Source organism: Cyprinus carpio, chromosome A4 (genome assembly GCF_018340385.1).
Source record: "Cyprinus carpio isolate SPL01 chromosome A4, ASM1834038v1, whole genome shotgun sequence".
In the NCBI taxonomy this organism is placed as follows: Eukaryota; Metazoa; Chordata; class Actinopteri; order Cypriniformes; family Cyprinidae; genus Cyprinus; species Cyprinus carpio.
Window position 1 is genome coordinate 26,480,671 of NC_056575.1, and position 72,089 is coordinate 26,552,759.

A 72,089-nucleotide genomic window follows, 5' to 3' on the forward strand; every position below is an offset into this window, starting at 1 on the left:
AACCGAAGATGGAAGACAGTAGCAGGGTATTCGAGTGGAGTTTGGGAGAATCGGAAGGCATGGCTCCACATGTCAGATGTAGCCGGACCGAACTCTTCCAGGATGGGAAATCACTGTCTCCGATGCGGAGACGAGTCGAGTTGGGGCATTGTAAGGACAGGGACCCCCAGCCCCAGATCTCCTCGCAAAGCTCATAAAATAATGAAGTATCTAGCCCGTCACCTGGCCACTTCGGCACGCCCTGTGTCAACCGCTATGCCTGTATTTGCGGCGTATATTTTTCAAACTTTGCGGTTGACTTGGGGCTTTTGATGATCCCAGGCTAGCATCATGGAGGGGAAATTCCTTCTCAGTTAGCTCCCTTGGCTACTGTGCCTGAAAACGCCTGTCGTTTATATCACAAGATTTAGATGTTGGACCCGACTCCCAGTCAACGTTTTTCTTGGAGCTTAGTGGAATTGTGAGTCGAGGTGGACTCTACAGGAGTGAGTTCGACTTCGTCGTCAGACCCATTATCGAAAAGGATCCCTCTGCTTCCGCTTTCTCTGAAGTTTGTTGGGTTTGCCATAATTCTTGCGGTCTTATATCTTCTTGGTTCGGTATACAGCGCCGCAAGGTTTTGATATTGCGCTATGCTCAAAGTTCATTTTTCTACGTGTATAGTGATATCGTGGGCATTAATTACAGAGCCCCATACTGGTTTGTTTCGGGGCATAATATACTACCACCGTTTTCAGTTCAGTTTCTGAGGTCGGTTTCGTTGTGTACGCCGATATTTCTTGAGACGACGCCACGTGTTTATGGAAGTTTTTTTTAGAACGAAAAAAAAACATGATCGGATAGGGGAATGCACCGGCTTCGTGGGCTGTTGGCGTGGAACTCAGTCCATTCATGTGAGGTGTTCACTCAAATTCTGAGAATCAATTTTGCTTAGACAATCCGGTTGGTTGTTTGTGCATGATTTTTCCACCACTTTTTTCCTTCCACTCAACTTTCTGTTAACATGCTTTGGATACAGCACTCTGTGAACAGCCAGCTTATTTGACAATGAATGTTTGTGGTTTACCCTCCTTTTGAAGGGTGTCAAAGGATTGTGTTCTGTGTAACAACTGTTCAGATCAGCAGTCTCGCGTCCCATGATTGTGGTGCCTAGTGAAAACCCAAACTGAGAGACCATTTTGAAGGCTCAGGGGGAAACCTTTGTCATGGTGTTTGAGTTGATTAGCTGATTGGAATGTCACCATATTCTAATTTGTTGAGATTGGTGGGTGGGGGTTTTTGTTAAAATGTGGAGGCCAAAAATCATCCACATTTAACCAGAACCAAAGACTTCAACTACTTCAGTCTGTGTATTTTGAATTTATTTAATACACAAGTTTCTCAATTTGAGTTGGTATTACTGAAATAAATGAACTTTTCCACGACATTCTAATTTACTGATGCACCTGTAAATGGTTTTCACATAAAAATTCTTTATTTCGGTGCTTTGGCAAGTCTTACCACAAATTTAGGTGATGCACTTTTGACATGTTTATAAAACGATTTATCGGCAAGAGTTATTTGCCATCTAGCTATCTACCCGTAGATGGATCCAAAAGATGCTTGTACAGGTGTTCAGCCAAAACAGCTTCAAAATAATTCATGTTCTTATGTGGTGCCGCGTGGAACAGTTTGCTCAAGATGCCAATGCAACAACTCCCATGAAAATAGTGCCACATGCACTTTTGCCACTGCCATGACTTCACTTTTGCCACGTGCACCCAAGCGAACTTGTGGACGAGTAGAGTATAAAACAGGCTTAACAGTTGTAAGGGTCTTGCATGTTTAAGGGGTGGTTGGTCAGTAGTACTGGTGACCAATGTTTGCTTTAGGAACACCTTCAATTAATTGTAGTTATGTGTATGGATGAGATCTTTTGATAGTTTTTTAAAAAAAAAAAATTCAAATGATGCTGACGCAATAATTGTGTCGCAAAGTTGAGTGTACACACTTCGAAGACCAGGCCTCCGAAGTGCATGAAGGACCCTCCGCCTTTGCTAAGGATTTCCTAATTGCAACACCAGAGATCCTTCCCGATTAGCGCTCTGAGTGCATAGCAGCTGGTTTTCTGCAAGAGGAGAGCTGATGAGAGAGGACAATCCTGCCAGGATAGGTGGAGCCAGAATTGCTCAACTTTTTTGTTTTACGTCATAATGGCGGAGACGCAGCTATACCTGGGGCTTTAGGCAAGACCGGAGGCCAGGTAAAGTTACACTGGTTTTGCTAAATCCTTTGTCAGATTACAACTTAAAATTAAGGAATTGGCTTGGAGTTACTTGAATGTAATGATAAATAAAAAACTACAAAATACACACACAGCAGTTCACAATGCTGACTGATATCTACAAAAGTGTGATTTTATATAGTTTATTGTCTGACCATGGTGATCATATGTAGATGGGTTGGCAACCCTGATTTTTTAGGCAGTTAAACATAAAAATAAAAATGTAAATAAAAAAAATAAATATAAAAGAAGCATAGTATAGCTCAATGTTCAGGTGGCAGCTGTCACAGCTGAACAGTGCTCTGTTTGACCGGTCCAAGTCCTTCAGATGCAGCCTTTGATATAGTTAGAAAAATGTTAATATTCTGACAGAATGTTGATACATTCATTTTCAAAATAATCAGAGGTGGACTGTAAGGAAGTACATTCGGTAAGTATATTTGTTCAAAATATGAAATCTTTTTTTTCATCCGCAGGACAGCAGCACCACAAAAAATATGGTCTTTTACACATGATGCATTGTTCTCTCTTGACTAGTAGAGAATGGCTAATAATGTATTTTGTTTTTAATGGTCCCTCCAATTCTCTCCCTGCTCTCCTGTGCTCTTCTCTCCTCTGTCTCTCTCTGGAGTTTGATGTCTTCCCAGAGCAGCTCCACCAGCTTCCACTCACTCCCTCACCTGTCCCAGGACACTTGCAATCCTAAGGTAGAGCAAATAAACCATGACTGTTAACAATAACAGCACAATGAATTTTCAGCAAAAATGTGTCTATAACTTGATTAATTTGTATTTTATAAGTCTTTTCCCCAGCAGGCTAATTTTCTGCAGAATAGTACTAAAACGAGAAAATGGAAACACTTAAGAAGAATATAAAGACAGGTTTGCAATCTTAACATTAGAAAATATGGCACAGCATACAAAATACTGAAGTGCTAAAGTTTGGTTTTCAAAACATATGTAGACATCTCTTGCATGACAGCACTACAGAAACTCAACAAAGGAAATTACTATTGCCTTATATAGTGGTTGTCTTATTGTTTTGTGGGTTTTTGCTTAAAAAAAAAAAAAAAAAAAAAAATTCTGACTTTTATCATCCCTTTCACTAGGTATTTGAGTAAATGAAAAAATAAACATATACTTACATTTCAATGTGAATTCCCCCCATAGAACTCTCACCCCGCCATGTTTATTTTAATATAAACCACCATCGTCATCTGCCCGCAAGTGATTCTGGGATATGGTAGGGGGGCGCGAGAGTGTCCATCAGATGTACCCTTCATTTTTTTGGGGGAAATGAAATGGGCGTATTTGAAGTCGCTTTCGAAATTTGTCAGCCTTGTCGCGCCGCGGCGGTGACGCAATCAGCCTTGGAATGCGGTCTTCAGAGTCCACACACTTCAGTTTGGGACAGGCTTCATCGCGCTGCTGGGATGCAATCTCACTTATCGCAAACTATATATATATATATATATATATATATATTTATTTTATATTTTTTTATTTTTATATATATAGTTTTATTATAATATATATATCATACGTATAATAAATAGAGACAGTATATACACATTGTGAGGCATTACTATTTTTTCTTTTTGTTTTTAAATTTAGCCCTAAATTTATATCTTCTATAGTAAATATGAAAGTTAGACATGATTACTGCAATATAGTTCAATTAAGCTTGTTAAAAAAAAAGGTAAAATTAAACCATTTGAAAACTTGAAAATACAGTGATTAATACTATTAATTATGTACTACTAAGATTACTAGCTAACCATCAAATGATAGTCAATGAGATGAATCAGCTTATTATATTGTCGTTTTTATTATTTTGTAGTAGTAAATGTTTTGAAAATTCTATACCAGACAGTCTTTAATGATGTCGTGATCAGTAACAGAGAGAGAACCCAAATGCAGGTGAATAAAAATATGGGTTTTATTTGAAAGAGCAAACTCAGCAAAAAAATTAATAAAAAATAAAATGAATAAAAAAAAAAAACCTTTGCCCAAAATAGTAAAAAAAACAATTAATCCTTAGCCAGGCAAACAGTCACAGGATGGCAGGAAAATCTGAGAGGCAAAACCACAAAGGGCAGGCAGGCTTGCTGCTAAAAGTCAGGACAAATGGTGGTCAAAATCTGGCAATCAGTACCAGAGAATAAGATGTTAAGTAGACCAGGAGAGGAGCTAAAGAATAATATCAGGATGGGTGTGAAAAAGCTCAGCGGGAGGTTGACAGGCAGAGAATCCTGGACTCAATAGGAAAAAAAACTAGACTGGACAAAACTGACAGACATTAAAAAAACAACTGCTGAGAGCTCAAGAGCAAACAAGAATCTGACACAGAATATCACCACTCAAGGGAAATAAGTAAAGCAACAATTGAGCAGGACAACGAGCAATGACAGGTGGAGGGGCCGGGGCCAAGACATGACAAACAAAGGCAGCACTTGTCAAACAAATCAGAAACCATGTGCTAGATGCTCTTGACAACATAAACACCAACAGAAAAGGGACATGAATTGTATTTTATTAGGTGTGTTTTTATTTGTCTTCCTACTATTTGTGTGCTTTTTTTTTTTTTTTGGAGAACTTGCATTGAACATGTTTTGTAAGACTGACCGTGAAACGTGACTGTACTAACAGGGCATGGCCTAGGTTAAGAATTTTTATTAAATAATATATTATGTTTTGGTTTCTTTTTCATCAAAACCTAACATATGGTAGTGAGGAATCAGACTTTTAAACATTGTTTGTGTGACAGAAGAAAATGAATAAATGTGACTTTTTATGTAATTACCTAGGAGTAGTTACATTTGCTAATTAAGAGAAGTTATTTAACTTATGTTCTATGACATTTTGTTGTGGTCAATGTTTTTTTAATGCATGTTTCTGCAGTTTTGGGGAAATATAGTAAGATATTTTATTAAAACATTTATTTTTTGTAAAGTTTTAATGATATTTATCTCCATGAATGCTATATGCTATTACTTTTGCAATGTGTTTACACTGAAATATGGTTTCTGTGCTATTTTTTTCTAATAATAATATCATGAACACACTGTTGGGGTTGAACTGGGCTGAAATGCAAGGGAAGGGCCAGCAGCCCTGTTGAAAAAAAAAAAAAAAAACAGCATATGAAGCTGGGATGCTGGTTTAAGCTGGTCCTGCTGTTTATGCTGGTCCTTAGCTGGTCATGTCCTGGTCTTACGCCTGTTTCACACTGCAAGCGTGAGCGTAACTACAGCGTCTCTGCAGCTGCAGATGTTTCAGAGTATTCACACTTGGAGCATTTGTACAGTGTCACCGCAGAGCGGCTCCAAAGCTACATAGTTCTTTACAAAGACAGCTATCACATATTTGTTTTTAGAGGTTGGTCAAACTATAAAACTTGAATGTTTTTGAAGTCTTGAAAGTTATAACATGGGAATTCACGTGAGTGAGGGAAAAAAAGTGTTGTTTAAGTCATACTCAAATATAGATTGTGCTGTTTATACTGTTATTATTATATTTTTTTTAAATAATATATACTTTTACCATAGGCTCTTAACCAAATATGTGGTATTAACCAAGTTCAGTGTGTGTCCATAATATTCATGTCCATTTCTTGTAAGCTGTCAATATGTTTTAGGCTATGTAAATTACTTGTGATTAAACTCAGCTTTTTGTAACTGATTGGGAGAAATGTGAATTATTCGTTGGATTTTTAACTACACGTTAGGCTAAGTAAGATCTCAAAAAGTATTTATGTAGAGCTGAATAAAAAAATAAAATATAATAGGCTATATGAGTTTCTAGCCAATCGTAATTTAAATCTTAATCGTATGAATTGACAGCTTCTAAGAAAAATAATGTTTTGTGTTCATGTTCTTCTTGTGTCCTTGTTTGTAATTTGTGCCTTGTTGTCTGTTTTTGTAACTGAAGACCTGGTGGAATATAAATTATTCCTATTCATATTATTTCTTTTCATAATCGTTGTTGTGTGAGTATTTTTTTTTTGTTATTGTTTTTTTTTATAGATTTAATTTGTTTAATGAAAAGGTTTGTTCTAACCGATTTTGAAGATGTTAGTATGTTTTATGTGCATTTATTGTGTCTATAGCTCCGTTTCTTTAACTGTGAAACTGAAAATAAATAAAAGGCGGAATTTTTTTCACGTCAATCGTAAGTGAACATGTGTGCAATATTTACAGAAGCTGTCAATAATGTATGAATAATGAAATCCTTATGTATATACCCCATTGTAACTTAAGATCCTGAGCAAAATGTTTGAGTTTGATAAAATGTTTTAAGTTATAATTTGCTTATATGGCAATTAAACAAGTTAAAATGAGTAAGTAAATCTTCAATACCATATTTTTGATTCTTAATTTTCTTCCCACCTGACATACTTCAATTAGTTAAAACACACCAGACATGCTTATTCTGTGCATTTTTTGCATGTTTTGTGTGAAATCATGTTTATTTTGTGCATCAAAATTGTGCTGTCACTTTAGAATAGACTAGACTCTGCGCTGAAACCCCCGCTTCATTGCTGCTCACGCAATGCTCCTGCTTGACGCTTACATACTGCTCCTGCTGCCGGTGTGAATGCACTCATTGATTAACATGCATGCCGAAACAATATGCGCTGCTCACGCTTGCAGTGTGAATCCGGTGTTAAGCTGGTCGGACCAGTTTAGGACCAGCACATGACCAGCTAATGACCAGCTTAAACCAGCAAAGGACCAGCTCAAACCAGCATCAAAACATATCTAACAGGGAGGTGTTGAAAGCATGGCAAGGGTTGTGGTTACTGTTTTACAACTACAAAATACCACGATAGAACTATGTGGTAAAAGCATGGTAAGGGGTTACTGTGAATTAATTACAACAGCTGAACTAGAGTGGAAATTACTACTTTATTTAACATAATATGAATATGATAAAACAATTGAAGATCTGTGTCATGTTATGTGAAAGCTGATGCTAGCATTTAATCACGCTAGGCACTAGCTAGTACTATGCATTGGTTTAAATCATTTGGGACAAAAAGAAACAAAGCCAACGTTGAGCAGACAAGATGTAATACGTAATTTGGTTTGGTTTAAATAATTTGGTGTTAGTGGAAACGAAGCCATCAAGACATTATTTGACCGAGTGCTTACTTGGTGTAGTGCGTAAAGTGCTGTAATATATCACAAGAGTTGGGTCATGTTTCTTGAATGAGACGAACAAATTGTAAAATTTTTGTGTGAATAAGTATGAATTCACCATTAGATATGGTTGCATTAAATGCAATTAACAAATTGTACGATTTTGTATGACCCAACGAATTAGCTACTTGGTTCATTTGTATGAATTAGTATGAATTTGCATTGAGATTTTCAGACATTTTATCAAAGTTTGAAATCTCTGATTATTCCTCCTTCACACTGTTGTGAATCCACAAGCTTGTTCTTCTGTGCTGATGTTTTTCACAAATAGTTTCTCATCAGTTTCAACATCGAAAACTTCACAATAAAATATTAGAGCAACATAATGTTATGACTGTTAGAGGAACAAATTTGTAAAAATAAGGAATTTATATTTTTACATTTAAAATTTATATTATCATTTCATTATTTACAAAAACATTTTTGGATGACTTAAACACTTGTGGCATGTTAAAATATCACTTATTAATCATCTACAATTGTTTATTAATTTTAGGAAATGATTAGTTAATCATTAACAAAACACTTTTAAATTAGTTAAAACTGACTGTTATTTTAAATTGTTACCAAATATTTGCTCAAATTAGTCTCGTCACTCAAGACCAAACTTTAAAAACTACTGTGATGATGATTTTTCCTCTCCAAACAGGTTTGGCAACTTTGCTGACAAAATGAAAGTGAATACAGATTGTTTTACATGCAACGTTTAAACCTGGTTTGTAAGATTTTTTTATTTGCTCATGTGGAATTGATTTGTAAATAATGGGTGACCAAGAACATTTTGAAAACTTTTCTTATAGCCAAATATTTTGATCAAAGCTAGTCTTTAGGTGTGGAGCACAAAGCGACTTCTTTATTAATGTAAGTAAAAAAGTTGAAATAAGGTTGTGTTTTACACGGTACATAATATCAAATGAAATAAATGTATTACATTCATAGATATTACTCATGCATTGTCTTAATTAATATAAGGAGAATCTATCACCTTTATGTTCTTTGTGTAATCTTGAGCCATAATCTCTTCTACATTGGTTTTCCTCTCAAATTCTGCCTTGTAAGGATAATGGTATAAAACTGAATGTAAATTGTACAGAGGTGATGTTCAGCCATTTGAAACAGACAAACTCTATTATTTATAATACACAATATCTTTAAATGTTTAATAAAATGAGTTACACAACCATATAAGGCTGTGTAATTACTGTATTTGTTTTTTTTTTTGTTTGTCTGTTTATTTGTTTATCAGTGTTGGAGATCGAACTGTTCAGATCCATCATGGATGAACCACAAACATCTGGAGATAACGTTTTTTTTCCAAGACACAGGTACTTTGAGTAACACATTAAATAACCTTTTATGTTAGGAAAAATGTGTATATTGTTTATGAAGTTTTAATATTTATTGAAAACAATAAGACCATAAAGGCTCCAAAAGTGTTGTTTTCATAAAAAATTCCTTTGAAGTATATTTAAGATGATTATCTTATTATATATAGATGATTCTCATAATAAAGGGTTAAACCTGTTCTGTTTTAGTCCAATTCATCAGAAGAGTTTAGAACAAAAGTCCAGCTGTGTGTCTATGAAGAGTGACTGGTCTATGAGTCAGCCAATTAAGTTTTACAGTGGAGATACACCGCCTGATCTCAGGTATAACATACGTATAAAAATATGATTATAGAAATGACATTTTACATTATTATTATGTATTATCACAGTTTACAATTTTTGTATAAACAGTGAATGAAATGATTACAGAGTGCTCTTTACATACAATCACTTGCATACAGTAATTTAAAGGATGAATTTTAATCTCTCTCTGTTAGTCTAGTTCATCAGATGAGAACAGAACCAGAGCCCAGCTGTGTGTCTATGAAGAGTGACTGGTCTATGAGTCAGCCAATTAGGTTTAACAGTGGAGATACACGGCCTGATCTCAGGTATAACATTCTTATAAAAATATGATTATAGCATGACATTTTACATTATTATATATTATCACAGTTCAGTTCAAAATTTTTGTATAAATAGTGAATGAAATGATTACAAAGTGCTATTTAAATACAGTCACTTGCATACAGTAATTTAAAGGGTTAGTTCACCCCCCAAAAAAAAATTGTCATTAACCCTTAAATGCATGAATGTTTAGCCAATCATTATTACATTGTAATACAGTTCGTTTAAGATGAAGGACAAGGAAGTCAGGGGTGGTGAGTAAACCTCTTTAATTACTCCCAAACAAAACAGAACAAAAATAAAGTGCTGCTCAGCTCTATGCCTCCATAGTCTAGCATAGGACACACACACACCTCATGTTCAGACTCTCTCTCAGATGTCGCTGGCCTCCCTCTTCCAGGTCTGCGGGTAGCTCTTATCTCTCGTCTCTCCCTAATCACTGGAAATAAAGACAGGTGTAATCATTATTCACTTGACCTCCTTATCACCGCTTGTCTCCACACCCTTTCTGCCACTGCAGCCTTTCACACTCCCCTCCCCCCCCCCCCCCCCCATTTCTAGAGAGGAAGTCGGCCGAAGCCATCTGGGCCCCTGGCCTGTGGACCACCTTGAACTTAAAAGGCTGTAAAGCTAGATACCAACAGGTGATCCTCGCATTGGTATCCTTCATACAGTGGATCCACTGGAGATGCGCGTGGTCTGAACAGAGATTGAATTCCCATCCCAGGAGGTAATAACGTAGGGTGAGGATGGCCCACCGAATGGCCAAACACTCTTTTTCAATGGTGCTGTATCTGGTTTCCCACTTTGAGAGCTTTCGACTTCAGATACAGCACCAGCCGCTCCTTTCCTCTGACCACCTGGGACAGGACTGCCCGTCAGCAACAACAAAAAAAAGGGAGATCTCAAAGTTAGAAGATTGTAAGAGCGGCCTGTCGCACAGGGGGCAGCATTTACCTTGGTCTGGTGCTTTCTTTTTAGTGAGATCAAGTCAGCGGGCTGCTGAGCTCAGAATAAATTATGAACAAAACCTTCTATACTATCCGGCAAGCCCCAGGAACTGTCTCACCTCGCTTTTGGTGTTGGGATGTGGGCAAGCCACAATCGCAGCAGTCTTGTCCAATCGTTTGGGGATGCACCTGCCCATTGAACCAAGTGGAAGCCCAGATTGCAGTACCTCCACATGCCCAATTGAACACTTCCGTGGGGTTTGCCGTGAGTCCAGCCACCCTCCAGGATCTCAGGATAGCTAGCAGATTTTCCATATGCCTCTGCCAGTCATTACTGTGTATAATGATGTCGTCGAGATTGGCAGTGGCGTACGAGCTATGTGGCTGGAGAATCTTATCCATGAGACACTGAAAGGTGGCAAGAGCCCCGAACAACCCGAACGGAAGGGTAACAAATTGGTGAAAACCGAATGGCATTGTTAAGGCTGTTTTTCCTTGGATAATGGCAACAAGGGGATCTGCCTATACCCTTTTGTTAAATCTAGTGTCAATAAAAGCGCGAGCCGAACCTATCCGATCAAGCAGCTCATCAACTCAGGGCATTGGATAAGTGTTGAATTTCAACACTGTATTCATCTTTCTGTAATCAACACAGAAACAGACAGAGCCATCCATTTTAGGCACTAAAACTTTCAGGCTGGCCCAGGGTCGCTATGTGATTCTTCTATTACTCCCAACCCTAGCATGGCCGTTAATTCATCATGTACCACCACTTTTTCTTTTGTTCCGGTAAATGATGGGGCGAACGGCGTGCCACTTCCCCGGGGATCGTTTCGATGTGGGGCTGTATAAGGTTTTTTGTGACTGGGCCAAGTGTGAAAAACTGTGAGCTGCAGTGGTGAGAGGTGATCTCCCCGGGGGGGACCAGAGCGAGCGAATTGGTTTTGAATGCTGCTTCTTGGTTCTGAGACTCTTCTCTGCTGAAATGTTCACCGCTAACTCAACCGAGGGTCACCTCATTCCAACATTTTAGAAGACTGAAATGCTAAATTGACACCTCTATCCATTTGCTTTACCTCATAATCGAGATCCCCCACTCGCCGTTTTCTGTGTAACCACAAAAGTTCCTTGCCACTTAGCGGGTAATTTAGAACTAGATGTTGCTCACGTACCCGTTGTACAGCCGACTTTGTCCGGAGCAAATTCTCCATAGAAAACCACCCCAGAGAGTGGCGTTTTGCTCAGAATTCCATGACATACTGAATTTAACTACGGCTGTTTGAAGGCCCCTCCTCCCAAGCCTCTCTAATGATGTTAAGCACCTGCAGGGCTAATGACCAAAGAGAAGCTTGAATGGGGAAAACCCCTTGGAGGCTTGTGGAACCTCCCACACCACAAACAACAGGGGCTCAAGCCATTTATCCCAATTTTTGGCATCCTCCTTAACAAACTTACGAACCATGGATTTTAATGTGTGATCGTTCCACCAAGCCGTCCGTTTGTGGGTAATAGACACTGGTGCGAATCGATTGATTGCCTAGAAGTTTGTATAGTTCGCTTAACGTACATAACAAAAATGCTGTGCCCTGATCAGTGAGAATCTCTTTGGGGATCCCCATTCAGGAGATGACTCGAAACAGTGCGTCTGCCACACTCTTTGCAGAGGGGGTGCACAGTGGCACTGCTTCTGGGTATTGTGTTGCTTAGTCCACCAGAACTAATGCAAAACGATGTCCGCGTGCTGAACGTTATAATGGCCCAATGAAGTCCATACCAATTCTCTCAAAGGAGACCTCTGTCAGTGGTAATGGATGCCATGGCCCTTTAGAACTGGTCAGAGAATTTACCAGCTGACATTCACAACACACCGCACACCACCGGCAGATGTTCTCGTGAATGCCCGGCCAAAAGAATCAGGCCTTGAGTCATTCGGATAAGAGAGTGGTTGGTCAGGCTGGAGAAGCTGTCTGTCGATGGTGCAGACTTGGTCATACGTATTTTTAAGCATCTCATCACGAGACGAGACTCGTTTCCTCTGAGTCAGCCTGTGAAGGTCCGAAACCGCATCTCCAGTCTTTTCCACCGCTTCTCTGTTTCCCAGCCCTGTCTCCCAAGAAGCATCCGCACACAAAACCCCCAATAACTGTGTAAGACTTTCGCCTTCCCATGCCCCCCTCGCCACATACATATTTGGGACTTTAGCGACCCAGACCTATATATCCAGCATGAATGGATCTCTAACTGCTGCAATAGCAAAAAACTCATGATTTTAAGACTAAGAACTATCAATTGTTTTTTATTTATATTTTTTTTTTTTTTTTTTTTTGTTTATTATTTTTAGGTTTAGTAATAATGTTGATGTTTATGTTTAAATTGTAAAATGGGTAGAGCGAATGATGTCCCGGGTTGCTAAAGACCCGAGATACGCATTTAAGGGTTAATTACTTACCCTCATGTCATTCCCAAACCCCTAAAACCTTCATCCCATTCATCTTCGGAACACAATGTAAGATATTTTTGATGCATTCTGACAGCTCTCTGATCCTCCAATAGACAGCAAGAGTCCTTACACGATCAAATAAAGTCTCTCTTGCTCCGTAAAATTACGGTTGAACCCCTAATGTTACATAGATTATTTTTACCAGATTTCCTTGCTACATTTTTGGACGGTGATCGTGTAAGGACCCTGGCTGTCTATGGGAGGGCATTGTGTTGGGAAAAAACTGTTAGAAATGGCATGAATGTTCTTACTGGTTTGTAACAACCTGAGGGTAAGTAATTAATAGCGCGGCGGCGGACCGCGCCAGAATTTTTAACTTTTTTGGGGTGAACTATCCCTTTAACGAATGAATGTAATCGCTCTCTCTGTTTAGTGTCGTAGTTTCATGTCGCGAAGAGAACAGCAACCAGAAACCTAGCTGTGTGTCTATGAAGAGTGACCACGGTCTACTAATGCGTTGTCAAGAACACGATACACGACCTGGTCTCAGGTATAACCTTATGTAAAAAGATATGATTTTGAGGATATGATACAGAATATATGAGACATGGGGGTTTTATTAACTCATTGCAATAATGTGGGATTTTTATTTTACAGCAGTGGAATTCCTCAAAACCTTTAGATCAAAACTGAGGCAGAAGTTTGAGCGTCTGTATGCGGGAACAGCGATGCAGGGAAGCTCAACACTGCTAAATGAGATCTACACAGAGGAGGCTCTAAACATTAAGAGACGTGAGAGTGGAGAGATCAATAATGAGCATGAGTTGAGACCAGATTGAGACTCAATCCAGGAGAGCAGCAAGCGACAGAGGACAACAGCCATCAAATGCAGCAACATCTTTAGACCTTTACCGTGGACAAGAAAAAAGCCATCAGAACTGTGCTGACAAAGGGAGTCGCTGGCATTGGAAAAACCTGTCTCTGTGCAGAAAGTTCATCCTGGACTTGGCTGAAGGGGAAAGAGAACTCAGGATGTCACAGCTCATATTTCCACTTCCTTTCAGAGAAATCAACTTGATGAAGGACCAAAACAATTCAGTCTTTCAGGTTCTGTCCTAAATCTTTTTTCCCCTGAAACAAAAAAGGAAATATGAAACTATTCAGTGAAGAATATAAAGTGTTGTTCATCTTTGATGGTCTGGATGAGTGTCGCTGTCTCGAAACTTTAAGAGCAAAGTGAATCTGTGTAATATATCTGAATTCAGCCTCAGTGAAACGTGCTGCTGATGAACACTGATTGTGGGGAATCTGCTTCCCCTCTGCTCTCATCTGGATCACCTCCGGACCAGCAGCCAGCTGGGAACCTCATCCTCCTCTGAAGTGTGTCCATCGAGTGACAGAGGTACGACGCGTCAATGATCCACAGAAGGAGGCATACTTTAGGAAGAAGATCAGTAAAAAGAGACTGGGCTAAAAAAACGAATAAGACACCTGGAGTCATCAAGGAGCCCTCTAACATCATGTGCCACATCCCAGTGTTCTGATGGATCTCAGCCACTGTTCTGGAGAAAATACTGAGTCGAGCAGAGAGTGGAGAGGTTTCCCATAGACTCTCACTCAAAATGTATACACACTTCCTGATCCTTCAGACCAACATCAAACATGAGAAGGACTATAAGAATAAGGTGACAGATAAAGACATGATCCTCAAACTGGGGAAACTGGCTTTTCGGCAGCTTATGAAAGGGACCCTGATCTTCTATGATGAAGACCTGAGAGAGAGTGTGGCATTGCTGTGAGATGAAGCATCAGTGTACTCAGGACCTGTTGCACTCAGATCTCAGAGAGGAAGTGGGGATTGTATCAGGGGAAGTCTTCTGCTTTGTTCATCTTTTGAGCCTTCAGGAACATCTAGCAGGCTCTATATGCACACCTCTCCTTTACAATCAAGAACAGGAAATGTGGTTGACCCAACCTAAACTAAGTCTGTTGTCTAAGATTTTAACCAGAAGAAATCATACTTTCACTATCTGAGCTGCATCAGAGAGCTGTGGATGGGAAGCTTTTTAAAGAGTAAGATGGACATCTGGATCTTTTTCCGCGTTTTCTTCTAGGTCTCTCAGTGGAGTCCAATTCAGATTACTCTTACGGAACGTACTACTGACACAGACAGGAGGCTGCTCCTACAACAAAGAGGAAGGAAACAGTTCAGAACATCAAACTGAAGATCAGGGAGAATTGCTTTCCAGAGAAACTCCATCAATCAATTTTCACTGTTCTGAATGAACTGGGTGATGATTCACTGATGCAGGAGATCAAAGATTATCTGAAATCTGGAAAAATAAAACAAACCAACATCTCCTCTTCACAGTGGTCAGCTCTGGTTTATGTGTTGCTCACATCAGAGGAGAAGAAATGGGGATGTGTTTGATCTAAAACAGTTATAGGAGCTCAACATACAAGCAGATGAAGTTCTTCAGAATCTGTTACCTGTGGTTAAAGAATCCAGATCAGTTCAGTAAGAGTAACACTGAAAACAATATCACTGCACTTTCAAAACATGATCACATTTATATTTTAGCAGCATTTTTACCAAAACAACGAAATGGGGAAAAATCTCAGAGAATCAAATTTCTGGCAGTGAGCAGGGAGAGGTGTGTGAGGACATACTAAAGTAACTGAGGAGGTTTTTGTGTTTCTGTATAAGAGCTGGATTGATGTAGAGCCTCAATGTGGAAGATGAAGGATGATGATGTAAGGAATGAATGTGAGGGGGGGACAAACTAACAAGCCAAACAGATTTGGACTACGTGTCCTCTAATGATTGTTTATTTTTATTGACTGTATTGAATGACATTTGCATTTATATATAAAACAAATTGGTAATCAAAACATGTATAATATATTCTGATTCGGTAGACAGAAGTCAGCAGCTCTGACCACAAAGCCCTTTGCCGGTGTCACAAATGAGACTCCCACCAGTGCCTCCCACACTCCACCACAAGGGAGCTCTCCCTGAGTATTGAACTACAATTCAGACTTCATTTCCCATTTTTTGATCGAAAACCCAAGGGGGGAGGCTTACAAAACAAAATAAGATAGGCCCCAGAAGGGTACATAATCAATGAATTTCAAATGCAGAACGTAAGATCAAGTAAGCATTAAAATAGCAGATTTACCGTAGTCCAAATCAACGGACGTAAGATCATTTGACACTTCAGCAGTGCAGAAACTCAGTACTATGATGGGCTCTAAAACCAGACTGGAAATTTATCTAAACCTATTGTTTTAGGGAGATAAAATGAAGATAACTGATTAAAAACTATTTCTCTACAAAATTTAGACAAAACCATGGCCACCCTTGAAATAGGGAAATTTTTAAGATTGGTTGTGTCAAATTTGGCTTCTTAAGAAGAGGGTGTGATCACACTGCTTGTTTGAGGCATATAGGAACAACGGCCCCCTGTCTAAGGATCTGTTTTATAACAGCACCATACACTACTAGGGCTGATAGTATCCAAAAACCCTCTAAACGAGGCCAGGTGGGGATAACCATCCCACATGAGGAACGTTGTAGGCTTAATTCTTGTGAACTATATCGCCAAGCTCAGGGAGAAAGGATATTGGATCAAAACCGTTCAAAAAATAGCATGACAATGTGAATGGTTCAGAAGGGGTCATGAATGCACATAGTTAACAGTAGGACTGTATGGCCTCCACCTTTTCACATTAAGAATGTAGGACTGCTGCACAGGGTCTCTGGAGTACTGTCCAGACCAGGGGTCTCATTTTATAAAACTCTCCATAGATTTCATCCTAAAAAAAAGTGTACGTATGCACCAAACGCTGATTTTTGGTCCACGCACAGAAGTTTTCAGATTTAATAAAAACATGTGTACGCCTGGAACCTGCACAAAAAAATTCCCTTTATAAATCCCAGTCATGGTGGGGAAAAAAGATGTGCATATGTGCATCTCCACCCGACTCCTCCCCGAAAAATTCACCATATTAGTGGAGCTTACAACTCCGAGGTTTTACTATGGCATAACCCTCATCTCCATATCATTTCCATCCATATTCCATTTCCAGTTTGACCACCATATCACACCGTTAAAGGTACCAACGACATTAAGGGAACATATGAGATACGGAGGTTAGAATGGGCTATTTTTTTTGCTAAGAAATCATCCAGTATTCTTGTTATGTTTTAGCATAAAGATAGATCAAAAAAATCCATTTAAAAAACAAGACTATGTTTAAAATAATCAGTTCCGATAAATATTTAAGAATAGAGTTGATCTCATTCTTTTCCACTGGCCAAATTAGTATTTCAATTGTTTTTAAAACAACAATTCAAATCAAACATTATGCAGTTTTGCTGAATAAGGTTGAACGATCTTTTAGCTATTTTTTAGTCTAAAAATATATTTAATTGCAGTGTAAACAGAATGGCTCTGAACTCAAGGGGGGGGGGGGGGCGGTCACTGACAACGTAGCACTATTTTAAAAAAAAAAATAAAACATGCAAAATTTTTCAAAGTTGTTATCCTTCAAAATACAGTGGTATTTTTCATAATGTTGTGGAGATGCCTTCAACACAGGCATCAAACACCTTCGTGCAGCTGTGGTTGGACAGTAAGTGGGACCTATTCCAAACCAGACGATAAAGACACGTTCCACCGAAAATCCCAGCAGTGTCCGCCACAGTATCAAAGGTTACGTGTGCATCATTGATCATTGTTCTCACTAAAATAATTTTCTCCATAAACATGAGATTGCAATAGGTTTAGGTTTGATAGATGAATTATTGTGCACCTACAGCACTCCTCGCTAATCATTAAAACAGCAAGCCACAGGAAAAAGTCATCAAAGCGCAATCCACTCTAAAACATTGCACCAAATTCGTATAATTTTTTACTTCTGCGTAAATGAACTTTATGTAAATTTCAGGGATTATCTCTATTAATGAGAGTGGAATATTTAATGTAAATGTATATAATCGACAATGAAAACAGATTTTAAAAATCGTGTGTTTACTTCATTTGCTTTTTCTCACTCCAGAAAAAAAAGAGTGCGTATGCATGGTCTCTGAATAAAAAGTTAAATTTTTTATAAAATCCGATATGGTGCGTGGGAAAATTGCATACGCATTTATATGCCCATTTTGTGCGTAACGCAACATTTATAAATGAAGACCCCAGAAAGTGTTAGCAGCAGGAAAAAATTGTAATTTTTAACGGTATTTAAACAGAAATTTGCACTCAAGCTTTTCCTACATTCCTGTCTGAGAGCTTATTATTACTATTTATCCAGGGGTTATGACCTTCGTTTGGGTTTTGAAACTTTAAAAGGAGCAACAGAATATGTAAAGGGACACAAGAGCAGGCATTATTGAAAAGCCATTATCATCTTTTCTATTCCAAGATCTGATATCAGGAGGTTTAACACACTTTCAGACAAAGAAGAGAAGGGCTCGAGAAAAGACTGGCTGTATCTGAGTTGACAAACATGAGAAGAAACGACAGTGAGGAAAATTATTTCTGAACTGGAACCAGGCATTGTGATAGTAAAAAAGGAATAGGCTTTATGGTCAGATACACAAAAATAGTGATAGAAAAATAATCAACAATATGTTACAGAATTGCCCATAAGGCCGATAAGATCCAGTGTGTGTGGCCCCATGGTCATGAGTTTGCTGCCAGAAATACATATGCTGTGTACGATTAAAATAGTCAATGAGCTGAATAAGTCCCTAACCATTGGCTTGGAGGGCAGCAGAGATGAATATTTAAATCACTGAGAATAATGAGAAATGTCCGTTTAGTACCAGCAAAGTCCTGAATAAAATCCTTATTGTAATCTGGGTGGCCTGTAAATTAGAGCACAAAGTACTGGGCAAGGCAACTGTTGAAGATGGAGTAGTTTGAACTTCAAAAGTATTATAATGATTCCTTAGGCAGCAAGTTGGCACTTAAAAATGTTTCTAAAAACTGACGGCCCAAACCTCCACCACGCCCCATAGTCCCTAGGCGAACTAAAAAAAAAACTGACAGTCATTTGGGGAAGTTCAATTAAAGGATCTAACTCACCGCGTTGCGAAGCAGAGGAGGTCTCCGTATATAAATAACAAACAAATCTAGGTCTTGAGACTTAAAATATGTCATTAAGATGAAAGGTTTTGATTATGAAGAGATTATCTCGAGTTTACCATACATCATAGTTAACATGAGTAATTTCTCTCAGGGGATATGATTGATGGCTTTGCATAATCCAGTGACCCAGAGATTTGTTTATTAGAGCCTCTCTTTGATGATCCGCGCGGGCCGCACTTGTAGCGCAAACGATGATGTAGCCACATCTGGTAGGATGGGGCAGTGCCCGACCGGTGTAACAGGGGTGTCGTAGTGAGCTTGATTTCGACTCAAAAGAGATGGCACTAGCAAGATGTGGATGTGTGGAAGGATCTTTTAATCTGACCTGAAAAATGCCAGCCCGTTTCCATGCTTTTGATGGGTGTTTTTTTTCCGATGAAATGAACAGCCCAGCGTAGTAGCAAGCGGCCTTGTCGGGAATGCTCAAGAGAAAAACCGGGTTTATCAAAGAATTTCTCTCCATTCAGATTTCGAGCAACAACATCGCCATTAACAGTGAAGTGGTATATCAAGAAGGGGTTTGGCGATTCATAGGGAAATAAGGATACTGATTCCTTGAGCCCACACCCACATAAATAGCACCAAAAATGTACAGGAAAGGGGACAGCAGAGGACAGGAGCGACACCGCAAGCCAACAACCACAATGGCGCCATCTTTGGAGTCACTATATACAAAGATACAAATGACCCTAAATTGTATTAACAGTAAAATATTACACAAAATATACATTTAAACGCTATGCACAAATGTTAAGTGAATCCTCTTTTTTCTTTTTAATCCCACATGGAAAAATACTATAGTGATTGGTATGGTCATATAACACACTATAGTTACATACAACCAACTAAAGTTGATATTTTTATATTATACTACTATACACACAAAAACTAAATTATACTACAGTTTAGTTATTACAGTTTATTCAAGTTCACTATAGTTAATTTACTACAGTATGCTGTAGCATTGATTAGAAAAGTTGTTGTAAATTACTATATATATATACCGTAGTAAAACACTTTACTACCGTATGGTCCAAAAAAACACACAGTATTACTATAAATTATTATAGTTATTTTTTCATGTGGGATGTGTTGATTAACGTTATTAATTGGCAGGGGGTCCTTAATATTAACCCTCTACTGGCACGCACTATGGTAGAGACCTATAGAAAAAACGATATTTTGAATCTTTTTTCTTTTCTAGAAAATGCTTAAATGGAAAAAAATATATCCTTTGGATATAGTACTTTATGATATGTTGCCATAACGGGGCAATAGCATACAATAGTGGAGCTAACTTAGAGGTGTAAGTTTAACTTATTAATATTTTTCCTCAGAGAATGGGTTTGTGTTGATGCAGTTGGAGCTACAGTATATAAGCTTTAACACAGTTACTTATAAACACAACACCTTATTACATTCAGGGATAGGCCACACTCAGGTCCTGGAGGGCCACTATCCTGCAGAGTTTAGCTCCAACCCTAATTAAAACACACCTGAACAAGGCAATCAGTGTTTTCGGGACTACTAGATAGTACAGGCAGGTGGAGTTTTTAGAGGGCTGAAGCTATCAAAACTCTGCAGGATAGTGCAGCCCCCCTCCAGGGGAGACCGGAGTTGCCTATCCTGTTCAGATACATACTCTCCAACAAATTTGTGCTTTTATTTATTCCATTCTTTTTTGCTGATATAGCGCTTTATATTCTATTGAATTTCATTATGTTTTTTAGAATATTATTTAAATTGCAAATTTATACAGTTGGAAACAAAAATAAAATACTGTATATCATGCATTATAAACATTGGCATAGACTAATCAAAAAACATTGCAGTTCAATGAAAATTCAACATTACGCTTATCTTATGAAGAGGAAGACTCTGAACATGAGCACCCTCCATAACCTTGAAAAACTTTCACCTTTTTTATAAATGAAAATTCACCAAAGCAGTTTTTTTTCAGAGGTTGAGGCTCACATTTGTGTGCACTTCACCCTAACAATACCTACTTACAGCCAGGATACTTGCATCTGCTTTTCTAAGACACCATGGTAGGCAAATGAATGTTGGTCTGGTCCAGTCGTTACTGGCTGTGGTGGCAGTTGGGAAGGCAAGGTACTGTCGATGTGTTTTTCCCATCCAGAAAAGCTGACTTCAGTGCTCTATCGAGGGCATTACACTTTGTGCTTCAGCCCACCCTTGTTTTCTTTGCAAAGGCAGTGTGCAATGTCAATTTTGGAGTCAAAAGCAGACTAAGTTTTGCATTTTGTGTGAGCCCCACAACCACCTTGCAGTCCTTCTCCGGTAGAGCAGCCAGCTTTCCACCACGTCATGTCCATCATATGGAACACAATGCGGTGGTACCACTTCTTCTTGAGCGGATTGATTGTGTGTGTACAGAGCATTGACGAGAATCCAAGAGATCCACCCCCACCCATGCTATCGTTTTGTAGAGTGAAGTGATGTTTGGACATGTCACAGTATGACCTCCTTCTTGTTCTAGTCCCACCGCTTCACAGTTGAGTTTGGAGTGGCTGCTGCAAATGGTGCTTAGGAGGATAACTGGGGGCGTTTTGTCCGGACCATTTTCACTGCTGTTAGTTGCTGTACCGTCTTTTTCTTCATATGTTCCACGTCTGTAGGGTCTTCATAACCTTGTCCTCTGTGAAGGTGCATCCAGCAAGACCATTTTGTCTTACAGTTCCCACTACCGTAGATCCCTGCTTTCTCAAGGCTGCCACCTGACATAATCTCAAACACTACAAACAACCAGTTGTCATAAAAAATTTTGTGGGAACATATGCTATTCGGCACAATTGAGGCCACAACTTCAAAAAACAATATTTTCTGCTGGCACCCCCAGGTCTGGAAAGCCCTCCACTGTAGTGATTGGACCAGTGTAGAAAATCAACAAAATTGTAGGCTAATGCCATTTATATCTCACAGCACCCCCACGGGAAGACCCCAGCACTTTAGGAACTTCATTGGAATGTACCTGCTTTAGCGGGCTTTACCTTCGAATGGTATAAGATGCTCCTCAACACATAGGTGCTCATCCATTTGGGGAAGTGATTAAAACTCTCCTGTAAAGCTTTTAGGAGGTTGCCTCACTTTGAACAGCTTGTCATAACCTGGATGGTCCAGCGGTGTGTTAGTTCTTTTGTTGGCCAAAGTTCAGAAAGCGTTTTGATAGACCTCCATCTTTTCTATTGACATTTTGTCAGCCACACAATACATTCTTGTCTTTGTGCTCCAAAACATTCGTGTGTGTGGCAGGCCATGTACAGAACATGTGAAAAGCCTATTGACTTCAGGATACACTGCTTTCATCTCTTCACAACAGGAAACATTCAAGGGGCATGTGTTGGGTCATACCTGGATTGTGTAGAGATTTGCTCTGGAAACACCCATCTCTCTTCAATGATGATTTTCTGTTCGAAGGACACCTGAATAGGGCTGGCACGATAAATCGCATGCGGATATTAATGCGTCCTTTCGACCCCTCAGTAAAGCCGGTTTCTGATAATCAGACGGTAGATCCCCATGTCACCACAGGAGTCCATTGATCACTGAAAAGCCTGCCGCACAAACACAATCATCACCCACCTTTACATGGTCAGCATAAGGGGAGGCCCTGCCCTTCCATTCTGGGAACAGCACAGCAGTGCTACCTCTTTTTCCTCCATTTCAGGTGCTTCATCTTTTGGCAGGATGGCACACAGGGCAGTTCTAAACACTCTGATCTAATCTTAAAACATAATCACAAACATACATTAACTGAGCTAACATGTAGGAAGCAATGGATGATTCGATTCTAGACCTCTTTTTTACCTAACTCATTGTCTCTTTTACCCCACCACTTTGTACTTTTTTTACCACTCTTTTTCCACCCACCCCAAGTACAAACCTACATGTGCGCACGCCCACACAATATTCTCTATTACAATAGACAGCTTTTCTGTACTCTCTCTCTTCTGTTGCTGGGCACGATTCCTCTTCAGGCCTCCCAAAACTCAGCTTCTCACCTGCTGAAAGGATTTTAAAAAAAAATTACAATAAAACAAATACAGTGTTTGTGGTTAAACAGACAAAAATACAGTAAGGTCCAATAAATATTTTACTTCATAAATAAAACAAGTCTAACCTATTCCCAGATGATGTACGCTACTCTGTTTTACTCGGACCTATACTGTCCTGTCTGCGTCTGAGCTAACTTACCTGAAATGTCTCCATCACTGCCTTTGCATAAAACCATCCACATTCCCACATCATTCTCCATGGTTCACTAAAATCCGATCTTTATCCTCATTTCATCTGCAGAAGGTTCTGTTCTTTTCTTCTTTACGTTGCCATAGAATATGGGCTGTGCTCACTGACATACTGTTTACCGGTATTCATATCTAATCACAAGTTAATATTGCATTTTAAATTGAAGTTTTATCCATTAATACAAAATACCATTACAAAACATGACTTATCACACATATACCACTAGCAGTAATGTTCTAATTGTTACAGTTTAAAGGGATCTGTCTGGACCCCCCTGCCTTAGATAGCTAAATGTGACTGTGGATGACATTAGTGCAGTAGTGTTGCCGCTTGGCAACGCATGCATTTGATCCAATTGACCAAAAAACAAAATTTCATAAAAAAAAAAAAAAAAAAAAAAAGTGATGGAGTGGTGGATATGTGTCATAACTTACAGGAGGTGATGTTTCCAAATTTTGTGGATTCTGTGACACGGGATGATCCTTGTTGTGATAAACGTTTTTTTTGTGAATATCTTTTCAGAAACTCTACTGACAACAAAAGCAATCTACTGTCAGAAATCGCCCCACAGAAAAAAAAAACTTAATGTCATGTGAATTAACCAAAGCACATCATGGAAAACTAAGGTCTTCTCTTTCAAAAAAAAAAAAAAAAAAAAAATTAGAATGCTGAATTAAAAGAGACAGTGGCCAAGGAAATTACACAAAGGAGATATTGCCTAGGCCACCACCATGCGTTAGAGAGTTAATGCACCATCAGATATTTTTATCAGTGATCTGTATAAACTATACCGTACATTCATTAAGACGCGGTTTTCACTCCTAGTTCTCGCGTCCCCCCTGTCTGCTATTTTGAATGTTTCTCTTATCTTACACAATGATTCAGATAACAGATCTCGAAAGAGCGTTGAATGAATGTGTTCCGATTGACATGATCCCTACACAGTGTTAACTGCTCCCTTACGCCCCTGTAGCAGGGGCAAACCTGCTGGAAGCTTACGCACTTCGAACATCTTATTCATGGATTTGCTCTTGCGCTGCTGCCTGCAGCGTTCCTCACACACAGACGAAACTTCTACTAGAGAAGTGTGACCATAATATACCTCTGTAAATAAAGACAAATTGACCTCTTAAACTGGTCACCCCCTTTTGAACATAGACGGGAAAGTACCCTATTCATTCTAGTGTTAAATCTATACATACATATAATGCACATAGTGGTAATTATAAATTATAATTCATAAAAAGGTGTTGAAGACAGACAAAAGGTTGGTTCTTTTTAAAGAAGACAATCTGAGATTATTGCGAAGTGAAATTTCCTTTAAAAAAATGAAAGCATAAAAAAATTTATAGTTAAATTACTGTAAAGAAAATGTACTGTACTATTGTTTATTATATTTTATATAAAATAAATATTTTATAAAATATGTTTTAATCCAAATTGCTATAAATTTAAAGCCATATGTCTAAATAAGTTGTGTTCCAAATTTGAAGTTGATATAATAAAAAATGTAGGTTCCTATGCAATTTTGTGTAGGCGTTATACCACAAAACAGCCACCGGGTGGTGCCATTCAAACTCCACTGAATTTGTTTTGATGCATTTTTCTGTGTCCACAAATGTATCAATTTCTCTCTCAATATTATGTCTATGACAAAAAAAACAACAAATATGAATCTTGAACTCTTGCGACTCGACCTTTCCAACGATGGAGGTATTTTGTCAAGATTATGAAAAGTTTTGAGTTCTAAAAGACCGTAATATATTTAGAATATGACACCTCCCAATAAGGGGGAGGAGCCCACTAAAATATTTTAAAATACGATTTCCATGGTAACGCAGTGTCCGATTTCAAAATGGTTATCACAGGATGAATTTGGAGGTTTTAAGCTTTCAAATGATATATAATTATGATGATTGCTAAAACATGTGATAGGGTAAAAGGACGCAAAAAAAGATTTTTTTGTGACAAAGGTCAGAACTCCTGTTATGATGTATATGTTTTTAGGTGCACTCATTGTCATAAAATAATCTATTACTGTTACTGTATATTTTTTAACAACAAAGAGTGGTCAAATATCTATTTAGGAGTCTTAGACCTTTCCAACGAAATATAGTTTTTCATGATTAGATTAGGATTTAATTGTAATATACTGAAGTAAACTTCAACAGTTTAAGAGGTTAAGCTTCCAACTTTGTACCAATTTTGCTCAAAAGGTCTGAATACTTAGGACCATGTGATATTTCAGTTTTTCTTTTTTAATAAATCTGCTTTTTAATGAATCTGCAAAAATGTCAACAATCTGTGTTTTTCTGTCAATATGGGGTGCTGTGTGTACATTAATGAGGAAAAAAAATAACTTAAAGATTCAAGATATACCTTTAGAGTCTTTGTAGCGTGCTAAGAGACAGCATTATCAGGAAATGCAAGGTGGTTTGATGTTGATTTTATGTTTTTTTTCTTTTTTTACTGTATCTTGTTTCTAGTTTCCAGTATATCCTTTGTTTCTTTGGTTACTATGTATTAGTGATGCACAGATTACAGTTATATCCGCGGGCGCTGTGGAAGGTCCATGGGTCGGGTAATAAAAAAAATACATAATTAACTGCAGGTGTGTCATGGATGGATGAGAAATATCATTAATGAATGAACAAATATTAACTACATTCTTTAAATATTAAGTTTGTTTTAGAAATCTATTTTCTTTCATCAGGCAAACAAGACAAATTTAATTTGTGTTTGTGTGTGCGTGTTAGCCTGTTCAGGAAGTGACAGAAACAAAAGTTTCAAGGGAGTATTGCCTACGTTTATGCTATTAAGAAAGTGTAGACTAATCTGGCCAAAGAAGAACTTTTGTTTCATAAATAAATGTTCATTTAAAAGCTGCCTACGATCAGCATATTATGTTGTTGTTACCGTTACCTCCACAGCTCCGATGAGGTTTCCACTCTCCAACTCACACCAGGAATGCAGCAACTGAATTTGCGAGATTTGCCTGGCTGTCCGATGTTGTTTATCTTGAAATATAGCTGCTTATGGGTGGCAGGTGGATAATTTATTTTATGCAGTATATTCGGGTGACATTTGAGCTAATCTGCGCATCTCTACTAAGTCTCCCTTCCGTTCTTTTCTGTGACAAGTGATTTATGAAGAACTGAATTACTGAAACGTACATTTAAAATCTAATGGAAGCCCTTTAATTTTGTGTTATAGCCTTAAATTCTTTCTTAAAGCTAAAACCATCAGATGTATTTACTGTTCAGTAAGTTTACTTCAACTGCATCACACAGTCAAAGGTTTCTGGAAGTCATTTATGCTCCAGATTATAAACCCTACCAGATAAATAAACAAAACAAGTAAACACATTATATTACTGTTTGTTTTGTTCTTTACACAGGCTATGTGGATGTAATCTCACTCCTCAGTCCTGTGAAAGTTTGTCTTCAGCTGTACAATCCTCAAAGTCCATTCTGAGAGAGCTGCACCTGAGTAATAATGACCTGAAGGCTTGAAGGATTCTGGAGTGAAGCTTCTTTCTGATGGACTGAAGAGTCCAAATTGTCAGCTGGAGATTCTGATGGTTTTCAATCAAATCAATTCACAAAATATTTAGTGCATTTATCAATTTGAAGCTTGCAATGTAACTGTATATATTACTGTTCGTTTTGTTCTTTACACAGGCTATGTGGATGTAATCTTACTGCTCAGTCTTGTGGAAGTTTGTCTTCAGCTGTACAATCATCAAACTCCATCCTGCGAGAGCTGGACCTGAGTAACAATGACCTGAAGGATTCTGGAGTGAAGCTTCTTTCTGATGGACTAAAGAGTCCAAACTGTCAGCTGGAGATTTTGAGGTAAATGGTTTTCAATTAAATAAATTAACAAAATATTTAGTGTGTTTATCAAATTTGAAAGCTTGTGATGAAATTTTATATGAATACACAGCACGGCGGTATGTTATTTACCTGCAAGCAGCTCATGATCCAATGTTTTCAGTCTTTGAGTGGCTTGGTACACACTAAATGCTGCTCCACACAAACTCCATCATAAGCAAGTGCTGAGATTTTGTCACTTATAACATGGTTTTGAAAATACAAAATGCATTAAACATTTGTCCTTTTTTTGATTGGCCATCTTAATCATTTTGTAATTGATGAGTGTTGTTATACAGCTGAGGCAGACCAGCATAAAAAAAACTGACTTTTTGAATGTTTTGTCATCAAAACAAAAAGCCAACAGACGCGCAACGGAGGATGTGTCCTGCTCAGTGTCTGATTTGGTTACACAGAAGACATCAAATCAGTATCCAGAACTTATAAAGTTACTGTAAACTTAAAGTGGTTAGGTGCCCAACTCACCATTGCTTAAGCCAAGTTCACACTACACGACTTTAAACGCTGGCAGATTGTTGTGCTGTTCAGACTACATGACTTGCTGTCTGTCTTGATGCCATTGTAGTGTTCACACTACGTGACACTACGTAAATGATCCACAACAGGTGGTCACACATTACACAAGCTGACAACAACTCTGTCACCCAATGACTCTATCTGGTCCCCAAACCACATTTTGTCACAAAAACACACATTAGAAGTGTAACGGGAATGACGTGAAAGTACAGTTGAAACAGGAGTTGTTTATTTGAAAAAGAACTTCAGAAAGAATTTGCACTGCAAGCTGTTGGTGTGATGATCTGTTCTGAAAAATTTCACTCCATTTTCTGTGTCCAAATGTTTCTTAAAGCCATGTTGCTGCTGCTGTTTAACTTCTACTGACTCTTGTGAGGATCCAAATGCAGTATTTATTGAAGGGTAATAAAAAAACTGTAAGCAGAAACAGGCAAAGATCATACACATGGGCAATCAACCAAACAATAACAACAGGGCAATAAGCACAGACAGGGAATCAAAACCAAGAGACAGGGCTTGTATGTTTTCTTAACGTATACCCATAATCCATACCTCACTCATCAACCAGGGGCGTCACAGCCTTCTTCAGCTTTAGCAAACGGTGACTCACTAGCAGACATTTGTAAGGCTGCAGGTTGGGCTACACCTAACACATTTGCCAGATTTTATAATATGAGAATGTAACCAGTTTCATCTAGGGTCTTGAACACTTCGACTTCGACTAAGTTCTTTGACTTAGATAAACTGTATGGTGTAGAGCTTGCTTAGTGCTTCCCCATTTTTTGAGGTAGAATACTGCACTTATTGAGTCCAATTCAATTTATTCTTATGAACCCTGGACTACCGTTCCATTACTTTAGCACTACTTGTGTATTTGAGTTTTGTGGAGGAACTCACTACTTGAATCTATTAGATGTAGGATCCCTCGAGTGATCTCACCATAATAGATTGGTGCTCCATATTTAGTGGATCCTATTCTGGCCCAATATGTGTACTAACCACTGATAACCCAAGTTTCCTGATGGAGGGAATGGAGACACTGTGTCCCTCATGCCACAACTCTGAACTGCGTGGGTCTTAAGTCGCTGGGCTATATTTATATCAATAGCCAAAAATACACTGTATGGGTAAAAATTATTGATTTTTCTTTTATGCCCCAGATGCCCAGAGATTCCAGATTTTCAAATAATTGTATTTCGAACAAATATTGTCCTATCCTAACAAACCATACATCAATGGAAAGTTTATTTATTCAACTTTCAGCTAATGTATAAATCTCAATTTTTTAAAATTTGTCACAAATGAGCTAATGCAATGCTGGCCTATTTATTACCCCGATATACGGGGCGTGGCCAGCTGTGCAAATTAGTTCCCAAGTGCGACCCCTAGTGTTGGACTTTAACACAACGTCTCTGTTCCCTCCATCAGGGAAAGAGGGTTACCATTCGTAACTGAGATATTTTTCCATAACCAAGTGTTGTTTGTTAACCAGTAATACCAGTGACACAATTCCACTGTAAGGATCCTGCTCTGACAGTCTTGTCTGTCTTGTCTCTGTTCAATGTTTCTTTGTTTGTTTTGTGTCTGAGCACATGGCTCTGTTTATGTTTGTGTTTGCCATGTGCGTCTCTTTTCCCACCTCACTATTTCCATTGGTTATGCCCCCTTGTTTAGGCCTCGTTTGCTTGATTGTGTTCACCTGATCCTCATGTGCTCTGCTCTTTTATATTGTGTTCCTTTCCCTTGTGTCTTTGCTAGGGCTGCAGGATTAATTGCATGCGATTGTCATGCACATCAAAGCCGGATCTGTGATTAATAGTAAATCTCCATCACCTGCTTTCAGATGGAGCGGCATTTAATACACAGAGCCATAGACCACTGACAAGCTACGCAATATCACAATCATAATGGAAGGTGATTCATCTGCGATTATGAATGCGTTATTGCGTAGCTTGTTAGTTTACTACTAATCACTGATGCGACTTTACTGACGAGATGCGCATGATAATGGCATGTGATTTATCGTGCAGCCCTAGTCTTTCCTTGTTCGTTTGTGGTGTTTTCTTGTTTGAAGTCCTGAAGTTAATCTTTGATTTTTCTCTAGTCTTTTTTTGATCTCTTACTCCGTAACATTGTATCCTTGTTTTTCTTTGTTTTCTCTATGGCTGTTCTGCTATAGTTAATGTTTCTGTGAATTCTCATCTAGTTTAGTTTCACCTTTTGATTTAGATTTTTTTTTCATTTTGTTTTTGCAATTCCAGTTCCTTCTAGGTTCTTAGCTTTTTTGTTTTTACTCTTTTCTTTTTCTAACTTGGATTTGTCTTTGCTTTTTTCATTTTCCTCTTTAGCCATTGTTCTTATCTGTATTTGTTCTCTTATTTGTTGTTACATCTGGTCTGTTTTGTGTTGTCTTGAGTCTAGTCTTGTTTTGTCTCATGTTGGTCCTACCCTGTGTCCAGAGTTCCCTGGCCACCAACCTCTACTGCCTGGCAGCAGCTCTCTAACTCTCAAGTGTCTAGCCTTTGTTTTCTTTGAGCCTCTACCTGGCAGCAAGACTGGTGCTTCATCTGAGCTCTACATCAAGCTACGGGTTCCCTGTGTTCCTGCCTAGTCTTTCTCCTGGAGTCTCTCCTGTGCTCAAGTTTGTTGCCAAACTGTCTTGGTGGTCATCCCTCCTGCATGTTATCATGTTGTCTACCCTGCTCCACTGTTTGGACTGTTTCACACCACCCTCTCCTTGCTGTCTCCAGTCTTGTTATTAAAAAACCTAAAAAAAAACTCGTTTGCTCATTTGCATCTGGGTCCCAATTCTTGCAGAACCCTGACATCCACTGGGCAGCAGTTTCCATCATTTTATTTATAATGTTTACATGACATTTTAGCTTCTTGTTTTGTTTTATATCATTGACATCACATATTGATAGTGACATAATTGCATTCATTATGAGGGAGAAGTTTATTTTTAACACAAAGTAAACATTAAGACATGACCATGTAGGGATAATTAAAGGCTGAAAAAAGTTTTAATATGAGTAAGAGATGTCTGATGTCACATGGCCCATTGGTGTATTTGTAGATTATCTGGCTGTATGGTGACAGAAGAAGGCTGTGGTTATGTGTCTTCAGCTCTGAGTTCAAACCCCTCATGTCTGAGAGAACTGGATCTGAGCTACAATCACCCAAGAGATTCAGGAGTCAAGCTTCTCTTTGAAAAACTGGAGGACTCAAACTGCTCATTGGACAAGCTGAAGTATGTCAAGCTAAATGTCTTACTATATCAACTCCTCAGTGTCTATGTGTGTATGTATGTGTGTGTGCATATATATATATATATATATTATATATATATATATATATATATATATATATAGGCAAGGGAGTCCTTTTTTTAAAGAGGACCATATATATATATATATATATATATATTCAGCTTTACTCTCAGTTTCTAAATTAATATATTAATTGCATAAGTAAATTTTCATGAAATATGCAATTATTACTAAACTAAAACAGAATTTTCCTTTAATTACAGTAGAAGGCACCTAACATAAAACACCAAATCTATACTGGGTGAGACAAAGCAAACATTCCAAACCAATTCTTTTTTATATCAGAAGCTGTGTGAGAACTTGGAGTTTATCAGAAATAGAATAGGACCATCTGGGATCTGTCGCATGCAACGCACCACATCCAATGTAGACAAAATAATATTATAATGGGTTCTATAATGAGCTCTATTAAATTTAATCGTAACACGCTGCTTGTTTCCGGTGTAGACACAGAGTAACAGATTTTTTTGTACCAGAAGCTGTTTCAGTTCTATATATGCCACTTTCTTACTATCACAACCTTACTAGTGAGATGCTGATTTCCTTTATCCAGCCAAGAAACATAGTTTGCGCCTCATCTGCCTATAAAGCGGCGGGATGTTCCGTTCAGTCAGTATTTCAGACACAGTGCGACGTCTGAGAAAACAAACACAGAATATGACTGGACTTGTGTTTTAAAGGCAAACACACTGGACTGAATAATGCAGGCTCTGCCTCTGCCATCTCTGATGTAATCAGCTTGGTTTTCTTCACATTAGCACTGTTTTTGGACTGTTTGAATACATTCACTTACTGCATCACTGCACTGAAAAATTTCCAAGAGTTTAGTGGATTAAAATGATCTAATCACAAACTGAGAAGTGAAATTGTTTTAAAGGGTTAGGATAGAAATTTCCACCTACCAGAGTTACAGGTGCTTATTACATTGTAGATGCTCACTGTGATATGATGTTTAGGTAGATGCCACATTCGACTGCTTCAGACACATCAACTATCTTGTAAAAATCAGTGTGTCGTCACTCACAATTAAAATCAATTAGACTTTTAAGGTTTCACAACATTGTGCAGCCACTGGTTGTATAAAAAATGCAGAGATTTAAATTCCTGAAGAAATGGGATAACCTTTCACAGCTTAACACTTTTGTGTTGTTGTATTGTGTTTAACTAAATCATCTGCTGAAGTTTATTGCTGATATGATGAAGACCAAGATGGCGGCGCGTACACATCGCGAGGCTCAGCGTCTCTCCAGTTTTTGCAATTTTGCAGTATTTTTCCTGCTCATCTCGGGTCTGTTCGTACTGAACAGCTTTGCTTTAACATAATACACCCGACGGGAGCTTTTGGATATCGGTGAGGACTTTTCCAACAGTTTTATCACCAATCTTCGACTCATCCCTTGAGATCTCCAGAACACCCGAGGCTACGCACTCTTCCCGGCCGGGCGGAAGTGCTCGCAGGCGGCGTCGAGATCGTAAACAAGGCGGGGGAAGCGCGGAGGTCTAAGAGCTAAGCTAAAGCTAACACCGCTCCGGCTCTCTTTACCGAGCATTTTCCTCGCTAATGTGCGGTCACTGGTGAACAAAATGGATGAGTTACGACTTCGCATCACCCACAGTAAGAGACTTTTGGACTGCAATGTCATGGTTTTCACAGAAACATGGCTACACAACGACGTACCCGATAATGCTATTGAGCTAGCCGGACGCTACACGCTCCGGGCAGATAGAATAGCAGATGACTCCGGCAAGACAAGAGGTGGTGGATTGTGCATTTATGTTAACAAAGCTTGGTGTACGAACACTGTCATTGTTGGGAGACACTGCTCAGCTAACCTAGAGTTTCTCATGGTTAAATGTAGACCTTTTTATCTGCCGCGGGAGTTCACTTCCACCATAATAACTGCAGTCTATATTCCACCGGATGCTAATGCCAAGCTTGCTTTGAACGAACTTCACGCAGCCATTAGTAAACGACAGACTGCTCACCCGGAGGCTGCTTTTATTGTCGCGGGTGATTTTAATCACTGCAAATTAAAGACAGTGCTCCCCCAAATTTCACCAGCATGTTTCCTGCCACACCAGAGGAGACAAAACTTTGGATCATGTTTACACAAACATTGATGGAGCTTACACTGCGACCCCCCCTCCCCCACCTCGGACAGTCTGATCACCTTTCTTTGTTTCTCACCCCCAAGTATTCACCCCTCATCAACCGTGTGAAGCCATCAGTGAGGACCATCAAAGTGTGGCCAGCTGGAGCAGACTCTTTACTTCAGGACAGGTTTCAACACACGGACTGGAGTATGTTTGCTTCTCAGGGCTGCCTGTGGCTCTCACACGGACATTGATACCTATACCTCCTCTGTACTGACTTACATCAACACCACCATTGACAGTGTTACATCAGAAAAACAGATCACAACATACCCTAATCAGAAGCCATGGATGAACAAGGAGGTGCGAATTCTGCTGAAAGCCCGCAACACTGCCTTCAGGTCAGATGACGTGCAGGCCTACAGTAAATCCAGGGCTAACCTGAAAAGGGGCATCAAAAAGGCCAAGTACTGCTACAAGCTGAAGGTAGAGGAACACTTTTCCAACTCTGACCCCCGACGCATGTGGCAGGGCATCCAGGCCATCAGTGACTACAAACCAAGCAACTCCACTCCAATGGTCACGGACGTCTCCTTCCTTAACGAGCTAAATGACTTTTATGCTCGCTTCAACAGCGACAGCAAGGAGACGGCCACCCAAAACCACACACTCAGCAGACCACCAACCTCTCAAACTCACCTCCTCAGATGTCCACACTGCATTGAGCCGGATCAATGCACACAAGGCTGCTGGCCCGGATGGCATTCCTGGACGTGTGCTTAGGGCATTTGCAGAGCAGCTTGCAGGGGTCTTCACAGACATTTTCAACCTGTCCCTCACCCAAGCAACTGTGCCAACATGTTTTAAGTCCACATCCATTGTGCCAGTACCGAAACACTCCTCCCCGATGTGCTTAAATGACTACTGCCCTGTAGCACTCACACCCATCATTATGAAGTGCTTTGAGCGATTGGTCCTAGCACACCTCAAAAGACTGCCTCCCACCCACACTGGACCCACATCAATTTGCCTACCGCAGAAACAGGAGCACAGAGGATGCAGTATGCACAGTGCTGCACTCTGCACTCACACACCTGGACAGTAACAACACATATGTACGGATGTTGTTTGTTGACTTCAGTTCAGCATTTAACACCGTCATTCCCTCCAAGCTGACCACAAAACTTGGAGACCTGGACATTAACACCTCCCTCTGCAACTGGATCATGGACTTTCTGACCAACAGGCCTCAGCATGTTAGGTCTGGCCACACCTGCTCCTCCACCATCACACTTAACATTGGCGTACCACAGGGCTGTGTGCTGAGCCCATTTCCTCTACTCCCTCTACACCCATGACTGCAAGCCTGTGCATGGATGCAACTCCATCATTAAGTTTGCAGACGACACCACGGTGATTGGCCTCATCAGTGACAACGATGAGACTGCCTACAGGGAAGAGGTACAGCACCTGGCCACATGGTGCGCTGGGACAATAACCTGCTCCTTAACACCAGTAAAACAAAGGAGCTCATTGTGGACTTCAGGAAGAAGAATCAGGAAGGAAGCATGAATGAATCCATTTTAACGGGATGGTTGTTGAGTTTTGAGTGTGTCTAGATTTTAGTTTTTGTGGGAAACCATATCGGAGGACCTGTCCTGGACCACAAACACCTCCAGCCTGGTCAAGAAGGCTCACCAGCGCCTCTTCTTCCTCAGGACACTGAAGAAGAACCAGCTGTCTTCAGCCATAGTGGTGAACTTTTACCGGTGTGCGATCGAGAGCATCCTGACCAGCTGCATCACAGTCTGGTATGGGAACTGCACGGTGGCTGACCGCAAAGCACTGCAGAGGGTGTTGAAAACTGCCCAACGCATCACAGGGACACCACTTCCTGCTATTGAGGACATCCAGAGGAAACGCTGTGTACGTCGAGCTTGCAGCATTCTTAAGGAATCCTCTCACCCTGACCATAGACTGTTTAACCTCCTGCCCTCCGGGAGGCGCTTCAGGAGCCTCCAGACAAGGACCAACAGACTCAGGAACAGATTTTTCCCTACAGCTGTCTCCTTGCTGAACTCTGCCCTCTGACACCCCCCACACCATACACACAGACTCCTCCCCCCACTTCATCACTACATCTGACTGATTTATTTATTTATTTATTTACAACAAGCAAAAACAACAAACTTGCTATTACTTGCACTACTGTCTGTTCATCCAGGAACACTGAATAATCCATTGCACACTGAATTTTCTATGCACTTTACTTTCCATTGCAATAGTTTAAATTGTTCATATGTTCATAGTTCTGCCTATAGTGTACATACACTTCACATATTCATCTGTATAATATGTTCATAGTACACCTATCTGTATATCATGCTGATAGTATTTAAAATCTGTAAATTTTGTCCATAATACTTATCTGTATAGTTATTGTACATATTGTAGACCTTGTATATTCTGTACTTACTGCTTATTGCACTTCTGGTTAGATGCTAACTGCATTTCGCTGCCTTGTACCTTACATGTGCAGTGACAATAAAGTTGAATCTAATCTAATCTAATATAAATATTCATATTTGTGGTCAACAGTCACAGTCGAGTGTTCACATGCCAGCTTTGACGTTCCAATATGGCGGATGGCTTACATGTAGTGGCCCATCGAAACAACTGCTAACTAACTGTGTGACAATTTCATGTGCTTCAGTAATTTATTTGCTTTAAAATATTCCATAACATGTTAAGGTTATTGAAATAATAGCATGCGCTAACGTTTTAACATTCATAGCCATTATATATATATATATATATATATATATCTATATATATATATATATATATATATATATATATATATGAATGTGTTATATATATATATATATATATATATATATTATTTTGTAAATAATTTGATGTGTAATATTAGCTTAAAAGGAAAAAGGATAAAATAAAATCAAATTTATTCAAATTAATTACATTTAAATCAGTTGCCAGTAGTAACTGTAGCAGAATTATTATTACTATCAACTAATCTGTTCATCCAGCGAACATTCAATGTAACTCTAAGAAATTTTATTTTCATGACAAAAAACAAATACAAAAAAGAACCTTTCTTATGGTACTAGTGCATTAGAGCATGTAGCAAGATCAGGACTTGTTTAAGCAGAGTTGGTATAATGCATTACACAGTAACCTAATTACTTTTTCTGGTAACAGTAATGTAACACATTACATTTTAAACTTGTGTAATTTGATTACAGTTACTAAAGTCAATATAATTACGATACGTTACAAATGTATTGTTAAGAAAAAAAATATATGCCTTTTATAATCACGTTTTGCGCGGGGTTGACGGAAGTGACGGCAAAAATGAACTAAAAATGCTCCAACATTTTGGACCGTCCATATAAGTGTAATATATCATTTGAATTTGTGAAGGGTCTACTTTTATTTGTGCACACACACAATATCAACAAAAGATTGTGCTTTTGTAAAATAAAGAAAACAAACAGGGTGCGGTTTTTAGCCGTCTTAGTCTCCGCAAACTTATTTCTGAAACGCGCCACTAAAATGAACCAAAACTCAGTGAATACTTCACATACGGACGTGAGAAACATATCTATGGAAAACTTGAAGTGTCTACTTTTAAATTAAGTAAGTAAAGAAATACAGTTAATTACTGTGCGTAACTTCCTGAAAAATTCCAATATAACACATGGAAACATATCTTTATTTATTACACAATTTACCAAGTCATGCACTTAATGCACCCTCTTAATACAATTATAATGAGATTTTGGCAGTATTTCGAATAAACCTTACCTCATGTAAATGCAATACTTTGATCTAAATAATGTGATTAAGCTCATAATAGCAAACATTATGTATTTAACATAGGTGGCGTATGGCGATTTTAATCAAAATATACAAGCAAGTAAACACCTTAATCACATTATTGCCACTCCGACCAAAGTGCATATGTGCACATGACGTACATGAATGATGTGGCATGCACATGCAGTAATATGCAGATTCAAAATGTTGGCGGGGAACAATGCATCGCATTTCTGGGGAGCCGAGGAAACAGAATTCATGTTGACAACGTTGTGACCATGAATATAATGTACAGTAGGTGGCCAACTAGAGTGTGTTTTCTACCGCTGCGAGCAGCGCAGCCACTGCGTCTGCGAAGTGCATTTGCAGCTTTTGACCACTGAATGGCGCTTTAACCACAAGTTATCAAACAAACGCATCAAAGCACTTTTTCGCAAATAGCGATCAGCTTTGCCTTGCCCATGTGTTACATTTGACGGCTGCAGTCGGGGAAAATTAAAGAAAAACACTGTAGTTAAAAAAATTAATATTAACAGATGCAAATTTAGTAGGCCTACTTATGAAGTTATGTGCGTTTCTTATAACGAATTCAGGCAGGATAAATGTCAAGCCTATGAGCCATTGCATATATTTACTCTAAGCTACACAGTATTACACCATATTTTAGATTTGAAACATTTAACAGGTGTGCAGTATTATTTCTATAATATACATTGTGTTATATTATCCTAAAGAAATGGTGGTTTACTTTTCATTGGACAATTAAAAGTGGTAGCCTATTTTAGTGAGCTAGTCTACATACGCAATCTATATGCAAAATGTCAATATTCTCATATATTAGGCCTCTTTATGTCACAAGTAAATTTTAATTTATATATAAAAATCCTTTAATAAAACAGCATGCATTTTTGACATGCACATACTTTGTTATTCGTTACCTGTCCTTTATTTTGACAGAGAACTACTTGGGGAAAAAGACATCTGTTTGTACACTGATTAAGAAACTGTTGCATGTTTTATGAATTATTTCATTTATTTTAGTAAAACGCTACCATTATTTAGGCTTAACTAAAACAAGAAACGAATAAATTAAACCTGGCCATGATTTAGTTAAAAGACTGAAACTGAAAAGAATGGACCAATTAATAAATCGTCCTCACGTTTAAACTCAAGTTCTCTCATTATAATCAACAAAGTACACATGATATAAAAAGAGCTTCATTAATTGACAACTTCAGTGATTTTAAAGGGAGCCGCCTTTACTTGCTTTTATACAGTTTAGGTAAAACTTAAAAAAAAACTGCAGCCGTATTTAAATGCAGGAGTGTATACTATTCCTTAAAATATCAGATTGCAAGATTTGCACGGCGCGCATGATGCTGAGTGCGACACACACCATTTATTCTTATTTGTCTACATATTTTATCTTCATTACAAATCTTGTTTGGTTTTATTTTGTATAATTGCATGTAAATGATAATTAACTTTGTAATGCATATACAAAACAAAATGTGAAACTGCAATCTTATTCGCAGTCTATAGCATTTTATAATTGTTTGTACAGTAATATTTAACCTTACCTGCTTTGTATCCTTATTACTTAATGCAAAAGAGATTTGCGTTTAGATCACTTTAAAATGTCAAATTGCCTTCAATTTATAGGTTATATATAACTGCATCTGTCTCAGTTGTAGACTTAGAAGATTTATTTTTAATGCGGATCCCATACTGTAACCTAAAAGAAATGTGCTCTATTACTATTCATATTGAAGTGTTTCTCCATATGAAAGAGAAAGAGATTCACACCTTTATTTCAACCCCCACAAGCTATACAGAACTACCCCCAAACCCCAGCCTCCTCCAGCTGGACTGAATTCAGTCACACTGGTTGCTTAGTGTAAAATGGACATGCTCTATCTAAAAGAAAAAAAAAAAGTGGTGTAACATAAACCAGTGAACTGCAGAATACACACATTTGTATTAATCATTTCATATATTATTTTATTATAAAAAATAAAAAAAAACCACATTCCGGGATTTCTGAAATCACTGACTACCTTTATATAAAAAAACACCTCAATCTTAACTTGATAAACCAAACTTCCCTTTTCCATTGTGTGTTTGCACACGCAAAGACAGATCCACTGTTTTTTGAATTAAATGACAAAATTCTTTCTTATGTATTGTGTTCACTAATTTATTTATTTTTAATTTTATTATTATCATTATTATTATTATTATTATTATTATTATTATTATTATTATTTTTTTTTTTTACATTTTATGGATTTCCCCAATCTCCCGCATGGCCAAACTCTGTATACAAAATCATATTATTTATTTATTTAAAATGGATTAATTATTATTTAAACACTTTTTAATTAATACAAAGAAATGATAAAAAGTGATACATTTCTTAATTCATGGACATAATTTTTGGCATGTCATGGGATCTCTATATGGGAATAAAATGTATTAAAAAAGGCCAGATATAGAATAAATATGTGTGACCTGCTGAAATAAATAAAACAATTATTAAATGTAAGTTTTCATAATTTGTGACATTTATGTAACTATAATGCCAAAATATGTTGGAACTAGGCCTAGCCTATAACAAGCAACACTAAGGCACCTTTTCAATTGTTTTATTTTTTATGGCATAATGCACACATCCTTCAATGTAATCTAAACATTCCAAGTTAATATCCTACTTTTTGTATGTTTTTTTGTTTTTCATGTTGCAGTTTTATCCTATTAATCTTGTTTTTTTTTTCAAGTAAAAAATAAAAAATAAATAAATAAATTATGGTGTGAGTCAGAATAAACTGCGACGCCAATCAAGTCTGTAACGAACCTGGTTTGTAGCCTTCTGTCCGTTTGCCACCAGAATTTGCCTGTGCTTTACATTGACTCTTGCACCACACAGACTGTCACAGATCACCCTGGACTACAGTTCCCACAATGCATCTCACTGATTACACAAACATCTGAGTCCATTCACAAGCTCTACAAAAGGCTCACTCTCTTGCTCATCCGGGCCGAGTGTTGTTAGCGTTTAGCGCTCGAGAGCATTAGCTACTTTGCAGAGTTGTTTCCCTGAGTTTTATTACGTGTCTTAGCCTTAGTTCAACCATTCTAGTTCCCTGCCTTAGTTCTTAGTTCCTAGTCTTAGTTCTACTATCCTAGTTATTTTGTGTCTTAGCTTTAGTTTAATCATTCTAGTTTCATCTCTAGTCTCTAGTCTTGCACCTGTTGGACATTTTCTACCCCTTGCCTGATCATTGCCTGGATACGGATGACCCCATTGGACTACCCTATTGGATATTGTTTGCAGATCGCAGATCCACGCCCGCCTATGCATCACTCTTCGTCTTGTCTCCTCTGTTCCTGTTTGCTGGTGTATGATCTTAGCCTGTCTTACCATGTGGTCTAATAAAGCTTTGCATTTGGATCTGCATGTTTCCTGTTCTGTCAGCTCTGTAACAGAACAGTCGGCCAACAAGTATGGCCAGGTATGAACACAGCAATTCAGTTACTAGCTCTCAAGCAGAGCACAAGATCACTTGAGGGTTACATTGAGGAATCTTTGGCTTTGACTAATGGCACAGAATTACCAGACTGTATGCTGATAGACATTTTCTGTGATGGCCTTAACCAGCATTTAAAGTCAAGAATGATTCATGAGAGTCCTCATTCATCATTGAGTAATTTTTGGGATTATGTTTTGTGGTTTGGTTCAATGTAAACTGTGGGTGTCGCAGAGGAATGCGATCCTACTCTCACTCGTGTAATGGCAACTGCCCTAGAGCATGCTCACAAAATGGCGGACACAACATCGCCCCGTTATGTCACAGCTGCCAATCCTGAGTCAAGTCAAGTCACAGCTGAACATACAGATTCCCATCACCTCACAATTGATTATCCAGAGCTCTGTCAAGTCTCGTCATGTCTTCCTGAATCAGTTCACATCATGTCTACCGCTCCAGAGTCATGTACTGTTGCAATTGTCAAACCAAAATGTTTCACCATTCTATCGAAGGAATTTGTCTTCAGGGGCCAGAGGCTGGCATCCAGCATGGAGGATCCACTGCTGGTGTCAGCACGCAATGCTGGAATTCCCAAGCCAAGTCACTCTAGTCCTCCTGATCATGAACTCATGCCCCTGTCTGCAGCACTTCCCACTTGGGGGGTTGCTTTATTGTGTGTTTGGGCTGCGTTTACCACCATGGAACTTCCCGAGGAGATGGCACCCGTTGCAGTCTACTACTGTAGAACCTCCAGAGGTGGTGGCTATTGCTGCAGAACCTCTAGAGGTGTCAGGGATGTCATCCTTTGAACACTCATCCTGCCCTAAACCTGTCAAGGGGGCATTTTCTGAACTTAGTGTTGGCCCTGCCATGATTATCAAGGCCGATCCTGAACTTTCTATGGATCCTGTCACTGTCATAGGGACTAGTTACAAACTATTTGCCTTGCCAATTCATACTATTGAAACTGTCTCTATGATGCCTGCCTCAGTCTGTGAGGCTGTGAATGCTCTGTCTGTTTCCTTTGTTTCAGCTCCTCTGTCATCCTGGTCATGGTTATCGTCTCTGCCTGCTCCGCTGTGGGGGTCTTCAGACTCATCTGCTCTGATCTGATGGTCTTCTGCTCTGCCATGGGTGTTTTCAGACTCTCATTTGCTCTGATCTGGTGGTCTTCTGCTCTGCCGTGGGGGTCTTCGGACTCATCTGCTCTGATCTGGTGGTCTTCAGCTCCGCCGTGGGGATCTTCAGACTCATCTGCTCTGATCTGGTGGTCTTCAGCTCTGCCGTGGGGATCTTCAGACTCATCTGCTCTGATCTGGTGGGCTTCAGCTCCACCTGTGCCTCCGGCTTCTTCCTGGTTTCCTGCTTTGCTGGTCCTGCTTCAGGTCCTTGTTGCTGCACTGCCTCATGGACCTGGCCCTCCATCCCGCCCCCGGTTCCACCTCCGCTCTTCCGCCCTCCTGGATCCTTTACTGTGGGGAGCATCTGAAAGCTGCTCTTTGGGGGGGGGGCTATGTAACAGCATCCTTGTACAAATAGATATGTATGCTTGTACAGTTGACCAACGGCTAAGGTCAGGATTTTTCATTCAAAAACTTTCATTAACCTGTAGATCGAAATGAAAGCCCCTTAATACAACATAAGGAAATTGTATAGTTTTAATGGTTTTCATAATGACTGTTTAATAACCATAACATGCAATAAGAGCCTTTTGTTGTACTTTATAAATAAGATTGAGATTCTAATGACATTCCTTGAATAATATTAAAAGTTTAAGTAAAAACACATACACAGTTAATAAGTTAGAAATGTTGCCTTTATAAAGGTAAAAATGCTCCTGTAAATCAATTTAAAGGTCATCCCTTAATGGAAAAACCTTAAAAATAAGTTTTTAAAAATAAGTAAATTAAAAATAAACAGTTCTCCAAAAACTGGGTTTTACTGATGTTATTTAAGACTATTCAGCTAGAAAAACAAGAAAGGTTTCTGAGGTTAGGAATTTTGAATTTATTTATGCATAAGCACAAACTGAAATGTATTAATTAATGGATCAGTGACATTTTTATTTGTAGTTTTTTTTATTCTACTGTAATGCTGTAGTTTAGGAGTCTCTGATGATCTAAAGGCAACACTGACTATTTTATTGAGTAGAGTATTATATGAGAGCAGGGGTATAATACTTGAGTAATTTTACTTGATTACTTTGCTTTATTATTATTTTGGGGGATTTTTACTTCAATCAATTACAATTTTGATATAGAAATTAACTGTCTGTGTAACCTATTGGCTGATTGCACAAGATTGGATGCAAATAAAGTCAGTGATGAAAATTCTAAAACAAAAATTAGCTTTTTTAAAATATGTTACAAATAAGTGATGGGTCGTTCTTGAACGATTCATTCATTTTGAACGAATCTTTAATGTGATTTGGGAAGAATGAGTTGTCTCAGGGAGTGATTCGTTCAGTCGCCTATGCGTAAAATCCTATGGGTTCTGTACTGGAATTAGTCAAGTAGTTCACCTGTTTCGAGTCTTCGGGTTTTTTGAGTTGTTCATACATCACGTTACAGACCCATGAGCTTAACCTATGGAGTCTGAGCCGGAAAGAGAATTGATTAGCTAATCTCTCGAGTCTTCAGGATTTTCAAAATCGCTCGTTCATCACGTGACAGAGCCATAAGCTTAACCTATGCAGTCTGAGACAGAAAGAGGCTTAATAATAATAACCAACTCTTTATTACCTTTGTTACAAAAATTCAGTGTTATGGAAAAGAACCATCATGACAGAAATTCACACATTTATAAAACTGTAAGAAGTAAAAAGCTACAATTTGAGACCAGAAATGCATCATGTAACGTACTGTAAGAGTAAATAATAATTATAATAATGATAATAATAATAAGAACTATGCACCCGTTTGTAACGAAGCTTGTAAATTAACTAGTTTCTCTATCCAATGCTGTCACGTTACGTGACAAAAGAATGAACGATTTGAAAGACTCAAGAGATGAACTAATCAATTTTCTTTCCGGCTCAGACAGCATAGGTTTATCTAACGGGGCTGTCACGTGATGAACGAACGACTCAAACCCGAAGACTCAAAAGATGAACTAATCAATTCTCTTTCCGGCTCAGACTACATAGGTTAACTTTATGGGACTGTCATGTGATGAACGAACAAATCAAACCTGAAGACTCAGATAAGAGGTGAGGTGAGCTAATCTGCCCTACAAATGCAAAAGACCTTAACTCGCTTGAGTGTGAAACTGAGAAAAATGACTTTAAAGTTTTTTAATTGTCTAGCCAAATTAATTATAGGTAGGACACTGGAAATTTAACAATAAGATGTTTTAGTAATGAAAATGATCTACATTAGAAAAATTGTGAGCTAAAACTCGATTTTACCCCTATTTTAAAGCTAATTTACTCTGCCTTTGCATTGTCTGCAAAATGTGAGAAGTCACACCAAGGCAAAAGGCAGTAACTTCCACATTATCAGTATTTGGTTGCTGATCACCATTTACAAAATGGTTATAGTAACGCCTGTATAAAGTCTAGTGATCATGGGCTTTCTCATGTAGGCTACTGCATATAGTAGTGTGACTGTATTTATTGTTTTTTTGTTGTTGTTTTTTACCATAACAAGCAGACTTAAAGTTAAACTTGAGTGGATACTGTGGATACCAATTTATTTGCATAAAGGAATGCTAGACATAGCATATTGCTTTTATATTGACTTGTACTAAATAGCTTAAACAAGAACGACTTGTGGATTGATGTGAACGCCAGCAAGCAGGAATAATGCTCAGAATGCTTGTGGATTAAACATCTCCGATTACGTTCATTGCCATGGGTTGATTTTATCGGGTTACAAGAAAAGGTAGGATATGGATTTAATTGTGGACCGTTATTGGCTACGGCATTCGAGTCCATACGTGTCCAACTAAGTGACAGCCTGGTGAATAATCTGCATTACAAAAAGGAAAACAAAATCTTTAAAGGTTATTCACAATTATGTATTGCTGCCAAGGTATCTAGTTTTTAAAGTGCTTTGTTATATGGAGCTGTTTGGTAGATCACGATCTATCTAATTTGTTTGTCTACTCTAAAAGAAAAAAAAAAGAAAAAGGCAGAACACTGTAGGAGAGAGCGGCACACATAATGTTTATATCCTTCGGTGCATAACTCATGTGCCCACCCATCACAAAAAAACACATTTAACCCATTTCTCTCCAGGTGCAGAGGGTGTAAAATCCTCACCACACACAAGACAGTTCTCTGAGGTACTTGCTTTACTTTGCTTTTTCACACCAAGACTTCTTTTCTTGGGGGCCGTTTTTTTGTGCTTTTTTTTAATCTCTTCCTCTGCAACGACTGGAGTGTCTGTGAGGATGGTACTTGTTGCCCTCTTTCGGGGCTTGGCAACTGCTTTTCATGGAGGAGCCTTAGGGAAGGGCCTGACTAAAGCAGGATTGAACTCTGGCACAGAGGAGCCCTGGTGGAGAGTGCAGGACTCCTGTTGGAGAGCGGAGGAGCCCTGGTGGAAAGCGGACCCCTGGTGGAGAGCGGAGGAACCTGCAGACAATGTAGTTGGCTCTGGTCTGTCAGTTGCACATGCAGGAGCAAAGTCATTTTCTCCTAACACATCTGGGGTGTTGTGGGGAGATGTGAGTGTGTATATATATATATAGAGATATTTTTTTTTTATTGTGGTGTATTTTGGGTTTTTTTTTTTTTTTTTTTTTTATATATGTGTATGAAACCTGACATGATGTTCTCCGGTGTTGCTGCCTGTGGCAACACTTTTGCAACAATCCCAGGGAGGTCGTATATTGTGGCATTCTGGCCAGGATGAGCTTTCATCCAGTGGTCTAGGTGCATGTTGACACTCCCTTTGAAAGAGTGTAAAACTGTTCTGTCCAGGGGACAGAGCTTATGAGTGCAGTGTGGTGGAAATAGAACGATGCCCCGTTCCCTACAGAAATCCATGGCTGGGACAGACAGATGGGACACGTGATTGCCCAGCAAGAAAAGTACCTTAGAGTCCAGTGAGGGCTTCGTATGGTTGGCAAAGTGGTGAAGGAACTGCAAAAGTGATTGAGAAGAGTGAATTGTAGTTTAGTCCAAACTCCACCCATTTGCAGAGTGTGCTCCAGCTCGATGCAGGCTTGGTGCAGTGTGTCGTTGCCCCGTTCCCCCTACAGATCCTGGCTGTTACAAATGGGACACTTGATTGAGGCCGCAAGAAAAACAGTGAAAAATGGAGCAACCAATTCCTCTGGCCTCAAATATACCCAGGTCCATCTTAATGGCCAACTGCAGTTTACGGTTTGCACTAGATCAATTACCCCTTCTTCTGCCACGGAGCTTCATTGCTCCAATCTGGTGAATTCCTTTTGTGGCTACAATCTTTTCTGGGGCCAGCACTGTGGTCCACACCGTTCATCCATGTTCCATATGTTATTTGGGGTGAAATTGTGCATATTGTAGACTGTGTAAATTGTTGAAAAAAATTCCCACAGTGTGGGCATTAAAATTAGTTGCTCTCACCACACTGGAGGCCTGGGTTTTCTGATCGAAAGAGATTGGATTCCGTTTTGAGGAACAGCATTGAACCAGTCTTTGCCCTCCCCTTTGCGTGTTTGAGACCAGAATTCTGGGATTGTGCAGTGGAACTGGACAGCACATTGAAATGCAAGTTTTAACTGTAAAACAGAAACATAAAAAAGGACAAAAAAATAAAAATAATGTCAACTACATGAATTGCTTTTTACATACATCACACAAGGCATCCTAAAATTGCTTAATTGTGTATATATACACACTATCAGTAAAAAGTGAAAATTTAGATTTGATCATGGGATATAAATTTCCATTTGGAAACAATACTATTCAACTAGAAAGCAGCTCAAATATTTTTACCAATATTACTGCTTTTCTTATATTTGGGATCAAATAATAAAAGGCAGGCTTGGTGATCAGAAGAGAATTTTTGCTTTAAAAACATTAAAAATCTTACTGTATATAATCTTTTGACTGGTAGTGTATATGTATACATACTTGTGTGCATGTATATAGTCTATGTATGCATTTATGGTGTGTGTCTATGTGAGTGTAGGCCTAGTCTACACATTAATTCATGTTAAGCATTCAAACAAACTGACGTACCATTTAAAAAAGAAACAGGCACTTGAATGTAAACAAAACAAGGACAATAATTCTTATCTTATTCTTATTTCCTAACTTATCCTAGCTTTAACCAGCTTACCCTCCCTGGGGCTCAGCACAAAACATATGCTGCCGCACAGGTCAAATAAGCAACAAGCTTGCACCTCCTGCTCTTATGTAAAGGGACTTTTTCTGTGTGGCCAGTATGTAACCACTTGAGGTAGTGGTGAATTTTACCCTGATGCGTGGTCCTGTTTTCGTTTACGAAACGATTTATAAAGCGCTGTAGAGTTACATTGCAGATTGCCATAAGTATTTTTGGCACGCTCCTATGGGGACTTTTTAATCTCTCAGGCCACATCTCACAATGGCCACTATACTCAAAACTTCCCTAGTCACTCCCCTAGTTGTGGACCTTCTATGATTTCTCCCCTGTGAACAAAAGAAATGCAACAAGAGTTTGTGCAAACTATTTAACCTCCTGAGACCCGGGAAATTTTTTTAGGAAAAAAACTTTTTTTTTGGTGTAATTATTTTTTTTTAATGTATTTATAAATTGTTAAGTTAATGATATAGTTTCATGACTCAATAAAAAAAAACAAAAAAACATGATTGAATGTGAATTGGGTAGGAAAAAATTATTTTTTATTTTAATTAATTTTTTTTTTTTTTATTTTTTTTTTTTGTAAATTTTGTTTGTATGTAATTTATTATGTATTATAAACTAAAGCTAATTTGCATATTAATGCCTTTTTGGGGCAACATGTAATGAAAAAAGAAGTGGAATAAGCGGGAGTAATAATTGACACCGATTTTCACCATTAACTAGTCCAATAATATATATTTATAGAATATTTAAATATTCTTGAAAAATTTGCTGCTGCGCTTCTCTGACAACGACCAGTTTCAAATGTCAAATTGCTTTAGCGGTTCAGTACACAATGATAAGACCTGTCACCAGACTTTGCCATGCAATTGTACCATTCAGAAGTGCGCTGAAGACCCCGAAATACAAGATATATTGAGCGTGGCTCCATTGCAGATTTTGTGCAGCTGTTGTTTATTAAACACCACTCTGTCCTGCCCAGTGTCCCAGATGTTGCAACTGCTCTCAAGTTTCTGACTTTACCTGTAATGGTTGCAATTGCTGAAAGATCGTTCTCGAAATTGAAAGTGATCAAGACATTTCTCCGGAGCACAATGTCACAAGAAAGACTGTCCAGTTTAGCTCTCCTGAGTATTGAGAATGCCTGTGCTCGCAACATTGACATTAAAGATGCAGTGAAAGACTTTGCACACCAAAATGCACGGAGAGCACAAAGGATTCGGTAGAGTTTTTGTTTGTCAATTCATCGTCAGAAGTTGGTATGCGAAGTTCTTTAAATGTAAAGTAGTTCTTTAAATATAGCATATATCATAAAGTGTAGAGTTATTCCTTTAATGTTTTTTCCCTAGTTCTTTTACTGTTCATTTTTCTTACTACATGATATTATTTAGCTTGCATATATATATTTCTACAATTAGTGAAGCTTGTATAGGCCGACTGTTCTGCAGCTTACACCAATTTTATTGAGCCTATACTGTTAAATAAAATAAGTAGACGTGGGGGGGCCTATAATAGATGTTTGTGTATTTAAATTTTACTTTATTATTATTATTATTATTATTATTATTAAGCTATTGAATGATCCTCCCGCTATTGCTAAAATAACAATCAAATCGGAGCAGCGGCACTTTCATTGCCTCCACGTTCAGACTGAATAATACTGCAGAGATTTCAGTCTGACTAAAAAGCGATATCAAAATCCCTATGCATTAATGTTATTCAATAATAACATCAAATGCATTAATACAAGGATACTTTTACACATTCATTACTGTTAAATCAGTTATTGTAAATCGGGGGGAGACCATTAGTAGTATATTGCAGCATATGCACACTGCTGGGTGGGAGGGGCCCCGTCGCCTTCTTTGCGGGGTGCCTCAGAGATGTGCAGCTACTGACCTTGGACCTTGTTCTTGAAACACAATGACAAATAAAAAAGTGTCAAGCAACAAAAGCAGCCTATATTAAATAGAATATTTTCTCTTTAATTGAAATATTTATTAATCAATATATAATAACCACGATTGTCCCGTATTTTCCTTTTGTACCCGACTAGAAACCATCCCGAGTACCTTAGCAACTGCATATCAACTGCCTAGCAACCACCCAGAACATGTTATCAACAACATAGCAACCTCCCAAGTACCCTAGCAACCACTCATTTAAGCTTGAAATCTTTTAAAATTACTGAGCTAAAACTTTTTTTCTGACTAAATGTGACTCTGTGTGTGTTTTCTAGTGTGGATCATGGAGGAGAATCCAGGGATTACAGCAGGACACTAAAGAAATGTATGTCTAGAAACACACACACTCATTCTTGCATATGTGGTTCATGGAGACTCTCCATAGACGTAATGGTTTTTATATTGTAAAACTGTATTTTCTATTGCCCTACAAGAATTGACCTACCCCTCACAGAAAATATGGCAATTTTTTAATATCATAAAACCCATTATTTATGTTTTTTAAGCCTTTCGGTTTATGAAGATACAGGAAGGTGTCCTTATAAACCAATGGCATGTTTACGTTGTAGTACCATGTCATCATATTACATTTGTGTCCTCATAAAAACCATATATACCATTACACACCACACACACACTCAACACAGCTGTAGTTATTGCTTGTTGTTATTAATAGTGTCTGTTCTTGTGTTCAGATGCCTGTTTTCTCACACTGGATCCAAACACAGCAAACTATCATCTCATCCTGTCTGAGGACAACAGAAAGATGACACATGTGAAAGAACCACAGTCGTATCCTGATCATCCAGACAGATTTGATGGATGTGCGTCAGGTGTTGTGTAGAGAGAGTGTGTGTGGACGCTGTTACTGGGAGATTGAGTGGAGTGGACATGTGGATATATCAGTGTCATATAAGAGCATCAGCAGGAAGGGAGCAGGTGATGAGTGTGTGTTTGGTCATAATTATCAGTCCTGGAGTTTGATCTGCTCTCCCTTCAGTTATTCATTCAGACCACAATACAACAACACACTGGATCTCCCTGTGAAGCCCATCCCAGCAGTTAGAATAGGAGTGTATGTGGATCACAGTGCAAGGAACTCTGTCCTTCTAACAGCGTCTCTGACACAATGAGCCTCATCCACACAGTACAGACCACATTCACTCAGACACTGTATCCTGGGTTTTAGGGTTTATTATGAAACATCAGTGAAAACTGTGTTGATTGAAGAGACTAACAAGAGGTTCTACCCCAATAATGCTTGAGCTGCGGATGAATCAGTAACAGTGAGAGGTTATAGAGTCTTCCTCATGACATTAATAGGGTACAACGGGGCTAAAGGCACCCTTGATTTTATTTTTATCTAAACCACTAGATGGCACAAAAACAGAGCTTAGCACTTTCCAAAACATCCGCTTTTCAAGATGCACGTGTATATTTGTCTGATCCTTGATGCGATCACGCGCAGCAGTGCAAAGTTGATTCTGTGCTTACTTGATCCAATATTTTATGTTTTTTAAAATGTTGTAGATTTAAGTAGCAAATTAGAATCCGCTAAAATGAATGCATATTATATGAGACAAGGTCTTAACAAATTTAAATTTTGTTTAAGATAAGATTAAAGCAACAGTTTTTAAAATAATAGATACATATTATAAAGTATGGTATTTGGGGTAAAAAGCGTTCCCCCCTGCTGTGGGAAGCTAAAGGCGCCAACAGATACAATACGCCCGCAACATGATAATTAATAGATGGCTGACTTTTTCATTTGATGACATAACATGCATTAGTTTCAGATGGTAAATAGCATATAGTTATGCTGGGTGTCCATATTACAGATAATCACCATGTTTAGAATAAAACCCATCATATTTAAAAACATTGATATTGATCATAATCATAATATAATATAATTTGTTGTATACTACTATAAATATAGATTCATTAGTATTGGATTTCCTTCAATGCTTTCAGAATCGTTTCTTATTAAAAAGATTTTTTGTTTCTGTATTTTAAAATATTTTTTATATGAAAATATCTTAAAATGACAGTACTATTTATTGAACAAAATTATTTAATTTTGTCAAAATAAGCAGAAAATAGTACAAACTTTGCAAAAATGATTGTTTTTGAAAAAAGTATTAACAAAAAGTAAACATTATTAAAAAGCTAAAAAAAAAAGCAGAAAAAATTTAGCTGAAGTATTTGTATCAATCCCGCATGCCTTTTAACCCATTGTCCACCCTCATCACATTTATAAGATTTGTAAACAAAAATAAACAAACTTGAATGATTTATTTTCAAACACAAAATCGTAGACGTTGCTCCATTACATCGTTCAATCTTCAAACATATATATTTTTTCTCCCATTATACATTTTAGGCACAGTGAAAAGCTTAATTTTCTTAACGGGTGTTCCCCTTAACCCATCTGTACCCTACTGCAGCAAGAGTACACTTCTGGTCACTGAAATAACACAGTCAGAATAAATGTGTCATAAATCCTCATATAGACCAGTAAGATCAGTGTGTGAGTCTGTGTGTTTATCTACATTTTGCGTTTAAAAAAACTTGTCAGATCAAGCAGTTAGTATTATAACCATCAAAATTTTCTTTCAAATAAAAAGTTTCCTAATAATCATGTTTGTGAAAAGTACATGTAATTCATTTTTTTTCCGGTTACCACTTTATTTAAGGTGTCAGTGTTACAGTGTAATTATACATATAAGTACTAGTAATATTAATTAACTACATGTACTTACTATATGGCTAAGTTTAGGATTTTAGGTTTGGCTTAGAGTTACTTGCATGTAATTATGCATAACTAATTGTTATTATAATAGTAAATACATGTAACGTGTAACAAGGACACCTTAAAAGTAAAGTGTTACCCGAGGTTTTTTCTCTATTCTTTTTGTCAGTAAATAATAAAACACAATGACAAAAGAACTGGAGATCAGAATTTAATTGATGAATATAATCGATTCCTCACAAGACTGGGATGAGCTTTAGGAGAGTTTCTGACATTACAAAATAAAACATTATCATTATTATGTAAAAATATATGAATATATTAATAAAATATATTGTTACTACAGTAAAGCTTTATTAAATTATTATGGGATCTCTTTCAAGCATTGATTTTATTAAAAAAAATTTTACTGTTTTTTATTGAGTAAAATATGTACAAATGTGTTAAAATATGTATAATCTTACATATTGTGAATTGATAATAATAGCAACCACAATATGATTTTTTTAATTTGAATTATAAGAAATCAATAAAGAAATGTTATGATTACAATAAGACGACTATACTCTTAAATAAAAATTATGAATGCATGTATTATTATTATTATTATTTAAAAAAAATAATAATACAAATTATCATTAATTTTATTTTATACCAGTTAAACAAATCAATAAAAAAACTTATTATTTCAATAATCATACTGCACTTAAAAATTAAAAGTCAGTATTTAATTGTAGCGTATCAGGCCTGTGACCAGACAAATTAAAGAATTTGATCTGAGCATGGTTGATGAACTAGAGGAGCCGAATTCCTCAGAAAGGCAACAGGATGTTTGTAAATCAACTCCTAGCACCACAGTCTGAAGCAAGATAACCAACCAACTCTTTCACGAGAACAACTTTCAACATTACCCACACACCATTAGAAACAATATTGACAATTTCAATTCCGGAGAAGAGATTGTCAAATTTGGGGCAAGTAATATCCAGATTGATGGTCAAAGAGATGCACAGCGTGACCATCACATGTAAACCCATGATAGTAATCATGATCACAAGCTCTTTGGATTGACTTTCCCCCCACCTCGAAGGAAACCAGACTGAAATTCCTAAGGAGACCCTGTTAACCCCTCTGGTCTTCACAGGACATATCCTTAATCCACAGAATGGCACAGAGAATGGATTCCAATGCATATATGCACCAAAATGAACTCAAAAAAAGACTTCTAAATGGATATCAGTCCATTGCTTAACTCCATATCATACATGTAACCCACACATTTGACTATAATGTTTCTAATCACTTATTGTGTGTATGTCTTTTTAAATAACTCTTGAATAGCTATAAGGGATCATATTCATGTTTAGTATGTGTGTGTTTGGATCTTCTTGCTTGAAACTTTTCTGACCATCAGTTATTTGTCAAATGTATCATATTCTCGTTATAGGAATCATGTCCCAAATTATACCCCTGCAAGAGCGGGAAAATTCGGACCACGGGATTGATAAGATAACATATGATTTATGAATGGGTGGGACAAACATCGCAACACCCCCAGCAAAAGACAATATCTAATTGGTCAAGACAACATTTGAGGTGTGGCCAAAATGCCAGTTTAAATACTCAGGACACCATCAAATTTTTGCTTTTAGCTTTTAGCTTGCTTTTAGGTTTTGCTATCAGTCATGCCGGCTTTTAGCCTGCCTTTTAGCTTTTTGCTGTGTAGTTTAAGAAGCTTTTTGTCATCACTTTTAGCGTTCTTTGAGCGCGGTTCCAGCGTGCTTCGGCCTGCACGCCTGCTGCTACTTAGTCACGATGAAGAAAACACCACCAAGTCTCGTCAACTTTACTTCTATTTCTTTTACTTTAGTTTCTTTTCATTTCCGTTTGAGAGTTTCGTGTTCTTGAGTTAAGTTTTGTAACGCCGTGTCTTCGAGTCTGACCTCGCGTGCCCGTCTGAAAACTTCAGCCAGCCCTAGTTTGTCAAAAATATCGATATTTCTTAAATATCGATACTGAAATATCGGACCGGTACCAATACTAATTCTCCCGAAAGTATCGATACTAGCCGCGCTTTTCACTTTCACTTCTTCCCAAAGGTGCGTTGACAACCACCCGCGCCACCACGCGCGCACTCGCACTCGTCTCATTCGCTCTGGTTAGCAAAAGTGAAGTGAATGGAAAGATGGCGAGTGCAACGCCCTCGCGACTGGCTTTGGTTGATAAGGGAAGGAGTGCTATCTGGAAATATTTTGCATATGAGGCAAATGAACATGGAAAGCCGAAGGAAACAAGCAAGCCAATATGCAAGAGATGCTTACAGAACAGTGCTTACAAAAGGCGCTAACACCACTAATAGAGCAAAGCACCTGAGAGACCGACACCCGGATCTGTATAAAGAATTTCTCGAGGTTGGTATTTATTATTATACATTACTGACACTCTATCCTCCAGTTTGATACTGTTAAGAGCTTTGACACAATCTGTATTGTTAAAAGCACTATATAAATAAAGGTGACTTGACGACTTCATTGTCGATCCAGTGAGCACTGTTTTTCGCGTGTGATGCATGCACGTTTGCGTTTAAATCTGTTCATCAAATAACGTTAATGTATTAACCAGCTTTTATGACCGATGAGCAATGCATCTGTTACAGTATATTTTAATCTTTGATAACAGTAGGTATTAGGTAATAAAAATATAACGGATCATGTTAGCTCTGGTCCAATGAAAAAATATTAACAAATAGAACTTTGGATTTTAATTAGTACATGTATTAGTGAATGTTAGTTTAAATCAACTTTTAAACTTTGATTAAACAAATGTTTTGTAAGTATTTTTCATTGCTTATTCATGTTAACAAATATCTATTACCATTAACCTAAGTTCTTAGATTAGTTCATTCAGTTCATTTTAAAAGTGTGGTCTATGAGACTCGACCTGCAACAAAACAACACAATCACAACCTACACTACCAGCTGTGTCAATCTCACTCACCTCTGTAGAGAAAATCTGCATAAAACTGCAGCAACAGATTCCATTTAATTATTTTGTTTACTAATTTGATACTTGATGCATAAGATTGCACCGATTTTGTTTTTGCTTGAAGTTTAAGTATCTTTTTTGTTGACATTGTGATTTGATTTTACTTGGAAATACAAAAGATTGCACTTTTTTTTTTTACTTGCACTCTATTGGTTTTTGAATGTATGCAATCTGAGAGGCTTTTGAACAAGTGCACTACCTCAGGACATTTTTGTTAATGTAAAATATATGTTCTAGACTTGTTATATTTAGCTTTAAATAAAAAAATAACCCCTTAATATTGTGGCAGTTTTTTTCTCCATGGTATCGAAAATGGTATCGAATATCGATATTTTTCAAGGTATCGTATCGAAGTTAGAAATTCTAGTATCGTGACAACACTAGCCAGCCCACAACTCCGCATCGTCAGCCTACGCTCAACCACGGGGTTCCCAAGACGTCACTTCAACGACTATTGAACTTCCAGCCAATCAGCGACCTCGGGAAACCCCCTTTTCAGCGACAACAAAGGGAACCCCGTTACACAGGCATCTCAAGTAACGTGCCTCCAGACTCTGATCTCTACTGGTGTTATCTAATATAATTTTAACCTAATTGATGAACTCAATGCGAGGGTTAATTAAGTGACTGATGGTTGTTCATGTCTATGCAATTTCACGTATTGCTGTAAACTTGGGATTTCACATTTTCATTCTCTTAAACTCATTCTGTCCCTAAACTTTCTATCGTCCTGCAACGTGTGTGAATGTGTGAGTGCGTGTGCTTATGTGTTAGATTAGTTTATATGTCTTAGATTTATCTAATAAAGCCTTATTCATATTGAAAAGAGAAGTATCTTGTGTTTTGTGCTTACAAGTTAATGTCTTTAAACTGCCGATCTTGTTACTGTGCTAATTAATAGTGTTTTCACTATACTTTGGATATTAATATCCAGCGCAGATTTGATGTTAAACGGCTCGTTCAGTGAATCGCTGGCTGTTTCAGTGATCAGCCGTGATTCTGTTCAAATTCCCTTTAAAATCTTAAATGATTCCCTTTGAGCTAAATTGACCTGTCTTCACTGCTAAAACATCATACTACCACAACAAAATTAACAACTGTTGTGAAGCTTGGACACTCTTCAAAACTTTCTCTTCTCTTCTTAATCCGTCTGAAGCTCATCCTGCATCGTCTATTTCATCTTACGTTTTTGCTGACGACTTTGCAGTTTTCTTCACAAATAAGACAAAAAATCATCAGTGACCAATTGTCTGAGGATAAGTTTGAGGATAATGTTGCAAAGTCTCTCTCCTCCTTCTCTCCACTCTCAGAGACGGACGTTTCCAAACTTATCCTGTCCAGTCATCCTACTACTTGCCCACTTGATCCGATCCCCACTCACCCTCCTTCAAGCGATTTCTTCTTCAGTCATACCTTCACTTACTCACATTATCAACTCCTCTCTTCACTCTGGAACATTTCCCTCAGCATTTAAGCAGGCTCGGGTAAGCCCACTGCTGAAGAAACCATCTCTAAATCCAGCACTTCTAGATAACTACAGACCGGTATCCATTCTTCCATTCATTGCAAAGACACTTGAACGAGCTGTGTTCCAACCAGCTCTCTATGTTTCTTGTACAGAACAACCTCCTGGACAGCAACCAATCTGGCTTCAAAAGCGGCCACTCAACTGAGACTGCCCTGCTCTCGGTTACTGAAGCCCTGCGACTGGCAAGAGCAGCTTCAAAATCCTCAGTACTCATTTTGCTGGACCTGTCTGCTGCTTTTGACACCGTTAATCACCAGATTCTCCTGTCCCACCCTCAGAAAGATGGGCATCTCTGGAACCGCTCTCCAGTGGCTTAACTCCTACCTTTCTGATAGATCCTTCATGTGTCTTGGAGGGGTGAAGTTTCCACTTCTCTTCTCCATCTACATGACATCATTAGGATCTGTCATTCAGAAGCATGGCTTTTCCTATCACTGCTACGCTGATGACACTCAACTCTACTTCTCATTCCGACCAGATGGACCCGACGGTAGTTGCTCGCATTTCAGCCTGTCTGAGTGACATTTCTAGCTGGATGAATGACCATCACCTTCAGCTCAACCTTACTAAGACTGAACTGCTGGTGGTTCCAGCTAACCCATCGTTTCATCACAACTTCTCTATACAGCTGGGTTCGTCAACCATAACTCCTTCCAGGACAGCCAGAAACCTAGGAGTTGTGATGGATCATCAGTTAAGCTTCACAGACCATATTGCTACAACGACCCGGTCCTGTAGATTTGCCTTATACAACATTCAAATTCAAGGTACTGATGCTTGCCTACAAGACGACCACTGGCACGGCGCCAACATACCTAAGCTCATTAGTTCAGTCTTATGCGCCCTCCAGAAGTTTGCGCTCTGCAAGTGAACGACGCCTTGTGGTGCCATCCCAAAGAGGTTCAAAATCACTCTCACTGACTTTTTCCTGCGCCCAGCTGGTGGAATGACCTCCCGATCTCAATTCGAACAGCTGAGTCTTTGCTCATTTTCAAAAAACATCTAAAGACTCGCTTGCACTTAACCAACAAATGCTAGTACTTACCTTTTATTTTTCTTGTCTATCATATTCAAAAAAAAAAAAAAAAACCTGGCTACGTGTTCTGTACTAGACTAATTGAGACTTGTCATAGCACTTGTATACCGTTGTTGTTCTCTTGTTGATCTGATTGTTTCTACTGTTCTCATTTGTAAGTCGCTTTGGATAAAAGCGCCTTCTAAATGATTAAATGTAAATGTAAATGTCTGCATTTGTGATCAGAGAAACAACAAACAACAAGCGCTACTCTACACTGCTCAAAACTCGCATTGAACAAGAGCTTGTTCAAATACTGAGGTGCTAAACCATTCAGGGGCTTTATAAGTAATAAGCAAGATTTTAAAGTCTATACGATGTTTGATAGGGAGCCAGTGCAGGGTTGACAGAACCGGGCTAATATGGTCATACTTCCTGGTTCTAGTAAGAACTCTATAGCTGCTGCATTTTGGACTATCTGGAATTTGTTTATTAAGCGTGCAGAACAACCACCCAATAAAGCATTACAATAATCTAACCTTGAGGTCATAAACGTGGTAAGGGAAAAACAGGTCAATTTAGCTCAAAGGGAATCATTTAAGATTTTAAAGGGAATTTGAACAGAATCACTGTTTCAGGCTGACCACTGAAACGGCCAGCGATTCACTGAACGAGCCGTTTAACATCAAATCTGCGCTGGATATTAATATCCAACGTATAGTGAAAACACTATTAATTAGCACAGTAACAAGATCGGCAGTTTAAGACATTAACTTGTGAGCACAAAACACAAGATACTTCTCTTTTCAATATAAATAAGGCGTTATTAGATAAATCTAAGACATATAAACTAATCTAACACATAAGCACACACACTCACACATACGCACAAGTTGCAGGAGGATAGAACGTTAGGAAAGAATGAGTTTAAGAGAATGAAAATGTGAAATCCCAAGTTTACAGCAATACGTGAAATTGCATAGACATTAACAACCATCAATCACTTAATTAACCCTCGCATTGAGTTCATCAATTAGGTTAAAATTTATATTAGATAACACCAGTACAGATCAGAGTCTGGAGGTACGTTACTTGTGTTGCCTGTGTAACGGGGTTCCCTTTGTTGTCGCTGAAAAGGGGGTTTCCCGAGGTTGCTGATTGGCTGGAAGTTCAGTAGTCGTTGAAGTGACGTCTTGGGAAGCCCGTGGTTGGGCGTAGGCTGAAGATGCGGAGTTGTGGGCTGGTTGAAGTTGAACGGGCACTCGAGGTCAGACTCGGAGACCACGGCGTTACAAAAAACTTAACTCAGAACACGAAACTCTCAAACGGAAAAGAAAAGAAGTAAAGTTTGACGAGACTAGGTGGTGTTTCTTCTCATCGTGGCTAAGTAGCAGCAGGCGTGCGGGCCGAAGCACGCTGGAACGGCGCTCGAAGAACGCTAAAAGTGATGACAAAGCATGACTAAAAGCTAAAGCTAAAAGCCGGCATGACTGATAGCAAAAGCTAAACGAAAGCTAAACGCTAAAAGCATAATTTGATGGTGTCCTGAGTATTTAAACTGGCCTTTTGGCCACACCTCAAATGTTGTCTTGACCAATTAGATATTGTCTTTTCTCAGCCGGTTCCGATGTTTTGTCCCACCCATTCATAAATCATATGTTATCTTATCAAGCTCGTGGTCCGAATTTTCCAGCTCTTGCAGGGTATAATTTGGACATGATTCCTATAACAAGAATATGATACATTTGACAAATAACTGATGGTCAGAAACGTTTCAAGCAAGAATATTCGAACACACACATACTAAACATGAATATGATCCCTTAAGCTATTCAAGAGTTTATTTAAAAAGACATACACAATAAGTGATTAGAAACATTAAAGTCAAAATGTGTGGGTTACAGGTATAAAATGGAGTTAGCAATGGACTGATATCCATTTAGAAGTCTTTTTTTGAGTTCATTTTGGTGCATATATGCATTGGAAGGCATCTCTCTGTGCCATTCTGGGGAGTATCTCCTGTGAAGACCAGAGGGGTTAACAGGTCTCCTTAGGAAATTTCAGTCTGGTTCTGCTAGGTGGGGGGAAGTCAATCCAACGATCTTGTTTACTCTCATGGCTTTACATGTGAGGGTCAGACTGTCCATCTCTTCGATTACTTGCCCCAAATTAGACAATCTCTTCTTCGAATTGAAATTGTCAATAATTGTTCTAATGGTGTTAATGTTGAAAGCTGTTCTGTGAAAGAGTTGGTTATCAGACTGTGGTGCTGGGAGTTGATTTACAACATCCTGCCTTTCTGTGGAATTCGGCTCATGTTTCAACCAGGCTCCCGATCGAATCTTTAATTTGTCTGGTTCACGCTACAAACGCATGGATTAACATTTCTGCATTTGACATTTGAGAGCATAGGTCGTAATTTAGATATATTTTTGAGATGGAAAAATGCAGTTTTACAAATGCTAGAAACGTGGCTTTCTAAGGAAAGATTGCTATCAAATAACACACCTAGGTTCCTAACTGATGACGAAGAATTGACAGAGCAGCCATCAAGTCTTAGACAGCGTTCTAGGTTATTACATGCAGAGTTTTTAGGTTCTATACTTAACACCTCTGTTTTTTCAGAATTTAGCAGTAAGATATTACTCGTCATCCAGTTTTTTTATATCGACTATGCATTCAGTTTTTCAAATTGGTATGTTTCGCCAGGCCGCGAAGAAATATAGAGCTGAGTATCATCAGCATAACAGTGAAAGCTAACACCGTGTTTCCTGATGATATCTCCCAAGGGTAACATGTAAAGTGTGAAGAGTAACAGCCCTGAGCCTTGAGGTACTCCATACTGCACTTGTGATCGATATGATACCTCTTTCATTCACTGCTACAAATTGATGGCGGTCATATAAATATGATTTAAACCATGCTAATGCAATTAATGCCAACAAAGTTTTCTAATCTATGCAAAAGAAAGTTGTGGTCAATAGTGTCGAACGCAGCACTAAGATCCAATAGCACTAATAGAGAGATACAACCACGATCAGATGATAAGAGCAGGTCATTTGTAACTCTAAGGAGGGCAGTCTCAGTACTATAATACAGTCTAAATCCTGACTGGAATATAATTGTGAAGATACTACCTTTTCTAGTATCTTGGACAGAAAAGGGAGATTCGAGATCGGTCTATAATTAACTAGTTCTTTGGGGTCAAGTTGTGTTTTTTTATATGAGAGGCTTAATAACAGTCAGTTTGAAGGTTTTGGGGACATATCCTAATGACAATGAGGAATTAATAATAGTCAGAAGAGGATCTATAACTTCTGGAAGCACCTCTTTTAGTAGCTTAGATGGAATTGGGTCTAATATACATGTTGGTTGTTTTAATGATTTGACAATTTTACACAGTTCTTCCTCTCCTATAGTAGAGGATGAGTGGAACTGTTCCTCAGGTGATCTATAGTGCACTGTCTGATGCGATACTGTAGCTGACGGCTGCATGGTTACAGTTATATCTCTAATAGTATCGATCTGAGAAGTAAAGTAGTTCATAAAATCTTACTGCTGTGATGTTGGGAAATATCAACAGTTGTTGATGCTTTATTTTTCGTTAATTTAGCCACTGTATTGAATAATACCTGGGTTTATGTTCGTTTTCTTCTAAAAAAAAGATGAAAAGTAATCAGATCTAGCAGTTTTTAATGTTTTTCTGTAGGATAGGATACTTTCCCCGCCAAGCAATACGAAATACCTCTAGTTTTGTTTTCCTCAAGCAGCGCTCCATTTTCCGGCTGCTCTCTTTAGGGTGCGAGTGTGCTCACTATACCACAGTGTCAGACTGTTTTCCTTAATCTTCCTTAAACATAAAGGAGCAACTGTATTTAAAATGCTAGAAAAGAGAGAGTCCATAGTTTCTGTTACATCAAGTTGTTCTGAGGTTTTGGGATTGGGATACATCAGGAAGATTACTTACAAAGCAGTCTTTTGTGGTAGAAGTGATGGTTCTACCATACTTGTAACAAGATGTAGAATTTACAGTTTTAGCTATATGAAGTTTGCACAAAACTAAATAATCATACGGATATCATCGCTTGGCTGCATAATTTCACACACCATCAACATCAGTTCCATGTGACAGTATTAAATCTAGAGTATGATTTCGACAATGAGTAGGTCTTGAGACGTGTTGTATACAGTAGCCCGTACAAACATCACAGGGGATTTATCATTAACACTTGTTTCTCTGGATAATGTTATATGATGAAGGACCATTACTTCAAACGAGTTATACTTGAAGCCTGCCCTCTGAGATTTTGTTGCTTATTGTATACTGTTTCAAACACTATTCTTAAAAAATATATAGTAGGAGGAGATCACGTGACCATTCGGCAGCAATGGACGCATAGTCCTTCGCTCTGCTCACTTTGTCAGAAATTGTATATATCCTGTCAATAAATTTTGAACCGCTTTTTACCTAGCCCACTATGAGTACCCCAGCAGTAAAGAATGTTCAGAAAAGAGAGATTTTACAATGGACAATAAAGAAAAGAAATCAAAGATTCCACCCTTCTCCAGAAAGGATCTCTACGCTGCTATAGCTAATGGTATCAAGCTAGAGGTTAAAGAGCACAAAGTACACTTGATGCGGTTTTGGCTTCAACTGTAAGAGAAGCAATAGACTCTGTACTGACCCCAGCACTCTGTGATCTACATCTGAATATACAAATGACCAATGATTCTGTAAAAGAGCTAAAAGCAGAAGTTGAAAAGTTGTAGCCAACACAGCAAAACAGACACGGGACCGGGTCAATTCTGTTTAAGCAGCTGCGCATGAGGATAGGAAGACAACCACAAATTTAAGAAATCAGCTGGAACAACTCACCGAAAAAATTACGGACTTTGAAGATAGGAGCAGGAGGGGAACGTACAACTGGTGGGGTTGCCAGAGGGGGCGGTGGGCTCCGATGCAGCTGGGTTCCTCAGAGCTAATCTTTCCAAGTGGATCCCTTCACTGAAAGGCCATGACATTGAGATTGACCGGGCACATAGCATGTATGATGGAAGGGAAAACTATGATTGGCCCCGTACTCTCATCTTACATGTACTAAGATGGCATGACAGGTCGGCAATCCTGAAAGGTGCTTGGCAGGCACATACGGTGAAATATACGCAGAACAATGTCACTCTACTATTTTTTCCCAACTTTAGTTCAGCCACAACTACCAAGAGAAAGAACTTTAATCCAGTCTTGAAGATGACAGCACTCGGTCTCCAGCCCTTCCTCACACATCCGGCGGTAATTAAACTACAGCACAAAGGTGAGCAGATGATGTTTGACTCTCCTCAAAAGGCAGAGGATTTTGTTACTTTACTGTCAATGAAGACATATGCTGCAGCGCTACAAAGCAGCGGGAGGGCAACGGCTACCATATCCATCCTTTCAGCCCAGCGAGATGAGCTCAGTGGTGATCCTAACTGCCCTGAAGAGTCAAGTCAAGTCAAGTCACCTTTATTTATATAGCGCTTTAAACAAAAACGATTGCGTCAAAGCAACTGAACAACATTAATTAGGAAAACAGTGTCAATAATGCAAAATGACAGTTAAAGGCATGTTCATCACTGAATTCAGTGATGTCATCATGCAGCTCAGTTCAGTTTAAATCGTGTCTGTGTAACTCATTTGGAATCAAGTCAACGATATCGCTGTATATGAAGTGTCCCAAACTAAAGAGGACAATAACAAGGTGGCCACGGACACTTGTTAATTTCTTTTGGAATATTGCCCTGTCCTGTACGCTTGTCCGCTGACTGGTAAATAATAATGATTTATTTTATTTATTTTTATTTATTATTACTATTTTTCGGGTTAATGGAGAGTAGGTTTGAGCTCTAAGCTTTTGGGTCAGTGGGACTTTTGGGGACATGTCTTGCGTTGAAGTGGACTGGACACGCATCAACATTTTTTTCTTTTGTTTATGCAGACCTACACTCTAGGTCAGGGGTGCCCAACCCTGCTCCTGGTGATCGACTGTCCTGCAAAGTTCAGCTCCAACCCTAATCAAACACACCTGAAGCAACTAATTAAGGTCTTCAGGCTCACTTAAAAATTAAAGGCAGGTGTGTTTGATTAGGGTTGAAGCTAAAACAATGCAGGACAGTCGATCGCCAGGAGCAGGGTTGGGCACCCCTGCTCTAGGTAATGTGCGGTCAGCTTTGGCTTTTGTACATAGTTGTTTGTCATATTCCTTTTACAGATAACCCTTCCTCCAAGTTATTGAATAAATTTATCACAGAACCTAATGTAATCGATCTTTGGAGAATTCAGAATAGTACATCTAAGGACTTAACTTTTTTTCTAATGCTAATTTATGTATCTTCATACATGGGTTGATCCTCAGTCTAAAGTTTCAGTTAAACAACATAGGCTCCAGGATATTCTATTTACTGGAATTTATGGCTCTTATTTTTCTAACAACACACCCTTATGGCACAACTTTCATTTTTTAATGTGGTCCACATTGGGAATAAACACATGCGGTGACTTATATGATAACCAAGTTGCTCTGCTCATTCAAGAACTATAGGCTGATATATACTTCTGCGTCAAAGCTACGCCGTAGGTAATGTGTAGGTACATGCAGGCTGTGGCGTAGCCTGACGTGCACCTCTACAAAAATATCACAGCACGTCAAATCTTCACAGACTGCAAGCACTGTGATTGGTCTACTAGCACACCCCTCCCTTTGTATGCATTTGAGTTTTGTGAGTGTGTTTTTGCACTTTAATATATCTTAATGTTACAAATTAAAAAACATAAAATGAAGCATAACATCACTTTATTGTCCACTTTGTTGCTGCCATGGTACAAGTCATTGTGGAGATTGAAAGAAAGCCATCTGCTGTTCTGTCGTCATCTCTTTTTTGTAGTTTAAATAAATGATCTGTTCTTTGATGCTTCTTCAGCTTTTGCCGTGGTCTGCAGTTACACAGGCAACATGACCCGTGGGCACTGCAGACTAGCGGTTTGCGTGTGTCCTGCACGTCGACGCAGAAGTATAAATGAAAACCGATGCACATCCTAAAGCATAGAGGCTATGCCGTATTTTCTACACAGAAGTATAAATCAGCCTTAGGAACTGTTACGTCCCGCATGAATCTAGGGGTATAAGCGGATGCAACAAAAAACCAATATTTTAAAGAGCGCTGGTCTGAGTTCTGCCACTCGAACAAGCAACAAATTACCGCAAGTAATTTTTACCTGACAGCTCATGGAACAAATACAAAAAGATATATTTAAATAAGAAAATTAAAGAAAGAAAAGGGAAGCGATAGCTTCAGGAGAGGGCAAGGCCAAAATCACAAACAAAACAATCTAACTCTTACTAGTCTAACCTAACTCCCTTCCTGACCCCAAAAGAGGAGAAAAACAGGATTCAACTAAAATGGCGCCCACCCTCCCTACAACTTAAAACAAAATAAACAAACAAACCAAACAATAATAAATTTGATGTTTTAACAGCAGCAACAGCAAGCCAAAAAGATAGACTAAACTGATAAAAGGGAGGGGGTAGTAAGAAACTCCCCACTTAAACTGCCAAAAGTAAATATTAGAAACACTCACAAACCAGTCAATCAAATAATACAATATCAGAGTAAGAAATTAAGCAGTTATGTGCAACAACAAGACAGACTGAATGGGAGGAGCCAAAGGCCAAACAAAGAAAGAAACACAGAATAAAAGCACAGAAACACATTAAAGAAAACACAGCTTTTCTGATAAATCGTAACAATAAAGATGGCGTCTCTAAACATAACAGAACTAAGTTTTGTTTATCAGCATCATCATATTTTGTCTTTTTTTCAGTTATGCTCTGCTCTCAAGGCCTATGGAGTTCCCCGGACATCCTCCATTTCCTCTCATCCTATGTGGGATCGGATTGCACCACCCTATGGTCGGCCCTCTGTTTCTTTGATATACAGTAAATTTAATGATCACACTGCAAAGCCTCTTTCTATTGAATCTATCTGGAATCGTGAATTAACAGATTTTTACTTATCGGTCGACCGGGACATCACTTTGTAACAGTGTGGTCTAATCTAATTTTAACTTCTAAAAACTTGGCACATTGTCTTGTCAATTTCAAAGTCATCCATAGAGCATACATAACTCCTTACAAGAGGTTTAAAATGAAACCGCAATCTACCTATAACCTTTCATATCTGTAACACTGTATTTAACAGGTACTTTTCTCCAACATGTTTTGGAAATGGTCCAACTGTTGGCAGCATATGGATACATGTGAATTCTATTTTATTTTTATACTACACAACTTGATTACATGTCTAATCCATGTTTGTGTCTTCACAATGATGATTCTAACTCTTGTATAAGTTCATTAAAGAAGAGAATGTTGTTTGCTGGTTTTACAGCTGCAAAGAAGACAAAACAAAATTGGTTTACCCTGCACGTATGCAAAAAAATTTTGGATTCATAGCCTCCTTAAAATAGTGACTTGTGAATGTACAACGGCACGAATGAACAAGGCTAAACCTAGTACCATCGATGCATGGCAGTGTTTTTCCACCAGGATTTTGGAATATATATGTCACGGCGTGATAAAGGACAGGAGGCAAATGTAAATAATAATGAGGTTTATTAAGAATATGTGATGATGAATGGCTCCTGGAGAATGACGCAGGGACTTCGGTGGCAGCACAGACAGGTGAGTAGATCCCCTTGAGTGCGTTGGTGGAAGTGGTGAAGACCTAACAATCCCCTTGAGTGCGTTGGTGGAGTTGGTGAAGGCGATATATCCGTGCAATGATGGCAGTAATCCAGAGACGACCGAACAGGAAACAGAGCATGAAGCAGGAACGCTGAATGAAGAACAGACATGCACCACACAGACCTCACACAACGATCTGACAAACAAGAGACAAAAGACCGGGCATTAAATAGGCTGTTGTAACGAGCTGCAGCTGCCGCTGATCAGACGATCAGCGGTAACACCCACATGAAACAATTAACATGACGTCACAACAAACCAGCAGGAGATGGTGCATTCATGAACCGTGACAATATAAAGGAATGACTATAAATAGTTTTTTTTTTTTTCCAGATTGTAAAATTATTGATGTGTCTGTTGCTTCCCCTTTCTTGTTTTGTTAGTTTGATTGATGTTGTTTTGTTGAATTAAAAGACAATAAAAAAAAGTTGATCACAAAAAGAAACAAAATAGTAGGCAGTATGCACTGTATACTGGGCAGTAGGCAGTAAGTAGTATGTTAGTATGGCATTTCGAACACAGACAATCTTCTTTTATCCTTTCCTTGACCATGTGACTAAAAACCAAATGTGACACTTCCAAACTGACCGATCAGCAGACCCCTGATGTATACAGATGTTGATCACTTTCAGCACTTTCTGTGCCTTCAGGAATTACAAATGGCAATTTTTAAATTAGGCTTGGGACAGGAAAGCATAAGTCTTTGATAATATTTGACCCTACGCTTACAGTGGTATGCGGAAGTTTGGGAACCCCTTAGAGAATCTCTGAAAATGTGAATAATTTTAGGAAAATAAGAGATATCATACAAAATGTATGTTATTTTTTAATTAGTACTGTCCGGAGTAAGACATTGTACATTAAAAATGTTTACATTTAGTCCACAAGACAAAAAAATAAAATAAAAATTGCTGAAATTATTAAAAAAAAAAAACATTCAAAAGTTTGGGAACCCTTGGTTCTTAATACTGTGTGTGGTTACCTGCATGAGCTACGACAGTTAAACTGAGCTCTGTTATTCAGAAAAACTCTCCAGGTCCTGCAGATTCTTCAGTTTTCCCTGCATCTTTTGCTTATTTGAACCCTTTCCAGCAGTGACTGTATGATTTTGAGATCCATCTTTTCACACTGAGGACAATTGAGGGATTCAAATGCAACTATTAAAAAAGGTGCTCCAGAAGGAAACAATGCATTAAGAGCCGGGGGTTGAAAACTTTTGGAATTTGTGAAGATCAAGGTAAATTGTACTTAATTTGTGTTCCGGGAAACATGCAAGTATCTTCTGTTGCTTCTGAAGGGAAGAACTAAATGGAAAAAAAAAAAAAAAAAAATATATATATATATATATATATAATATATATATATATATCTATATCTATATATATATATATATATATATATATATTCAACCAAAATAAGAAAAATTCGGACATCTTCATCCTGTTCAAAAGTTTTCACCCCCGGCTTGTGAAGTGTGAAGGGGAACTCAAACAGCAAGCTTATGTGAGTCTTTAGTTTCCTTTAAATGCAAAACACTTTCCACAGTGATGGTACATGAAAGGCTTCTTTTCGATGTGAATTTTAACACGATTCTTAATAGGGATGCACCAATCCCACTTTTTTCTACAGTACTCGCGCCCAATACAGATACTTTTATTTTTGGTACTTGCCGATACGAGTACCGATAAACCGATTATTTTTATGCATGCTTTATAATTTTTTTAAAATATTGGGTACAGAAATCAAAAGAGTATGTATATATCGTTAGCTGGTTGATTTAATTTATTAAATAGATACAGTCAAACCAAAGTTTATTCAGACACCTTCAACATTTCACATTATAACAGTCTATTCTCTATAGTTTAAGATGGTAATAAAATATGACAAGGAACTCATAGTTAAACTGTGTCAGAACAAATTCATCGTGCTTGATAATGTTAGATAACTTTGCTAGAAAGGTATGTAATGGATTACAAATCAACCAAAAATTATTCAGACAGTATGACAGCATTTACACAACTATCAATACTTAGTCATGCCACCCTTAGCCTTAATGACTGCTTGTAGTTTCCTGGGTATGCGGTCATCCAGCTTCATGCAAACCTGAACTTCCAATTTCTTTCCCCAGACTTTGTTTGAAGAATTTTTGGGTATAATTTGTCACAGTTTACTTTATTTTGCTATCCTCATTACATAAATGAACTATGTTTCCTGCACACCAACTAGTAAAAAAAAAAAAATGTATATCTGGTCTCTTGAATAATTTTTGGTTTAAACTGTATTCATTTGGTTATTTTCACACTTAATTATGCCCATTAAAATATAGTTTTTGTTACTTTCTTTGTTCATGTTTTTGCTCTATGGGTAATCATCTATAATTTAATAGCATTAGAGCTGCTCCATTGCAGCGACTGTAATGGACACACTTTGCTGTAATATTGCAGGAAACCACTCGATTATTAAATTTCCTGTTATTTATCACAAACAGAAGTCACGTTTTTTTGTTTTTTTCTGAACGTGCTGCGATTTATATTCCAAAGCCACTTTATATAATGCAAATAAGCAGAACACTCAAGCAAGCAAAACATGCGCAATCACGTGCATGTATTTGTACTGTTGCAGCGAACGAGAGGGACAGTAGTAACGTACTGCCTAGCGCATTACACCACGGATTTGCTAACGTTCACTTTCGCCAGAAAAGTCAGTATGCCTAAGGTTGAAAAATCACTGATGTTTATCGTGAAATGCCTTTTATAATAATTGTCTCTTTTTTCGATTTGAGTTTTAAAATCCAAATGCGTGTGCTTGCTAAGTGATTGGAAACATCAAAGAGCACACAACCAGAAAGTGCTCGAGCATTGTCTCTCTCTCTCTCTCGCTATAAGTTACTTGTGCGTGTTTTACTTACTTGTTTTTGACATATATGACCCGAACTAACAACCGTTCCAGTGATTGAACTGTAACACGCTCGGACATAGCTCAACCGCTGCGCGCTCAATGAACTCACACCGCATGCTTATATCAGCTCGCGCACCATCGCTATACAGGTATTAATACTGGAATGTTTCACATTATATTCATTGTATCATATCCTACGTAGACAACCTTAATCGATGAATTACTTCATTCTGCTGTCTGTTGTTCTGTTGTCCGGTGTTTCTTTGTCTGATAATATCGCCTACCCATCCCAGACTAGCACATTATCACGTGCTGTGTGCTGTATCGGCGTTTGGTATACGGGGCATTTTCTTAACGAGTACGAGCGTTATAAAAGAGTTCAGTACGAGCCTCTCAGTATCGGTATCACGTGCATCCCTAATTCTGAAGGTCTTCCACTCTTCAGTGAGTCCTCATGTGCTGATTAAAGGCTCCTCTATATCTGGAAGCTCGCTCCACATGACCACATACAAACGGCTTCTCTCACATGTGTGAACTTCTCAGGTGTACTTTAAGACTTTCTCGCCCTTTTTCAACAAAACTCTTTCCCACATTGTGGCTGGCATGGGTGAGGCGTCTCTCCAGTGTGAATTCTCATGTGCATTTCCCGGTTTCCTTATGTTTGAAAACTTTTTCCACACTGTTGCAGTGTGACTGGGTTTTCTCCAGTAGTGAATTATCATGTGCATTTCCAGGTTTCCTTTACGATTGAAATTTTTCACACTGTTGGCAGTTGAATGGGTTTTCTCCTGTTGAAAGTCTCAAGTGGTTTAATAAGGTGTCCATTTTTGACTGAAACTCTTTTCCACACTGACTTTTGCAGGTGTAAGGCTTCTCTCCTGTGTGAAAAGTCCTCATTTGGACTTTAAGTATTCCTTTTGCAGTATAACACTTTCACACTGTGTGGCAGGTGAATGACTTCTAGTTTGCAGTCTTTTGAGCTCTTTTTTGTGACAAAGTATTTCAGTGTGTGAGCAACTAAAAGAGTTTTTCTCATGTTATGAAAGCATGTTTTTTTACATCTCAACTTTATGCTCCTTTTCATTCAGTTCTTGATTCTCCTCCTTCAGCGCCACTGGGTCTAAAGTGAAAAATGACAAAACAACCCCAGTTTTAAATGGCTCAAAGCAACATGTATAAAACATTCCTTGACATGCAAAGCATCAAATTTTGATACTGTCAAGTCAAACCTCCTCCCTATTTTCCTCGGTATACGGGTATTACCGTGAATAATTAAAAAATTATGACGTAAGGCTCAGACAGCGTCACCAAACTGTTGGCTTGTGCCTAAACTGTTCAGAAACTGAATACCAACACTAATACTGAAACCCAATTACAAATACAACATGCACAACAATGATTAACAACTTTTTATTCTAGCAACAAAATAGCAGTTTATAAAAAAGTGCAAATACAAGAGTCAAACAGAATCACACGGTTTTCGAATATTCGATTAGTCGAATTTAATGACCGATTATCGATTAGGCTGTGCGATTATTTGTCTAAGGATGTGAACCGTGCCCGAGCGCGTCTTACCCCCAAAGCCCGGTTCGGTGACTAATGTGATCGCTCTGTGCCGCGCTCTGGACGCGGTTGGATGGAAGAAGATAGGGGACCTAGAAGCGCTCAGTGTTAATCCACAGTCTATGGTTTTAATCAGGGCGCGGTGCATGCAGTGTGAGCGCTCGCGCAAGAGGCAATGATGAAACCTGCTGATACAGCAGCATGATTACGTGAAACATTTCTGAGCGGCAAACCGCAAATAGATTTATAAAGCAATATGTTGTGAGAGGGTCTTCTGTAGTCACCGCATTCCCAAACGACTCAAAATATATAAAACCACAAAGTTAACAAAACGAATGCGCTCCACTGTGCGGGAGCGAGAAGTTCTTCCTGTTTCCCACTATAAGGTCGTTTGATTATGAGCTATGCTGCATTAAAAATGATTTATTTGTTCAAGGAAATATAAAATGTAATATTTCCACGGGGTTTGATAACCATAAACATTTTTTAAAACCATTTAAAAATTGGGACTCTGTTATGGTAGATTTTCTGAAAGTAAATGAACGTTTTATGCGATTATTCACAAGCTTTTAATTATGGCTAAATGCTTGGAAATAATATGTACCATTTTAATCGCACACGCTTTGGACCTGTTATTATAACACAAGCCTCAGTCTTCTAGTCAATTTAAAGATAGAAAATTAAAATACAAATAAATAAATGTTTTTTACGCTCTTTAATCTGTAGTGAGATAAACCGCCTCATTTCATGCCGGCATGTGGATCAATTATATTTTCCTGTTTATATTTGGCAGCATCGGGAAAATAATAAACGAATATTTTGAATGAATGTTAAAAAAAGCTGAAACAATTTAATACAAAACGAGGTCTCGTGAAAATAAATCAATTTGACGTGAAAAAAAAAATCGTTCAGAAGCCTATTGTTGTTTTTCGTGGTTAAAAAAAAAAAAAACGTGAAGAATGACAGGTACTTTTTTTTTATAAAAGTTTTGGCGGCAGTATACAGGTGTAATATATTAAATTTTTACTTATGCAATGTGGACATGATTTCATTGTCGTATTTTTGACTTAATTCCTAAAATATTATGTGCGCTAATCCTTTTTTTTTTTTTTTTTGAGAAGGATAAACTGACAAAAATGCTCAACTTCATATGTCTTGCGGCTGGCTGCTTTGTAGGCTATTTTAAAAACAAACTTGAATTTAACAAACATAAAATGTTCCAATCATCATATTTCAGAATTAAATTAATAAAAGAACGAAACGAAATATGACCATTAAAAAAAACCAAACTAAAAAAACTATTATAATGGCGGCAACAACAGCTGTGTAATGAGGACAGTGACTTGGGCAGAGAATTCTGATTAGGCCCGGGCCGGGCCGTGTAAGGCTCGATATTAGTTTCTCTCGTTTCAATTAAAAAGCTCTCCCTCGGTTTGGAGGGGCCCATTTAAGTACTACCTACTTTTTTTCATGGAAGGGTAGCAAACTCTGACAGGGTAGGCAGGAGATGGACAGAACACTGGCCAGGACGCGTGAGTGGCAGTCTGAGTTACAGGCCAGCGGGGGGGGCCCGACATGCACAAGCCAATAAAAACTGTAGAACTGGTGGACATGCTCGTTTTTGTTAATAAAATTATGAAATAGGTTTATTGTATAAATAACAGACGTTTTAAAATTAATTTCAAATTAGTGCCGTCATTCAGGCTGTTCACAATAGGTTTTAAAGCGCGTTAATGTGGTTTTATGGTATTCTGTTTTAGCGCGTTATGTGTTTTTTAAGCTATATATCCATTGTTCTGACTTCATCTGTTCTAATCTTAAATAATCTGTAAACTTTTTTAAAAAAT